The sequence below is a fragment of the Tetrao urogallus genome (genome assembly GCF_951394365.1).
Source record: "Tetrao urogallus genome assembly, chromosome: 21".
NCBI classification, from domain to species: Eukaryota; Metazoa; Chordata; class Aves; order Galliformes; family Phasianidae; genus Tetrao; species Tetrao urogallus.
In genome coordinates, this window is record NC_136834.1 from 3,272,472 (window position 1) to 3,338,760 (window position 66,289).

At 41.3% G+C, this 66,289-nt stretch overlaps 4 protein-coding genes across 6 annotated transcripts; 1 reads left to right on the top strand and 3 right to left on the bottom strand.

Annotated features, from left to right (window-relative positions):
• Window positions 1-8,172: 8,172 nt before the first annotated feature.
• UBE4B (ubiquitination factor E4B) lies at window positions 8,173-42,594 on the bottom strand (the record flags this gene model as incomplete). 3 transcript variants are annotated; one of them, XM_079545429.1, is made up of 29 exons in its annotated part: window positions 8,173-8,234; window positions 8,646-8,792; window positions 9,263-9,437; window positions 11,686-11,877; window positions 12,253-12,387; window positions 13,477-13,621; window positions 13,906-14,032; window positions 14,684-14,919; window positions 15,804-15,902; window positions 16,290-16,417; window positions 16,853-16,952; window positions 18,323-18,461; window positions 18,610-18,808; window positions 19,265-19,378; window positions 19,868-19,966; window positions 20,047-20,163; window positions 20,516-20,572; window positions 22,100-22,183; window positions 23,495-23,609; window positions 24,353-24,453; window positions 24,797-24,938; window positions 28,135-28,248; window positions 29,091-29,498; window positions 29,950-30,178; window positions 30,932-31,076; window positions 32,910-32,997; window positions 33,571-33,706; window positions 38,431-38,617; window positions 42,571-42,594. In XM_079545429.1, the coding sequence occupies 29 exons, from the start codon at window positions 42,592-42,594 to the stop codon at window positions 8,173-8,175; spliced, it is 4,044 nt and encodes a 1,347-aa protein (XP_079401555.1). The 3 variants fall into 3 exon arrangements, with proteins under 3 accessions (XP_079401555.1, XP_079401556.1, XP_079401557.1); XM_079545430.1 differs by lacking the exon at window positions 28,135-28,248; XM_079545431.1 differs by lacking the exons at window positions 28,135-28,248; window positions 29,091-29,498.
• Window positions 42,595-46,032: 3,438 nt separating this feature from the next.
• RBP7 (retinol binding protein 7) lies at window positions 46,033-47,729 on the bottom strand (the record flags this gene model as incomplete). The annotated part of the gene is made up of 4 exons (XM_079545595.1): window positions 46,033-46,083; window positions 46,460-46,561; window positions 46,832-47,010; window positions 47,657-47,729. The coding sequence occupies 4 exons, from the start codon at window positions 47,727-47,729 to the stop codon at window positions 46,033-46,035; spliced, it is 405 nt and encodes a 134-aa protein (XP_079401721.1).
• Window positions 47,730-52,233: 4,504 nt separating this feature from the next.
• NMNAT1 (nicotinamide nucleotide adenylyltransferase 1) lies at window positions 52,234-54,807 on the bottom strand (the record flags this gene model as incomplete). Its single annotated transcript, XM_079545450.1, has 4 exons — window positions 52,234-52,634; window positions 53,218-53,363; window positions 54,027-54,210; window positions 54,684-54,807. The coding sequence occupies 4 exons, from the start codon at window positions 54,805-54,807 to the stop codon at window positions 52,234-52,236; spliced, it is 855 nt and encodes a 284-aa protein (XP_079401576.1).
• Window positions 54,808-58,059: 3,252 nt separating this feature from the next.
• LZIC (leucine zipper and CTNNBIP1 domain containing) lies at window positions 58,060-62,966 on the top strand (the record flags this gene model as incomplete). The annotated part of the gene is made up of 6 exons (XM_079545360.1): window positions 58,060-58,160; window positions 58,655-58,790; window positions 59,753-59,851; window positions 59,983-60,078; window positions 61,790-61,871; window positions 62,726-62,966. The coding sequence occupies 6 exons, from the start codon at window positions 58,060-58,062 to the stop codon at window positions 62,782-62,784; spliced, it is 573 nt and encodes a 190-aa protein (XP_079401486.1). The 3' UTR covers window positions 62,785-62,966.
• Between the last annotated feature and the right edge of the window lie 3,323 nt (window positions 62,967-66,289).

A 66,289-nucleotide genomic window follows, 5' to 3' on the forward strand; every position in this document is an offset into this window, starting at 1 on the left:
GTGGGTTTACCCATCTAGATAAAGATCTGCCACAGCCACTGCTGAAGAAAGGATTGAGGGATCAGGTGAATCTGGTGCTACTCACAGAGCCATCCCTACCTTGAACCCCAGTGAACACAGACAGTACTCTACTCTGCACTAGTCAGCATTCAAGGCCTTGAAAACCTGAAAGCTTGCTTCATGGCTTGCTGTACTCCACACAAAGAAACATCCATGTCATGTAATCACAACGCTACAAGATCACACAGCATACAGCAGATCAAAAGCAGAAGCTTTTCAGCTCTGCAGTTCTCCAGCTGGTAGGTAAATGCTCAATTCAAGCGATGACATCTTCACACAGGACAAGATCTTAATAAAACTGCACTACTTCAGTAACACCATCACATGGTGGAGATGGAAATTAAATTACTCCAGCAAGCAGAAGCAGCGGAAGAAAGCATTCCTTATTCCAGCAAGTACTAGAGGTCTCTCAGCAGAATACAAGGTTTGGAAAACCCACAGGAACAAGTCAACAGAATTTCAGTGACACAGCAAAGTGGTACAATGAGTAGCTCCAAGGCAGATAGCCAGCTATTACAGCTCTGCATTAGCAAGAGATGAAGAAGTTGCACTGCAAACTTAAACAGACTACAGCAAAGAGGTAATGGGAATGAATTGCATGATTTGCAAAGTTTAAAGGAGATTTTGTGGGTGTTTCACAGAGATTAAGTATTACTAAGTGTGTGTGTGTGTGTGTGTGTGTGTGTGTGTGTGTGTGTGTCTAAAGTTTACACTTTCATTATCACCTTCTGATTATCTCCCAAGTGGAAATGATGGTCTCCCTTCCTAATTCCATCCCATGTAAGTACCTGTGCCCTCAGGAGAGCTAAGGGACAGACTAATCTGGATACAGCCTGGTGGCATTACCCAACTGACCCTGAGAATTGCTGCTAGAGCACAGGAGCACTGCCACACATGGCCACCTCAACGCTCTGCATCCAAAATGCAGTCTCTGTTAACACCAAGTTCACAGCACTGTGTCCAACTCGAAGTTCAGGGGTTTTCTTCACCAGGCTACAGAAATAGAAGGGACTGCAGAATGTCCATAGGCTGTGCTACAGCACGGGACAACAGAAAACTGGTGGCTGATTTCTCAAGGCTCAGATTTGGAAAAGCCACCCAACATGGGTGAGTGAGTGGTTCTCTCTTCCTTTCCCCCACCTACCAATATCGACATGAAACCCATGACAAGGGCCAATAAATGGAAGTAAGGGCAATAATGAAGAGATGTGGAAACAACACAGTGTGCTCTTATAACAGCAGTTATGAAACTTAAGGATTTTCCCTTCATACTGAGAAGTCCCACATCCAAAGTTGTTTATGTTACCCTTCCACAAAACACCCCTTACTGCACTGCTTCTATCTCTACAGATAACCAGCACACACAGGAAGCTGGAAAACACGATGGAGTGGAAGAATCATCCTCTTTTCAAGAAGTTGCGTGCACCTCAGAACCACAGCTCAGATCTGCTGGACTGAGAGCTGCAAGCAGCTGCTTTTTGAAGAGAAATTTACAACCAAACACAACAGAAAGTGTTCCTGATAGACGCCTGGTCTATGAGATACATTTGGTTAAAGCAGAAGTGGGAAGTGGGGCTTCAGAGGAGCTGTAACCATCACAGATACCTTGGAGACATCATTGATTTAAGAGCTCAGCAAAAGAAAGAACTAAGGTTGTAAATAAGATAGCCTCTAAAAATATCTTAGTGGAAGGCATAACTGTATCTGCTATTTAATTCTATCCTATAACCACCCTGCAGGGCACCATCCAGCTCTCACCCATGACAACCGGCCAAGGGAGCCGTGACAGCAACACGGTGCCATGGGGAGGCCCTGCAAAGAGACAAGGAGCGAGCAGAGCTCTCACCTCACACTCACTGCTATTGTCAAATAGCAATCAAGGGACAAGTAAAAAAAAAAATCTACTGTTGGAGTAAGCAAAATTAAAAGATGCAGTCGGGCGCTTTATTGTTACACGCAGCAGAACACATTATGGAAAACAAAGCTCCTGGCTCCTGGTAATACAAGGCCATGTAATGCTAGTTACCTCCAACAGCAGTAACTGCCAGAACTGCCTTCCAAAGTGCCTGGCAGCAGAGGGAAACTGCAGCTCCAGGAACGCATCCTGCTGCATGATAAGCAGCTGACTGACCTGGAGGTTTGCAGTGCAAATCCTTTGTCTTGCACAATAGCCATCTTGGATCCCTCCTCTTCTACCATCTCTTCAAAAATACCCAACAAACGACAGAAAAGGAGCTTAATACATTAGGTGAGATCTACACAATACTGAATTAAAAGCTTCTCCCTTCTATTGTTTTTTAACCCTTCAGACTACCAGAAGCAGTCACAGGACAGTCAGGGATGGCATCAGAACAGGATTCTTTAGCACGGCAATGCAGCTCCAGAGCAGCACAGGTCAGCAGCAGGAACAGCCTCACCACCAGCAGTGCTTCCCCCAAGTGCAGTCACCCCCACTCCTGTCAAAGAGCAGCTGGACAACAACACGCTGACTGTGGAAGCCAAACATCCTCTCAGAGCGCCTTAAGCAACCTGCCTGTGGTGTCACTTCAACCCACAAAAATCAGCGCTCCCAACAAACCGCACACCGAAAATATGGGGAACTAATTCCATGAGTAAACACCACATTCACAGCAAGAGAACACAAGGACATCACCAGCGGCTGCACATGCACCGGCTAAATGACAGCCTTGTTCCTAGCAGCTGTAAAGAAGTGCAGAGCACAAAACCAATGCACTAAAACACCGAAACCAATGGGAGACTTCCGAAGGTACCAACCCTCTCTTTTATGCTGCTCTAAAATGACACCACATTCACTTCTGTCTCGCTCAGTTCTGTCCCTTCTCACAGCTGGAGCAAAATGCCTACCTGCAGATGCCCATGGACTTCTGATGCTCACAAGAACACCTCACTATGCAAGGTTTAGTTTCAATTATAGGACAACTAGCCTCAAGACCACGTATTTTTCCTATCTTCCCATAAACCTATTTTTTTTTTTAAATTTACTGACTAGTCATAACGTTTTATAAAGCCCTTCACCGCACAGAATGACACAAGGCAAAACAAGACCACGTTGTACAGCTAGAAATAAACTGCAACTGGTTTTTCAAGGTTCGTGTTTCCCAAAGTACCTCTGAGTACTACAGAACACTGCCTAGGAGCAGTAAGAGGAGACACAACTTCAGCAGCAAGTGAAGATGTGTAACACAGCCCGTGGGACAGATTTAGAAGAACAACCTTAAGAAAATGAAGCTGTCTTGCATACGTTCCTTCCAGGCTTCTAAGGCTGCTGTTCGGGGCGGAATGAATCATTCTGCATCTTGAAAAGGATCTACCAGTTGTGTAGCTTTCAGTGTTTGCTCTGTATGAATCCAACTGAGGATCGAGAAAGGAGCTGTACAAGTGCTTGATGCAATACCCCACTGGCAGCACCCACGCATTCGGTGAGCTCTGTCAGCACAAAAGCAAAGCCTGCATATTAATTTTACACCAGACTATTACTAAATGATATCCACCACCCACCAAGTCCTACAAGTCACACACCAAGGTTTCATTGTTAAAACGTATCATTAAACAAATCACCTGGATCCCCTGTCTGTTTTCTGCTATTCACTCTGCCAAACGCAACCACGTTGGTCAATCACCACTTATGATCTCAAAGCACCTGCAACTACATTTGGGCCTCCACCCAAATGCATAAATAAACACTGGAACCTCATTGGAACCTGGAGCCTTGGATGCATTCTGAAGTTCTGAATCAATTCAGAAAGTATTGTTTTTTTCTGAGATTGTTACAAGCAAAACAGGAGCTAAAAGGGTCCAAATTTTATTTACATCATCAAGCATGTTTGTAACCAATCCAAAGCTGTTACAAAAACAAGGTTCACACACACAAGAGAAGTACTGCTTTTACTCAACAGTCAACCACTGAGTCCTATCCGGGCAAGAAACAATATGAGATGCCCACCAGAGAACGTGCCAACTTTTAAACAGAAAAATTGTTTCCTACTTGTAACTTAACCACACAGCAGCTCTAAAGAAAGGCAAGGAACGGGCCCAGAGATTAGTGTGTGGAAAGTGAGCAAAACAGCTGTTCAGAGCAGCAGGGCTTACCAACAGGGGGGCGGCGGGGGATCCAAATTTAGGTCCCCCTCTGAGGATCGGGTAGTGCTGATGGTCTGACATATCAGCTGAACTCACACACCACAAATCGCTGCCCTGGGACTTCGCTACAGAGCAGCAACGCCGGATAGAAGAGGTGCAGAGTCAGATGGTATAAACATGCGGGGTATTCACCAACACGGCAATATACTGGGCCGTACAATAACAAAAAACAGTTGAAGAGGAGATGGGAATGAAAAGAATGCTCTTTAAAAACAAATAAATAAATGGTACAGACGTCTTTCAGCGCTCGATTCCGCGATTCAGAGAGCAGACAGAAAGCCGCCATCAGCACGCACTGAACGTCCATCAGCACGCACTGAACGTCCATCAGCACGCACTGAACGCCGCTCTACGTTTCACCCCCCCGTTCTGCCCACGATGCCAGTCCCGGCTCCCCGCCCGGGCTCTGAGCGCCGGCAGCTCCCCAGCCCAACATGGCTGCCTCGAACCGCGCCGCGCTGCAGCCAGGGGCAGAGCCACTACCTGGCGCTGCTCAGACACAAGGCGGGCGCCCTGGAAGCGCCATCCATCCATCCATCTATCCATCCATCCCCCCCCCCCCTCCGGCTCCGCACACCCCGCAGCCGGCACAAGGGCCGCGCCCGCATCCCGAGTAGCGACGACGAGCCCGAAAGACGGCGAACATCGGTGACACCCGCGACGCCGGGCGTGGAAAAGGCCGCACCGCCGGGGACGGAAACGCGGCCGGGACGGAACGCCCGCACAGACACCAGCGAGGCGGGGCCTTGCGGCGCTGCCCCGACGGCTCCGGGCCCCGCGCCCGCCCCGCTCCCCGAGCCGCAGCCCACCCGCGGCCCCCGCTCCCCTCGCCGGGCAGCGCGTAAACAAGCGGCCTCCGCTCCGCATTACGGTTCCCGGCGGAGCTCTTCGCCTCCCTCCGATCCCCCCCCGCAACCGCTGTGCCACGCTCCCTCGGCGCCGAGCGCCCCTCACCTGGGGACGGCCGCCGCGGGGGTCCGAGGGCCGCGGGCGGTGCGGGGCCGCCGGCGCCGTCAGCGGCTGGGGTCGGAGAAGGAGAGCAGAGCGGGGCGGGGGAAAGGGAAGAAAGCGGCCTCCCCCATCACAATTCGCCGCCTCCGCCGTGAGGCCCGCCCGTCACAGGGAGAGAGCGAGCAGACAGCGGGAAAGGAGAAGAAGGGAAAGAGGGAGGGGACAGGGGGAGGGAGGAGAGAAAGGCCGCGGCGGGGAGAAGCGGCACAGCGGTCCGCTCCGGACCGCGCCGCTCCCACACTGACAGAATCGCGGCTCTCAGCACGCGGCCCCGCCTCCGAGGGGTGGGTGAAACGTCCTCCCAGCCAATAGCCGCTCTCCGCTGCCCCCGCTGCCCCGTTGTTGACCAATCGCCACGCGCGAGACTAATGCCTGCCCGCCCCTCTAGTCGCCAATCATCAGCTTGACACAGCCGCGAGCCAATCGCAGCTCAGGAATACCCGTCCTCAATGAAAGGCTCCGCCTCCCGAGTCAATCCCTCCGCGATCCTCGGGGCGAACGGGATCGGCTCCCCGGCCGCAGCACCAATCGCAGCTCGGGGCGGAATCCGCCTCCGCCCTCTTTTAATCCGCAAAGAGCGCCGTGAGGGCGCGTCCCCACCCCGCCCGCTGTGCGCGCCCCCGCCGCTGAAGCAGTGCCCGCCTCGGGGCGGCCCGCCAGCACCGGGCGGGGTTTCCCATTTCCACCATTATAACATTTTCTGAGACATTCACCGTATATCACTCTTCTCTAACGCAAGCGGTTAAATTAAGTAATAGTCTCACATCCTGCTATTAGGAGCCTCGGTCCGCCCTCGCTGCCAGAGGCAAACAGCTGACTCAGATGTAAACGTTGCCATTTCCTCAGTGTAAATTGTGATGAAGAATCAATTGCGCTGCACTGTATCGCTGCCAGCGCCAAACTCATCCCAGCAATGCCTCTAACCTCCGCCATGTGCGAATGCTTCCATTTCTTCCCCCTGTAGAAGGTTAAGGGAAACATCCCGAATTTCTGCAAACAAGAATTGTTATCATGTTCTTGTTTTATCTTGTATCTTTTATCTGGAGCAACGGAACGTTTGATACGCTTCAGTTTAGAACACCAAAAAACTTCACGTTCACCCACAGAGCTGATCTCTGACTGAACATTCATGAGTTTTTCATGCAAAAATAATAATAATTAAAAAGCCTTGTGAAAAGGTATAGCTTGCTACATACCATCCTACCACATTATAAACCTTGATGGATTTGGGTGCTGAGTAACAGCTGGAAAATGACAGCATAGCTGGCTTTGTGCTGTGACTTTTGAAGGAGAAGAAAGATGTGAATTTGTGGAAGGGATCTGTATTAGGGAACCAGAATAAGCATAAAACACATTTCTCTGTTCCAACAGGCCATGCAGATGGAAGCTCTGGAATGCTCCCCACCTCCTTGGGAAAAAAATAATTTAACTTAAAATTCCATACAGCACGGCATATACACAACCTAACCAAAACTTCCCCTGAGGCCTTGGCACCAGGATTCAGTCTAATAGGAAAATTCATTAATTTGAGGTCCTGCTAACACCTGCGTTCATCTTTCCACGTCAAGATGTTTGTTATCAGCAGGTCCCAACTCACAATCAATAACAGACATCTGTATTTTGCTGCTCTCACTGACTCAAAGGAATGATGGACAAAGGAAACGCTTTCTGCGAGTGTGTATCATCATTTATTGTAGTTCAAGAGTCAGGAACTGAATAGAGGACACAGCGAAAAACAAATAAAAGAAAAACAACCTTTTTTTTACAGACTTAATTTTAAAACACTGTGGTTTCAAATCCTTTTTAAAAAGGAAATTCAAGTATCAGAAGCAGGGGGCAGTAATACAAAAATGGTTGTGAATGTTTTTAATCTCTTTTCTTAAAAAAAAGAAAGAAAGAAAGAAAGAAAGAAAAATGTAATTCTACATTTCCTGCACCCTTTTTGCTTTGGTAAGGCCAAGCCACGGATACAAACTGGTAAGCAACATAAAAAATGACCCCTGCCCCCAAAAATGCAGCCTCAGAATAAAAGGATCTGCTCTCTGCAGACAAGCTCTAACGGCTCAGAACTGTCATTTAGCATATATTATATCTGCAGCAATAAAAGAATGGATTTTCTTTCTTTAAAAAGTCACTGAAATCCTCGTATTCTCAAGCATCTAATTCTTGGCAGCTGTTGTAATGTATCTCAGTATCAAGGCCTTTCAAAAATACCAGAGCATCTTGATCAGCACAGCGGGACATCTCAGATAACAGAACTTAAAATTCACATGTCAAATCCTTGCCTTTTGCAAATTATCCTCATGTCTTCTAACACCAATTAAAAAAACAAATATGTGAATATGCATAATATAAAAATACGATCCCAAGATTAACACTTTGTTGCAGGCACAGTTATCGCACAGAGTATATTCTTTTGAGGGCAGGGGAATGATTTTGTTTCTTCACAGGGATATTTTTTTTGCATTTAAAAAAAAAAAAAAATAAAGACAGCAGTGCAGGTCTGATGATTGGAAGAAGGGAGGGAAAGAGGAAAAAGTTATTTTAGCAGCAAAATGTCCAAGGTTCTAACCACAATCAAATTAACGGATATCCGGCTGTAAAAAATAAGGTTGAAGGGATGCTGCCCTGATCCATTCATCATTGCTAAAATAATTCAGCTGTAAAAACTCCAAAACGTGACATACTGAAGGACAGTTTTGTAACATAAGCAACTTCCTAATTTGTCCTCCGTGTTATTGACCATCGTTATCACTTAAATATATGTACAAGATTTAAGCTGCTTTTCTTCTTGTCCACATGCTTCTGGTCGCTACAGCAAGTTATGCCAGTGGGCGTGCTAATCCCATCAGCAGCTTTCCAAGTGTAACTGCCCAGTGTCAGCCCACAGCCCACGCCCTGCTCTTCCCACTGGTATTGGCGTGCACTGCAAGGGAACTCTTAATGGTCAGCATTCTGCTTGTCTCTCATCCAGGCTTGGATTTGCTCTTTAAGTTCTGGCACTAATAAGGTAAAGAAGAGGAAAAAAAAAAATAATTAACTTGGTAGTTCAATCATTTAGTAATGCTGCTTCTTATGACTAATAGCAAGTCTTTTTCTAGAAACCCAATCAGGAGTATCTACTATTTTCTTCTATCAATGGATTTTCTACACAGCTTTAAGTAAATGAATTACCCATTTACCTAACATAACAATATCCATTAGCCCAGTAGTTATGAACTCAAGGGTGGTTCAATTTTATTTTCAGAAAAAGGAGAAATAAGGAATTAAGTATTCCATGCAAGCTGAAATTCAAGAACTGACAGTTCTACTGAGGCCTCGATGCTATCTTCTGATATTATATGAAGCAGAAAATGCACATGTGTTGCTTCCCCACATCAACAGGTCCATCACCAACTTAGAAGCAAGGATACCTGGTTCCAGCATATTTTCTGTCAGCGTCTGACGATTGAAGGGATCAGTGGAAGAATTCAGCAGATGCCTCAGGATGATTGACCTGTCCATAATGGTTCCAGATGGCAACCTCACGGGATCAGTCATCAGAGTGTCCATGAGTGGATCTGAGGACACAGCCATCGCATTGAAAACAACAGAAAGCTTCACCTGAACACAGACCTACCGCACAGAACTGATACTCAGCCTCCAATCGGCTATACTGCTGAAGTTACAGAAAATAGGTAAAAGCAGCAGCAAGTTAAAATGAGCAGTGGATTTAGCCCCAGTACAGATAGGAAAAAACAGTACGAAGGTTAAGCGTTAGCCACTTTCACCATATTTCAGATTGTTTTTTCCTTACTGTTTTAAATCACATGCAGTGAAGATAAGGCTTGGATTGGACAACGCAGTTCCAGGGAAACAAACAAAAAAAAACCTCCTTTTGTCTCTATTAGTTGGCTAATTTAATTGAAATGGAGAAGGATGTAAGCCTCTATAAACACAGTCTCTACTAATACATAATCATACTTAAAACAAAGTAACAAAACAAATCTGTGTTGACCTAACAATTCAGTATTTAGAGAAATCAACTTGCCTCTGAATTCATCCGGCGCATCGCTGTAATCAATTTCTGCACGGGCATTCTTGGCAACAATCTCCTCCACTTTCTCTGCCAGAAGTTTGAATTTTTCTATTGCTATGGTTGATTTGATTCCAGCCTTTCTCATCTTTGATATGACCTCCTCAAAGAGCTCTTTGCTGTAGGACCTCTACAAGCAAAGCATAAAACTTTGCTGAGCTGCAGTATCCTAATGTGCCGCAGAAATTCTACAGACTTTTTAATGCTTTTTAAAAACTTAAGAAGGGATCAATAAAACCTCAAGTTATGCGAGACTGAAAATCATAATGTACAGAACACTTCATCTAGCACAAAAATATCAGCTTTGGGTTACACTTGTGCTTTTGTACTGGTCATTACTACTGTAGAACTGTTTGGTAGAAAAAAAACACATTAGAAGACAATACCAACTAATCAAAATGGTTCAGGCATTCAGAGAGGCTGACTATAATTATTAGCACTGTTCCTTAGATTAAATATCTGTCTTGTAACAACTATCCACATTCTTGACCTCACCAGTCTTGGTCAAAAATATTGCATAAAAGCTTTTTTTAAACCCTAATTCTCCAACCATCGTAGATGAAGGCAGCAAAAGAGCTGCTCTTTCCATCAGCCTCTCAGCACCTCTTGGGGATCTTCAGGATCATTAACATCCCACTTCAACCTGGCTGTTAAGAGAATTCCAAAGTCAAAAAAAAGAGTGATGCCACAGCTTTCAGGGTTGAACATTCAAGGAGCACAGGTTACATATTTTATATACATCTCTCCCCTGAAAGCTGCAGTGTTTATTATTCTCAAAAAGAAACAAATTCAGACCCTGGAGTTGTCTGCCACACAGAGCAGAAGCAGTGCATTTAAGTCTTTTGTTGTGGTTGGTATTCTCTCCCACATGGTAGGAAACAACTCAACTGACACATACTGGTAAAGGCATGGCTCTGTATCCCTTGATTTACATTCACATACTTGGAAAAAAAATGAAGCCTCAACTTCGCTTGAAAACAACAGCTAAAAATGTGATTACACAGCCCATCCGTGGTATAATTGAATAGTGAAATACATCCTACAACAAATATGCTAACTGATACCATGCAGTTTGTTACATACTGATGATCTCTCAAGTTCTCTGATAATGCACAATGCAATATTTAAAAAAAAAAAAATAGCACCAGTTCCTCCTAACATGAAAAACAACCCTGCTGCCAAACTAGTAAGACGACTCTCTCAAGCACCAAACACTTGCTTTCCAGCTGGTGCAGCACACAGCACTCTGCAGGAACTGCCTGCTGCTCCCAGCCTCACAGCTATGTAGTACAAAACACAGAGAAACAACTGCACATCCTGTGGATTCGACTGAAACATTGCTTTCATCTCACTAAGTAACTAAAAAAATAAAATAGGCAAAAAAATAAAATAGGAAGCTGCTTACGTTCTACAGCACCACTTGCTTTTAACTTCACAAGTTCATGTTCTGATTGCCTTTTAATAGTCTAGACAATGTTCCTTTAATAAAGATTGTTATTCACACTGCAGTGCAAGGCTGAGTTTGATGATAAAATGTAATGCAGTGGAACTCACAGGTTTCTGCTTTCTTTGGGAAAGGAAATTATGCTACCTGACTCCAAGAAATACCATTCTCTACTTAGGACATGGTGCCCACTCCAACTCTTCAGTAGCTCACAGAGAACAGAACTCTGGCAATAAGCCAGGCTTCGTCAATGTTTTCAGATTCCTGCTAACACGTGCTGAGATTTGCAATGGGAGACTCATCAAAATACTTTTGAGAGCTGCTACCATGATCAAGCAGTTTTCTATCTGTTTACTAAACTTTACTTTAAATGGCAGTAGCAGTTCACCAGTTGGATTTTTCCTCAAAATTTCCAAATAGTCACTGCTCCCACTTGAATAATTAAGTGGCCCTTCATAAAAAGTGGGTATATGATTTGGAAACTTAGTCTATGAATGAATTTTGGATTGTTAGAAAAGGGCTTTTGCTCTCAGCATCAGCTCTACCTTTGTGTGTGTCCTTAGTGAGGAAGCAGAAGGGGCAGTCAGAACACATTCACTTCAGTTTCCCCACTTGCAAAGTCAAGGCTGGGTACTTCTGCTGCTTTACAATGGGGCTGCAGCTTATCAGCAACTAATGCTCGGGAATTTTCCTGTGTGCAGTGCTATGGAAGCTTGTAGCTCCGTTCCTTTTCAAAACCACTTGAAAATATACCAAAATATACCAAGGGCAGAGAGAATACAGAGATGATTTGCAAAGAAAATAAATTGCCAACACATACGATAGAAACCGGGTAGCAGCATGCAAGTAAAATGAAACTCTTCTAGAGTATTCTGCAAAGCCCTGTTTGGGCACAATGCTGTCACCCAAACCCCCTTATCTTTTTGGAGCTCACCTGATCATCAGCAATTGCTTTAGCAAAACGAGCACAATCTAGCTGTAGATAAATATCAGTCAGCTGGTCCAACAGCTTCTTTGGTTCAAACCCATATTTCTCAGGGTTTTCAACTTTTAGGTCACGGCACTTCGGGCCGCAGAGTTGCTGCAAGTTAAAGTTCAACATAGCAGCCAATCGTGGTCCAAGTTCCTACGAGAGCAAAGTAAAACAGACCATAGCACAAAGGTAGTAATAACACAGATTATCACCAGATTTGTATACAGCCAGATCAGGAATTATTAACCAATATAATTATCATTTTGTAGGCTTGCACAAAGTGTCTTTTCTTTAGGCACACTCTCCATAAAAACATACAAGTAATGCAAACAGCTCTTGTCTAGAAGGATCACACCACCTCAGTGACTCAAGTAACAACTAACTTCAAGAGCAAATAGATTTCAATAGGGTTGGAGTTGGAGAAAGAAGAGAAGGGAGACAAAGGGCCACCAAACATTTCCAAGACATTTCCCAAGAGAAGAGCTGTTAGAGAAAGTAGGTACTAAGTTAAATCTGAGTAGGACTTACAGGTCTGAGAAAAGGCTTTTGAACCTGCTTGGTAAGGATATGGAACATATCAACAGTTTCTGTGGCCAGGGCAAGATATGAACGAGAGACACGCTCATCCTGAGCCAGCTGCGACTGCCGAGCCTGCTGCTGATCCTAGAAAATAAATATTCAGTGGTTACAAGGTGAAGTTCATAGAATTTCCTTCCTCATCACCAATCAAGAATCAAAATCTTAATTGCTAACACGATCTATGCAGGCAGAAGAACACACTGCAATTCAAATCAACATGATACATTTTTAACTTGAGACACAGCTTACTTTTTTTTTTTTTACCTATTACTAGAGAAAAGGCTGCACTAACTCTTCAGAATTCTGCAACACTAAAGATGAGTATCAGTGCTATTACAGAAGTCCAAGTTTTGTAAGTCTGCTTACATCCCAGAACCACTCCTCACAACTACAAAACCGGGTTACGTTTCCCTTCCATCCAAATGCCAATACATGAAGAGAGCTTGAATTCTGAGCCAAGAAAGGTTCTTCCTAGTTTGTGTACCACCGTAAGTAAACGCATCACACTGGAACAATCTGTAGATCATGTACCAGCTCATTTTGTCTCTACAGTAATGGCTTTACCTCGCTAGCTGGCACCGACAGGAACAAAGGCTTCACAAGAACAAACCAGAATAAATTTAACAAACAAGATCTTTACATTTTCTTTTAAATCGATAACCTTAAAATAGAAATACCTGACATCAGTGAGTCAACACACGCGATTATTGTTTAATCAGGCTAAAATCTGAGCTGCAGTACTTCAATAGTCTGTGGCAAAGCTACACAGGATCAATGCATTAAAAAATAAAAGCATCATTTTCTTGTAGTCAATTCAACTTGCGAGCAAATTCCAAAACCTCCCTCAAAAACATTTAAGTCCTAATTTCTCCAAGTAGGTTTTTAAGTGCACATCAATTTAAAACTTTTTACTGTTTGCACTTCATATAGGACTGTTTGCTAACCACAATAAAACTATGCAGAAGGATTTTTTTTTGTTTTGGTTTGGTTTTTTTGCAGAATGTCATCCAGAGTGACCACAGCCATACTGGCAGCAAGAAAAAGCATTCTGAACTGCTTCTCACAAGCAGCTCTTTGATGCTGCCTCTTATTTATAAAAAACAAAAAAACAATGGTCTTGTATTAAAAAATTAAAAAGAAGTAAAGGGCACTTTGAAAAACAGCTCTGTTCACCCTGGGCAGCAGGTCCCATTGTTCTTTATTCTTCATCTCCTCTTGCACTTCATGGATACGTTTTAGGGATTCCAGACTCTCATCCAGCAAGAAAGTTGTGTCATTTATCAGCATGTTGATGTAGCGCACAAACTGCTTCCCAGAGCTGAAAACATTGAAACACAGTTATCACTGCAGGGCAGATGGGTGTGCAGAGCAGACTGCAACCCCAGCAACACACCTGCTGCACTGTATATTCTGAGCAATGACCCCATTCCCCAAGCCAAGTTGATCGTGGTGTCCAGAGCTCAGCGTTTAGAAACACCAGTTCTAGTGGAAGCGCTGTCATTTAAAACACAATGGCAAGTGGCATCACCCATTCCCAATGGCAATGGCCTCCTCAGCAGTTCTCATGACAGTAAGCAGCACCATACACAATTTCTTACTCACTTGAACTCTTCCATAAATGTACCATGGTGAGCTATATTCTGCCAAAGGCTTTTGAAAATGGTGCTGATGTGGTAGCGGATCGTAAACTTGTCATAGAATTCACTAGTTGCTCCAGTATGCTCAACATCTGAAAAAGAAAACTGGATCTAGAACACAAGATCCTAGAACTGAAAATAAGCCTCCCACAATGACTATCGTGCAACACACTACATCTCTTCCAATGTGATGACCTTCAAACACCAAGCTCTAAGAGAGAAAATTAAATTTCTGTTCAGAAACTTCCACCTTAACATCTACCTACAGGATCACTGTCCACTTCCCAATTAAGAACCAAACTGAATTCTGAAGAAAAGAGTCAGGAAACACACCTGCTGTTGTATTCAACTCCATTCTGTTCCATGCCCCAAAATTTAAGTAATAACAAACTCTGGAAACGTTGCAGCAAAAGCAGTTCTTTCTAGCAATGCAAAGCATACAAATCCACAGGATTTGCAAAATCAGTTGTAAATCCCAATACTCCCTTAGAAAACAAAGCAGCTTTCCAGTTTGGAATCTAAATACCACACAAGCTGTAACCACATCAAGACACAGTGCTAAAGTTGTCAATGCACAGCAGCCTGTGGAAGGACTCCTGACTGCTGAGCAACTAAACTATGCCTGTCCAAGATCCAAGGGCTATCTTGACTTTGATTTTTTGTTTGCTTAAGAGGTCTCAACACCTAACACTGCTTTTTGCCTTACAATACTTACTGTACAGTCACATCAGTGAATTGCTTACCTGTGTAAAATTTCATTAAGGAGGGAACTAACAGTTTAGTGGAGAGAGGATGATTCTCAATCATTTCAAAGAACTTCTGTGTTCGGGGCTGAACAGCTGGATTGGTCATGAACATCACCTCCACCAGCTTGGCTACTAAATAAGGATTTCGGATGTAGTTCTGGTTGCACAGCATCACAACAAGGAACATCACTATGTCCTGAGTACAGGGCTCATAAAGCACCTGAGGAGCATATCTGAAAAATTAGAGATAAGGAAAACAAAATGAAAAAACCCAGCCCTGTATTCCAAACAATGTTTACCATACACTTCCAGTTATCTCATTAACAACAGGAAAAGCTTAAGTCATTTTTATCACATCTTCCTGCCCTTCTCTATAGACATGACATTATTACCCTTCCAAAAAGTCTTGCCAGCTGTCCACTAGCAGCTGGATTTTTGCCCCAGTTCCAAACATTCTCTTCTGAAACGTGAACAAATCATCTGCTGCACAAAATAGCAAATTTGCTATGGAGTACTGCTACAGCAGCACCTCAGGAAAGCAAAAGCAACCACTCCTCTCCTCCTCACGCACCACAGTACAGTCTGAATTTTAAGGCACGTTATCAGGAAGAAAGTAATCAGCTTCAGAACTCCAGGATTACATCCAAATAGTATCCATGCGTGTCTGAACAGCTACAATTAAACAAATGCATTTAATCCCTGTAATAGAGGCAGTTTTGTACTAGTTAAGCCTTTTTTTTTTTTTTTTTTTAAAAAAAAAGTAATCTAGTGATAATTAACCCTATCATAAAATTAAATGGTCTGAAGATCCAAATCATTAAGAAAATCCTTCAGGGCAAAACTGAAAGAGAAAATGTCTGAGCTTGCTTACCTGAGAAAGCAGATCAATATTATGGAATAATTTAGGTTAAGAGGAGGTCAGCTAGGCCTTATATGTCAGCTAGGCATTATATCTGCAATAATTCCTGCCACCACCATAATCTTACAAGTTATTAAACAGCATGACAACTACAAAATAGCTAGCAAACTACATTCACACCCTAAGTTATTCATGTGGACACTCCCTGCCACGGGTAAAGGGTAGAACAGACTTTCTTTAGAAATAACTTTTACTCACTGTACAATAAAAAATAAAAATTCAGCAACATCTTCCACGTAAAACTCTGGCAATGCTGCAAATACCTTCGGAACTTCAAGCGTTAAAGGCAGTTTTATGCTGCAGAGTAAAAGATACAACAGAAAGGACAGTGAAACTCCTGGGCTAAGTACAAAGCAATATGAGCTCTCCTATGCAGTTCACCTATAATAAGACATTATAAAAGATGTGACAGATTTTTTAGAAGGTCAGTGCCAATGCTTCAGATCCACTAAACACATCTGTGGGCTGCTTCCCCAACACCCCACATCCTCCAGTTAAACCTTAAACTACAAATAAGACACTCAATACGAGTGCATATCACTGACAAAAACAACCAAAGGAACATTTACATAAGAACATAAAGACTAAACATCATAAAATAGAACTGCTGAATTACAGTAGATAATTCAGTAAATAATCTACCACATCTTTGATACGATTTACACAGACAACCCCAATGCTCACTTGGGATAGGCGGGGTCGAGGATGCGAAGCATCAGCTGGATCACCATGCCATAGAAATTCAGACATCTCCTGAGAAAGTTCTCATCCAGCAAACCAGCATCTGCACAAGCCTTGCACCTCACCAGTTTCTGCAGAAGGCGCAAACAAAAATTAATCCAAGGCAGGACAACATAATAACATGGCCAATCTTATCCTATCTAACCAAAGTATTTGTGCATTATGGCAAGTGTACAGAGGCCTAGAGTTCTATCACCATGCATGGACTGTGCACACAGCTACCCCTAAACAAATCACAATATTATACTGTTGCCTTATTGCTCAGGAATAAGGTCTGAATTAATCTTGGTATTATTTGGAGTTTTAAGTCACAATTAACGTTATGTAGTATCACACACTAAATGAATGCAGTCACAATGCACTTTAACAAGCTCCCTTAGTGCACAGATTCAAAAGTATCCATTTCAAGAAACTTCAATAGAAAGCTGCACTGAAACATTCAGAAAAAAACTAAACACAGCCAGATTAACAAAGATATTTAGTTTCAACCCAAACCCCTCACAAACCTTAAGCTGCGTCTTGCAACGTTTTAGCATCTCTCTGTGTCTGGTAGCCAGAGGAGAATCCTTCCATTGACTTTCATTGTTTTTCAGATCTTCAACAGTCCTGAAAACCATACACAGTGTTTGGTTATCGTGACAGAGGGGCTACCTATTGCCATCTGCAAGGCATTAATCTACTTAGCTAAAGAGAGAGGAAAGATTGAGAAAAGTGGGGGGGAAAGCTAATTATCTTTATAGAAGTTACTCATCAGCACAAGACAAATAAATTGCTTTTGCAAATGCAGATAGAACATCTGCAGTGTGCATTCAAATATCCCATATAAACTAGCTCCAACGTACATGCCTTCAAGAGCTCTTCAACACTGCAGCACCCCATGGAGACTGCTGCATAGGCAGCATTCTCAACAATTCTAAATAAGGCAAAGAAGTAATTCCTTTTTCAAGCCAAATGTGTAGCTTATTTACAACCAATTCAGCCTGTTTATTTGAAAATATTTTTTTCTTTAAAGTACACTGACTCTTCCTGCCCTGCTTTCTGCAGCTTCTCAGTGTCTTGGCCTGAGTGTGCTTTTAAAACAAAAAATGAAATCACTGTGAATCCAATCCAAAAATCCTGTGATGAACACATGGTATTATTGCCAAGGAACATTTACCAAAATGCAGTGAGTGCAACTATAAACAATGGAAAATACTGATGATCCAAAAATCTGTTCTAATTTTAACAGAGTATTCTTCGAGGTTGAGCAAATATAAAAGTCTGTTTGGCTTTACCCCAGGAAAAATGGAAAACAGCAGTATCTTCCTGTCAACATCTTAACTTTAACTATTTATAATTTGTAGAATGGTAAACCATGTGCTAAAATACAGGCACATGGGCAGCACTGAGAATTCACTGCTGAAGCCTTTTTACAGACTGTACAATTAGTCACTCCCTCCCCCAAAAGCCATGGGAACACCACATGCATCTTCTGGAACACGAAACACTGCACAAGCACGGCTAATACAGTATTGTGTCCAGAATTGTAAGTCATCTACCTGCATTCCTTTATCAAATATGTAAATTTCCATGCAATATGCTAAAGAGCTCAGAACATTGATGTCTACACACCATCAACCACGCCCCAGATTAACAAGCAAAGTTTTGTCATAAATTCTAAAGCGCTTTAAAGATCAATTCAATTCTCTTAAATAGAATGGTCTTCTCACCAGTTTGAGCTGCCTTGGGTAAGTAATAACCTCCCTGCCACTATTATTTGAACTCCTGATGCAAGCCACAGTCTCTTAATGTAAGCAATCTGTAACTGTCAAAAGCATCAGATTAGCAAACAGTTAAGATTTCTACTCAGCAACAGCTTTACTCAAATTGTCATCATAATTTCCATCAAGTTTGCAGGACCTGCCACTGCGGTGAGATGAAGACATTGCAGGAGCAGCAGTGCATCTCACACGTACTACGAAAGAACAGCTTCTAACCTGTTGAGTTCCCTGATGGCTCGCAGTCTGCGTATGTACCGACGGCAGCTTGGCAGGATGGAGAGATGATGGGCATGCAGGGTTAAGAAGAAACATTCAGTTGGGAATTTCGGATCGGAAAACGGAGACGGATCCCTGTCTACAAAACGAGTAAACAAATCAACAGTACAAGTGAATGAATTAAAAATATGAACTGCCGTAAAGAGGGGCAAGACCTTAAACTCAACTTTTTTTTAAAGCAAATATGAGTAGACAGTATCATAGTGCTCTATTAATACAGTACTCACAAAGCTCAGCAATCCAGGCTGTAACATCCTCCATTGTTGCTTTCACTCTTGTCTCATCTGTTGGGAGGTCAATACGACACCTGGGATGAAATATGTACATGGGATCAACCGTTTCCAGCTTGATCTTCATACTTAGTTGCTGCAGTACCCATAGGAAGTTGAGCATAAAACCATCTGTAGACACCAAACGATCATCTGTCTGCAGAATAAGAAAGCAAATAGTTAAAGATCTAAACTTAGAAGTATAAAGATATTTTCTGCTGCTTGAACAGTATTCAACATAAACAAAGCAAGAAGTTAAAGAAAAAGAAGTGAGGGAGGACTTGGATCTGTAAGAAGGCCCTCTTGACAGCCAGAAGGTCATTTAGTCACTTCATGAATTATCTTTCTCTATGGTTCACATTCAAACAGTCATTCTCATTACCATCAGGACATGGCAATTCTAAGATAGTAAACAACACAAATTGATCAAGTAGATACCATAGAATCATTTCAGAAATGGGAAACCTACTTCGATGACTGATGGCTTGATCTCCTGCCATCACAGTACAAAAATCAAAATTCTTCTGTATTGAAGATACTGAAGCAGCCTCCTCCTGTTATTTACCCACTAATAAGATCCATAAATCACAAAAAGAGCGTTGCCTTTATTTACCTGCATTTGTGCCTTTTTCATGTTGGCATTGACAACAGCTGCCATGTAACTGAGAGCTGCCTCTCGAGTTTCACCATTCAGTAAAATACTATGCAGAATCTTGAACAGCTCTTGCTGCAATTCCAAGGAAAAGTTCTGTTAGGTTGCACATACTTCTCACCATCATGTTCCTGCTTTCTGTTTCTATATTTTTACAGAAACAAATTCCACTCTCAACAACTACTGCTACAATCTTATTTGTCAGGATTGTATGGAAACATAAGCTATGACAATAGTTACAAAAAGATGCATATGTAAGACCAGTGCAGCACAAACAACTAATACAGTAGTTTGGTGGTTTATTTCTTAACTCATCCTCTAACATTAACTACGATCCGAGACTAAGTGTTCTAATACAGTCTGAACTGGCTTACAACCTCCGAGACAGGCTTGCAGCACTCACCAACCTTTTTACCTAATTACCTTCAGCCATATCCTGAAAGATTTATTGTTGAATACAAAATCTGGATTTTTTTAGGTGATATTATTAATTTTTGTTAAGGCAAAAAAAAAAAAAAAAAACCCACAATATTTTTGCAGTTCTTTAAATACAAGGACACTTACCCTCGCTAGTTCCAGGTAATGCTGCAAGGACTGGCTAACAACTCGGGTGTTTTCAAGAGTGATGGCAGGTCCTGAGAAGTACTTCTCAACAACTTTGTTCTGAAAGTGGAACGAATATTGCTGAACATATCAAGCACTAAGAACAAACCATTCTGTCAGCATCCTTCTAGGACACTTACGTCATCTTCAGCAAAGACAGAAAGACTGAAGAAGGCTCCAAGATAGGAAAGTCTCTGCAGCTCTCTTCCTGCACCTGTGCTTAAAGATTTAGGCAGCCACAAGGGCAAAGAGACAACCTAGAAAATATGAGAAACAGCAAACTGATCATAAAGCTGCCATGTCAGCCATACTCCTTTACCTGCACTGTCACCTCACAGTGTTTTACCACACACCCTCAATTCTTCAAAATTCAGTCATGCTGTGATCTAAATGGAAACATCTCCTTGGTATTTCAGAAATCTAAGTCACCTTCATAACAGCCCTTCTATATTCTCAGGGAGAAAGGACTCCCATTACGAGACTACTTTAAGCTAGCACTGAGCATTAGCCATCACAGCAGCTCTTCTTTAGAATTATAAATTATCAACATGGAACACATTAATCAACAGAGTAAGTTTTACTTAGAAAAATCAGTTTAGATCCACTTACCAAACTGCACATGGGGTGTGTTTTTCCAAACTTGATTTCACAAAGTTCACATAATGCCTATAAGAAAATTGCAAAAAAAAAAAAAGATTATTTGTGTATAATTTGCAGACAGTTTACTTAAGAATAATAAGCTGAACATAATAAACAGCTGGAAAAAAAATAGTAAAAAAAAATAAAATAAATCAAACCTTTTTTCCCTTAACCAGTGGAAAAAATTCCATCAAATGGTGAAGAGGTCCAAAAAATACTAGAGCACACCCTGCTCCCCTACTTAGTTTTTACATCTGTTTCCATCTGTCTCAAAAAAGCTAATGTCTCACACCATAATAAGTTATTGCACTTGTTTCAAAATTAGCTGTGCAAATTATTTGCTTGATCAGAACATAACAATGTCTTTGCTGGACTCCTGAACTGCCACATAAAAGTCAGTAACAATAATAAATAGAGCAATTGTACTATACATACAGCAAGGCCTTTGTCTTTTGAGTCAGAGTGGAAAAATGTCAGATGAACACAGTAGCCAGAAACAAAGAATCCTATCCCAGATCTCTAACTCACTTTACACTGCAGCACAGAAAAAAGAAAGTAGTTATAACAGACAATTTTGAAAACACAAGAATACTGTAGGCTTTCACATATCCCACTTCTCCAGTTACATGTTGTCATACTTCAATTACACCACAGCTTGTCACTACTATTCCAACCTTTTGGTGAACACCGTGCAACTAAGGATTATCAAAATTGAATTTTTTTTTCAAATAGTTCCTCCTCCTCCTGATGAATTTGCAACAGTTTGTAATTTAAGTGACTGAGCAGCAAATACCAGAACAACAGGAAAATCGAACACGAGAAGATGGCTGTTTTGCAGAAGTGCTCCAGTCACTTTGTTTGATTTCCAGCACACATCCCAGGCAAGTTTATTTCCCCAGGTACAAATGAAACCCAAGATATGAAGAACAGCCTTCTTTTGGCATGATTCACTGAAGATCTTAAGATCTGAATGTGGCAGCTGACAACGCTTAGTTTAGTCAAGCATTTAGCTTGCTCTTCTGTGGTCAAGCATGGTGTTCAAAAGATTTGTTTTGTCAATAGAAGCAGCAGGAGGGAAAAATCTAGGAACTAAAATATGCACTTAAAAGAAACAACAACAAAACTTTTCAGCCAGGGAATATTACAGTATTTTCCTACAGCACACAGCCATCAATTCATATAATGTTCATTCTAATGCAATAGATTTTAACTTGCCATAAGAGCAACAAATATTGGTATGGATATTATTCCTTCTTTCCCAGACTTAAATTTGCAGTTTAGCATCCACTGTGTTTAACTGGCATGCATGACCAAATCCCTACATTCGATTTGTTTTACATAAAGCAACTCAGATAAATATTTTAATAGTCCATTACACAAAGTCTGCTGTGCCTTAAATGTAGGTGTTACGGGCATTCCACTCACATAACTTCCAGCATGAAGTTTGAAATTAACCAAACACAGTCCAAAAATGGCAAAGTACATTAGCTTGCATAGAATTTGCCTATTACCAGTAATCATGAAGCAAATCTTCTAGAAAAGAACAGTCCTTACCATAAGGGGGTACTTAAAATTGTCACTATCAAGGGAGCACTCTTTGGAAGCTGTAGCCAGGCCTTGCAGGATTGGGATAAAGATCTGTAAAAACAAACAAATAAATAAAATAATTTAAAAATAATCCTAATGACCAAGCAACTGCATGAAATGCACGCTCACTCTTCAGATACTGCAAGCACACAACGGAAAAAATAAAGACCTTCTCTCTGAATTTCTATTAGTTAGGTCAATGTCAAGTGACATTTCAATGCCTGAATGCATAAGGGTATCAATGCTAAAAATACCCACCTTTCAGCCAACTGTTTTGCTTAAAGCTCTGAAATAAGATCCCTGAATTGCATGTTAATTATGCACATGAACAAACGCAGAAGCACCATCAAGGTCTCCAATGGGTTGGCAGCCCACGGGACAATTACCGGTTTGCCTGTATGCTTGAGGAAATCACGCTGCTCAGATTTTCAATCTGCCATGTACCAAGTTGGTTTTGTGCTGGGAAATTTTAATTGTGGCAAGAGTAAAGATACCAAGCAGGAGTAATGGAATGTTAAAAGAGGAAACATGAAGGGAGCTACTAACCAAAGTAATGATGCCCAGCCCTAAGCCCCAGTCACACCACTCTGACAACTGCTCCCCCACAAAAAGGTAGTAACAGTGTTTTAGATAATAACTTTTTTTCAAAATATGAGAAATCAAATGCTACTCTAAAAGTCTAAAAGTATGTAAATATCTTTATAGCTGAGTTGCCCAGTACTACTATGAAAGATTGTTACAATCCTTGTGACCTCTTGCTTTAATGTTATACGGACCAGAAGCGTGCTAATTTTGTGTCTTAATTATTAAATGTATAAGTTACAAATTTGCATCACCTCAGAGTACTACCCTGACACACAGGATAAGCTTCTGCTTTTCAGTCCTCTGGAAAAGGCCAATAATTTATAAAATGTTCTAAGAACCCTATATGCAAACTATTCAAGATATTAAAATAATAATAATAATAATAATTACTGAATTGTGGTGGCTTGCATATTTTTAATGTTTTTGTATTAAAACAAAAAGATAAAAACTCAAGATTAACCCTGTAATATAGATCAGCACTGCATGCACACATGCTCTGAGTCAGCACACTTCAACATCTACATAAGCGTGTGCTGCTTATTAACAAATACATTTTTAATAACTAGAATCACAGAAAGTCAATCTTCTCATAACATTATAAATGAGTTTAAAAAAAAAAACAACTATACTTGTTTAACAGTTTGTTAGGCCTTGAAATAACAGATCTAGAACTGTGAGATGCAGAATAAACGGTTGAAAATGCACCCCCTGGATATGGCAAGTAGTTAAGATCCTACAATTCCACTTATTTCTTTTTTTTCTTAATTAATCTCATACCTGTTTGAACACCTCTTCATCTTGGTAAGTTGTTCTCACCAGTTCTTGGATGAAGCCAAATGGGAGATTCCTACACAGCATATATGGTACCAGCAAAGACTGCTGCTGCAGTGACCTTTATTTGTGCAAAAGAAATCCAAAGCTATTGATTATATGAGGGAAAAACATCCAAGCCAGCACATTTGAAGATGTGCCAGAAAGCAGATCGTCAGTATGTGGACACCTGCTCCTTTCAGAAGTAACCAGCCTTGCTTTCTGTAGTTACTTGTGCAGAGATTATTCTGAAGCAGATGCTGCTGCCAACATCACACTTTCATTTAATGAGGCTGGAAGAAAATAATGGCTTCAGTGTAGTAATTGGTTCTCCCTTTACTCCTCTCTCATGAAAGGACCCTTTGTTATGCTCAACTAGTGAAAGAACAACATTTTTTGTTGTTGGACTAGCATTAAGAACCTAAAGTTAGTGTTTTCTGAATTGATGCAGTCATTGCTTTTAACTGCTCTCTAAGTTTCTGAAGAAGTATCTTCTTTTCTTTATTACATACATAAAACTACTCCACCATCAACATTGGTTCATGTAAAGACAGAACTAGTCTCAAACACAAAGGATAACTGGTGCAGCTTTCGAGATAGTAGAAGCATCTGAAAGCAAACCCAGAGTAACTTAAACTTCTCTCCATGAAGGTATTAGAGGGAACAACACTATCCAGTGGTAAAGCAATAAATGATTCCTCAGGCACATACATGCATCCTGCTCCAAAAACTGATCTTCAGTTTAATTACCTAATCTTCAGAAGAAAAAGATAAATCTCAAAAGAGAACAATCTAACTTTCCTGTTCACCATCAGCTGTATTTACCTTGGTTGCGTTAAGGATCCCTGGAGCACCAAAGCAGCATGCGAAATGCACTGCGATCGTATGTTGCTCAGTAACTGACTCACTGTCGGCTGGCTACACATCTGACAAAATTAAAGTCATTTTAACACAAAATTCAGAGACAGAACAGGAAATATGATCAATTTCTCCATTTGTGCAGTATGGATATAATATGCAAGGATTAGCAGGATTACAGCTAAAAATCTTTCAGACCATACATAAAGAGCTGTATGTTCCTTTTTCCTTACAAGCAAAAGCTTACAGCAAAATACAGAACCCTCTCACAGGAGTATGCTTTACATGGAATAAATGCCAATAAAATGCAGCAGAAGGCTGCTCCCCAAAGAGGAAAAGTAACTTCTAGCTCTGCCTGTTTTAGGTATGTAAAACATATAGAAAGCTCAAAAATGATGTTCTTAAATGTACCTTTGGTGCTTTTCTCTCCTCTATTCCAACCCGGTCAAAACACTCGATGAGGTAGTTCAGCATCTCTGTCTCCTTACAGTTTTCAATGGTGAAGTGGTCACTGCAGGAATCGCAAACACTTGAGCTGCCAGAGCCTCCCACACTTTAAAACACACACACAGAAAAAAGAAAGAGAGCGTAAGGTCCAGCTCTTTAGTGTTGCACAACCAAGTAACTCACGAGCTCCTGACCACCTGTCAGTTCTCTGAGGACTCCATTCCAACAGGCACACAGCCTTCTCAACAGTTAAGACCATTTCTGTGAGCTCTCCCTTTCGGGTTGTCCAACTCAAAAAAAAGTCAGCTGCACTGTAACACGACCAAAGAATCAATTAGTCTGTTAAATGAACAAGGCATCAGAGTGGCAATAAGGCACAAAAACTTAATGGGAATCAATCTTTTTATCACACAGCAGCACTGGAAGTGAACAGCCTTTATATCACACTTGATGTCAGCAGTGCTATAACCCCTGGAACATCACAGTACTTCCATGCAGTGATGCAATCTCTGCACAGCTCCTATGGTCTCTGTCTACAACATTCAAGAAGTTACGAACCTCCACCAACTCTCAAACTTGCCAAAAGAATGTAAAAGCCTCCAACCACAAAGATGAGACCTTGGCTTACACATGAGAGCTACAGATAATCATGTTATGTATTCCAAGGGAGGAGAATCAAAAACAGGAGGCTACGTATCCAAGCAACTGTTTCATTTATCATTTCCACATCTGAGATTGTTTAATTTCAACTCAGTTCATTTTGATTCCCTTATAGTAAGATATGCCATGTTGGTAAGCAATGCAGCTACAGGGGAAAAGATTAAAACAGCAGTATTGTAAACATGAAACTAAACCCACAAAGAAAAAAGCATGTGGATGGTCTGCTACTGTTCTTCACTGAAGAAAGTTGGTGCAAAATCAAGGTGGATTTAAATGAAGACCCCTTTACAAATCCAAGACCTTGAACTGAGAAAATAACAGTATTTCTTCCTATATGCAGCTTTCAAAAAAAACATTCAGACTACAAAGTGTAACTTCCTATACGCTGTAAAATAATTTATGCTGTAATAATCAAGCTGTACAAAGCTACTGCGCAAGCTTTACAGTCCAATCAATAAATCACACAAAGGTTATCACTTGATAAGCATTTGGCAGCTGAGCTAACAAAAACTCTGGTAACAAGTTTCTTTTGCAGAGAGAATTGTTTTCAGTTCTGCAATTAACAGTAACCCTTGTAAAATGTATCTCTAATGAGGTAGTACTGGGTTACCATGAAACCATACCTCCATTTTTTATTGCTTCTTCTAGACCTGACTTCTCACATCCAGCGTTTAAGATTCTCTTTTAAGAACAGCAATTTATATTAGAACTACTATTTCTATAATTAGTCATTCTGTTAATGATTTCACTGCAGCAGTAATTGAAGTTATTCCAATGCAGACCTCATACATCCTCCACACACACACTGAATGCCTTGCTATTTTCAGTCTGCAAGCTGTTGCATAATTGTACAGTCACTGTGTTCATAACTTAACATCTTATTGCTGTCTGTAGAATGCCAGGACATAATAAAGAAACCAAGATTCCAGAAGCACAGCAGCCGCAGAAATCCCTACCAAAGGCCGTGCAACTCAATCTAATATTAAGATAAAACTGCTAACATTGAAGAGATTAAAAAAAACAGTGGCTAAAAACAAACCCAAATTCCAAGTATGCACGCAAACAAAGCATAAACCTTTGTTACCAAGTTCTCTCATCTGAAATCAGATGGAAAGGAAAAAAAGGAGATGCCAGCAGAAGGTATTCTAGTTAACCAATTTTAGCTGTAGCATCCCAACATGCCACAGGAATAACCACAGACAAACACTGGAGGGGAACATTATCTCATACCAAGTCTTTTAGGGCATTCCCCGACATCCCAGAATAATTCCTAAAGTCTAGACCTGGTCTAATATTAAAAGGTTCAAGCAATCAGCTTTTCCTTCAGTTCTGCTTTAACTAAAATACTTCACAAAGGATTGAAAGCCTGCAAGCAGTCCTTCCCTCCCAGTTGTTACCATGCACGTAGAGCTTATAACTCAGACTGTGCTGCCCTTAGACATTAGGAAACTGCCACTGGCTCTGCCTATTAGAACAAGACAATGTGCCAGAGGGCATCTCCAAATCACTACCCGTCATAATCAGGAACCGGAATGTTCAGAGGAAACGTTCTGGCTACTAGCAAGACTACAGAAGTATCATTTTTCAGAAAGTTTTCCTGAAATACATGGTTTTGCACAAAATAGATCCCCTTTCTCCAATTTGAGTTGATCCAAAAGAATCAGGCATTTCCTCAGAAGTTGCTGTGCATGCAATGAAGATGAAGCGTCAGATTTTAAAGGGCAAAGAAAAGAAACGTTTTCATCAACAAAGAACACAAACCACTTGGATATGACAAACTGTCCTGAAGGAGGGCTGCCCTTTTTTCCCACACCAAAACCTTATATTTAATGGGAAAACATTCAACATCAGACAAGACATTGCAGGCACACTCAGCAATGGGAGGTAAAACTAAAGATCCTACCCTGTTCACGTCTCCAAAAGCTTTGCTTTCCTTGGCATGCCTGGTGTCCTGCAGGCTGTGTTAGTTGTTTTTTTTGCAGCCTCCAAACAGAACGAGGAATAACCCTCAGTTTGTTTCCACCTATCTCAGAGTCATACAAGTGGAAGGCTTTTGCTCTATGACTCCCAAGCCTCTGTTTTACAGCAGAACACCCTGCAACCCACCACAAACAGCCACAGTCCCCAGGAGCTCCAACTTTCAGGTGTTTTCTTTATCAGATAGAGGAGAGATCTCAGCTGCCGAGCAATCGACAGCAGAACAACTCCCTTAGCATCAGCTGGCTCTCTGCCATTACATTTTAACCAATATCCTCATGTTCCAGATTTTTATAGGAGAATATGCAACATGATGTACCACTGGTTTTAAAATTACAACCATGGGTAAATAGCACCCCTCCTACTCACACACAGTCAATGAGGAGTTCAGCTCAAACAACATTTCAGAAACTGTGCTCATTAAACTTAAAAGGCAGCATGATTAACATTTCCTTAATCCCAGTCATCTCTTCAAAGGGAAAAAAAAAAGGCAAGCTGACTAACTAGCATTCATTACATGTGTTTATATACCTTCGTACAAACAACCCTGGTCACCTGCTTGGCTCTACTCATTTCCCAAGTTACTTTGACAAACACTTGGCACTACTCATACTGTTAGTTCCTACACAACCAGACATGCAAGTTACATTCTCTTGCTCCAATACCTGGACCCAAACTGGACACAAGAAAAATCATCATCTTCATTTTCTTCGTCACTACTGTCCTCAGACACATCAGAAACGCCAAGGAAGAGGAGGGAGAAAGGGTTGTCGTATATACTACCACAACAGAAATGAAAAAGGCCATCAGATTGTTTTTCTTTACACCAAAAGGAAAGAACAAACAGCTTTTCTTTTAAGTCTACCAAAACTGTCTTCTCTAAGCATGCAGCCAGGCAGCTCACATTAGTAAAAACTAAGACAATACTACCATGCTCCATGACACTATGAGTTATTCACATATTCACACCATACATTCACAACCAATAAATGTAAAAATAATTTTGAAGATCTTATAGAAGCAAAATTTGTTCTAAGCTACAACTGTTCAGCAGTGGCTCCAAAACCCTGCCTGTTCAGTTATCCCTCCTGCAGCGAACAGAGACTCTAGGAGCAGCCAGAGACAGAATGCAGTAGTACTTGGCCTACCCTACAGAAACAGACTAATTTGTAATTTAAATATATGCACTAGGGAATCAAACCTAACGCAGTCCAGCATTTAACAGCTTTCAGCAAATCAGCTACAGTCCTACTGAGAAAACTGATTTCAGAGCAGGATGTCTGCTTGGTTTACTGTCCAGTAGAAGCAGATGAACAGAAAGCTAATAGCTTATCATAGAATCATAATAGTTTAAATGGGGTGGATGTAAAATGAGCAGGAAATAGATACAATATTGTTACCCTTAAAGTAACTGCGTTACTCCTCAAATGCTCACAGAGACAGCTTACGGATTTTTGGCAACGAGTGCATGTTAGCAAGACAAAGTATTAGCACAAAATGAAACAGAATCAACTCCACGTGAGTAGGGTAAGCTCAGCACAAACACGAGCTGTTCCAAACTGCACGATCATGCCACACCCTGCACAGCACACATTAAAACTCTTTTGTTCTTGTGAAATACCTAGAAGGAATCCTGTTCAGTAAAGATGAACGCCTGCGCAAGGTACTGGGTGAAGCAGTAAACAAAGGCGGACCCATGGTGGTGGGTCTCTGTCTGGGTGCAGTGAGCAGCACGGCTGGAGGGCTAGCAGCCATGACTGGAGGACTTGAACTAGCTGGGATGGAAATATTCAAGGAACGCGGGGTAGAAGAAGCTGAAAAGCCTCCAGAATGGGCAACAGTATATGGCCGGTACCTCGCAGAGGAAGGCTGGGTCCAAGAAGGGCTGGTTGTTGTGAGGTGAGAGCTGACAGTAATGGAAGGCACAGATGTGGTGGCAACTGAACTGGCTGGTGGGGTAAGAGATGAACCAGTCATTGGTACATAGCTTGTGAAATTGGTAGTAGGAGCTGGACTAGTCCCATAGAGACTAAACCAGTTACAGGGGAAAAAGAAAAAAAAAAAAAAAAAAAAGCAATCATTTAGGATATGAAGAAAAAGGGTGAAAAAGATAAAATGAGCAGCAGATGCCCTTCCCCTTCAAATGACTCTTCAGTTCTGGTTCTGCAGCTCACACACATTAATCCATTTTATTAAAACTAAATAAAACTATGTTGCAATTCACACATTAAGAGCCTCAGCTTCTGCTGATGTAAATTAGGGATACTTCTCAGAAGGAACAGCTACACGGCTTTATCCTGTCAAATATGCTTCTAGACATGGCAATATAACCAAAAAGGGTGAGACTGCAGGGACATTCACAAGGAAAACAACAAAAATCTTCTAAAATCTATTCTACTTATTGCTCTTGGGATATTTTTATGCCTCTCTAAGTCTACGAATCAATATTCAAGTGAGATCAATATTCAGTTAGAAGTCACCTGGATAATGAACTGGAACCAAAGGAGCCCACATTACAGAACATAGGGCTGGTTCCTGGGTTGGAGCCCGTGTTTAAAATCAGGCTTCTGTCAGGAGACCGGGCAGTCGCAGCAATTGGCTGTGATGTAGCTGTCAGACTGGCAAACGGGTTTTCATCCCTTGACTGGGTAGACATCATCAGCACTTCCATCAGGATCTGTCCGATCAAGTCCTTAAAATCCGAAAACACTGTTAGGAATAAAAGAAGTGATTTAGTACTCCTGTTTGCTGCCTTCAACTACACATTAGTCAGAGATGTAAATATCAAGAGATTTCAACTAAGAAGGACAGTAATTTGCACGCATGAACCAAGTGCTTCTCTTAGCAAAAGCAACTGAAGCTTACAACTACTGTTGTCTGTATTAACTAGGTTGTGAAGATACAACTACATATAATTATAACTCTTGTGGAAAGTACCAAAGATCATAGGTGACCTGATGTTGCTCCTATTCACTGTCTTGTCAACCTCTCATATTTTCCCACTCTACTTCTGCTTTGGGCAAGACATGCTGTGAAAGAGGAATGCACACAAAGCCACCTGTGCCCAGATAAGAAAAAAAATTGGAATCTATAACTGGTAAAATGTAACATTATACAATATAGCCTGAAATTCTTAGCTTATCACACGGACCATTAAATGTTGATTATGATAACCCATTAAGTGAGTAAAAGCTTTCTGAAAAGATCCAGCAACACTGCAGTGTCATCGTGTTGGTGTGACAACAGAAGAAATAACCAGCGAGATTGCAATGATTGCTTAGACCAAAAAATATGACCAATCTTTGCCATGATCCTTTCTGGGTATCCCATTTCCTGCTTACAACTGTTGGCATCAGATGAACTTTTTTCTTAACACTGAAATCAAGCAAAGAGACGAAAAGCTAAAGAATGTGCCACCCAAGTGAAACCACCTCAAACAGTGCTAACAGCTCCGATTCCTACCTTCTTTTGGGTTCTGCTTAAACTGAGCAGAGAGAGAATTCAGGAAGATAACATCTCTGTCTCGGTCCTTCCAAGAGACTCTGAAGATTTTACAGACCAGCTGTAAAGCTTGCTCCTCGGATACCTCAGACCCAGACAGAGGTTCCTCCGTTAGGGGGAAAAAATAAAATAAAATCAACTTATTTGCATTAGTTTTAACTACACTGGTCAAGTCACAAATGTATCACACACAGGTCTTCTTTAAACAGCTTGTTAGAAGTGGGGAAGAATAAAATGTAGGTTGACAAAAATGGGCAACACAGAGAAGTTTTTTCCCTTAATTGGACATCACATCATCGCAATGGTAAACCTTGACTGCACAGAGATTTGCAGCAACTATCAGCACCTTTTCAGATGCTTTTATTCAAACCATTTCACAAACCATAGATGCTGAGTCATCAACACATTCTTATTTGACTTCATTACTCTACTGCTACTGTACAGACTTTCATGTAATTCTACCTCTCAAACTTACTTCTGCAGAGAAGGCTTTATTACTGATACCATTTCCAATGCAGATAACCAGGCAACAGAAAAATTTTTGCTCGTAGGTAAGGTCTACACTGTCTCCTATTCACTTATGTATTTGGAGACATCAAAAAGCTACAAGGAAACGAGCCAAGTTGGCAGAGCTTTACTTTACTTTCCACTGAGTCCCCCCCACTGAAGACTGTCCTCGATTCCAAGCTGTTTATTTCACAGCAGCACAATGCAAGCTGTCCAGCTGCCTGCTTTACAGCTAAGAGTTGACTGGAGAGGATTCTGCAGCAGGGTTATTGCTGGATGGCGTGAAGCCAGGCTTCTCCCAGCAGAGCCTTCTACTGACAGATTGGGAATAAACAAAAGGCATCTAAAGAACACTGCAAGAACTGTAGAAACTTCCCTACCCCAACGTCCCATTTCTTTGGGGCTTTATTTCACATGGACCTTAAAATCAAATGACAAAGAGGACAATCTTACAAATGAATTAAAGCCTTGTATCTGCTTTCTTCCACTTTCTACTTAAAATAGTTCTACTTCCTGTCTAAACCTCAATAGCTAAATGTTCTTATTTTCATATAACATTAAGAAGAAAATCCTATTACACAGCATTACTTCAGCATACATAGTGTACGAAGCAGTACTCAGTATGCTTCTAAAAGCTATATAAGTAATAAGCAAAATTCTTCAAAAGTATCTTAAGAAGCATTTATTCAGGCTTACTGTATATTAAAAAAAGTAAACACGGACACGAATAGATGACTTTTGTAGGGTATCAAATAAAGCATTTTCTTCAGTTTCCAAAAATCATTAATAAACCTATTTCTGAGAAATTCCAAATAGAGCTCTGATATTAGAGGTCCTGATTTTTTTTCCTTCCCATAAATTTTTATGAGGAAATTCAGTGCAGAAGTTTTTCCATAGATGACATCTGAAAGCCTCTAAAAGAGAACATTCAAAACAGAGGTTGCTGAACTCACTGCAAGCTAATATTCTACATCAGCCCTCCATTCTAAACCCTTGTTCCTGTTCCAGTTTCACTTTTTGGGATACTTAGCCATAAACAGTTCTAGTAAAGAAGCTTTTCCAAAAACCAATGTTGTCCATTTTAAGAAAGAAGAGAACACATGGCAAAACCAAGGAACATCACAGACTGCAAAGCTGCACTCGGGTAACAGCATGTCAGCATGGAAAAATGCAGTAAGGTAAAAAAAAAAAGGTAGAATTCACATAGTCAGAGATGAAATCTTCATAAATTAAACACAAAATGTTTAATAATAATGATAATAATAAACACGTAATAGAAGCCTATGCTACGATAATGTATGAAAAAAACAACTGGCACAGTTAGAGCCAAATTGCCTAATTTGAGGAGGTTTGCCATGAAATTCTGACAATCGACATTACAATAAACTACATCTGTAATCTGGAAGAGAAAGGCCAACGTAAACAAGCTAACCTTATCAGTCAGACTTCTTTTCTCCCTGCGATCATTCTCATCCACTTCCATGTTCTCAATTCCTGAATCCACATCTACCTGGGACATACTGCAAGTGGAAAGAAGAGGAAACGTCCATCAGCTTGCAGAATGCTGTAAGATGTCCTCTGTAGGATGCTGACAGAAGGAATGTCATCTTACGCAGCAAAGAAAAAGCCAGTGCAATAGGAACAGCCATACACACAAACAGCAATTAAAAGTCACAGGTTGATAAATACTTCTCAAATTACATTTTTTCTGAATTCAGAAAACACAGTACTAGATTTCTTCAGCAGGCAATACAAGCCACACAGCCATCACGTTCCATAATGTACACTCTTTTAAATAGAGCAGTTTGATCGTTCCCAACAGATAGGCTCACCATTTAACATCTAAGATGATGCTTTGTCTTTCATCATTTTAGGTCATGAGTTACCATGAAAGACAGACTAGAGACAGAATTACAATGGTCTAAACAGCATGTCATTTTTAAGCATTTAAAACTATTGCATTAACTTGGTTGGAGGTGAGAAAGAGCAGACTATTTTCTTGTCTAATGCTTTTGATGATTAGCAAGGTGCAGTATTTGCAAGCTTACACATGCTATTTTTTCATCATCATCATCATTTATTTTAATTTTTACCTTTTTTCACAGGAGACACTATCAATATCCATGCTCTGAGACCGAGAGAGAGACTGAGATTGTGTTTCAAGGCTGTTTGATGGAGAACTGCTGAGTGAACTCACTCCTTCGCTGCTCTGGCTTCGGTGGGCTACTCCTAAAAAAAGGCACCACCAAGGTTATTACCACAGAGATGAGAATGCACGACACAGTTACACGGATGGAAAAGGTGAGGAAATACTGGTTTTCAATCCTGCTGTTAAGCATTCTTAGTAACAGGAAATAAATGCTAATAAAAATCACATTTGACTACAGAGAATTGTATTTCCAACCACTCTTTACAGTAGCAATATAGAAATGCTTACCTGTATCATAACACAGAGAACAAAACAAATTTTGCATTAAGTGCTCAGAGACTCATTTCATAATAAATAGCTCTAGAAAACCACTTGGTTTTAAAGCCTGCATACAGCACAGCTAAGTGAATGATGTCAGATTTGAATAATACTTAAATTTGACTCCACCAAGTTAATCAATTAGCATGGATTTATAACAGTGCTCAGAAAGAAGCTAGAGAGAAGATAAAGGGACACTAGGCCCTTTCACTCAGCATGCTTTCTCCCTTCTCCAGTCTCATCAATTGAGAAGAGAGCTTCAAATCCATACACTAAAATGCAACGCACACAGAACATCCAAAGCAGACCACTGGAAGATCCAGTCGGCTCGCAGTGGTATTCTGAAGCATTTTGAACAAATGCATCAATAACATTAAAAAAAAATATATAGTTTTAATTTTTTTTTTTTTAAACAGCAAAAATGACTGCCACGTTCCCAATTCCAGACAGTCTGCAGGAAGGCTACAAACACATAGCAACAACTGCCTCTGTACAGACACTACTCCTTCTTTTTCATCTTTATTGCTAGAACCAAGTAATATTCTCGTCCCATCTCTGATCTGAGAAAGGCTGCTTACAGCTTTCTCCAAGCTCTTGTCTTGCAGAAGCCTTGTCTTCCTACATGCAAGACAAAGGGCTGAACTTGGTTGCCAACTGAGCTCTCCTACGACTGCTTTGAGTGCAACCCTAAGACATTGCCACGGCTTTCCTGCAAGTCAATCCTTCCCAAACAGCACCATCACAATGGGGTCAGCTTGAGTGAGGATATAACACAAATAATATTTGTAATACAAAATATAATAATAATAATACAAATACTGTCAGTTGTCCCATTAGACAAATTCTCCCACAGTTTACTAAGAAATTATCACTATTTTTCCTTCTCCACAAGAACAAGATAAGCATCCAACAAGTCCCAGCAGCACGCACCATTAAGTGTAACACCAACAAATGCACAGCAATACAAAACAGGGCTTTGGAGAACAGCTGACGAGCTTTAAGATACAAAGTAATGGATTCGCTTGGCAATGAAGATTCTTTGGAGAAGCATTACAGACCAGAAAGGCATGAGGAAAGACATGTATAATTACAAGCAATGCAGAAAAAGCGCTGTGTTAACACTGGAAGCTGAATGAGTCCTCCAACCATCTAAATGGAGAGGGCTCTTAAGTGCAGTCTACTCCTAAAATTTCTATCCAGTGACACTGGCTCAGGTTGTGTTTACTAATAAAATAGCTTTAATTGAAAGATGCGACCGTAGTCTCATCAATGTCAGGTACTTGCACATCAACAGCCAAACTCCTTGAAGGAAAACCTCCAGAGAAAGGCAGTATTAGTCTGTCTGCTTAAAAAGAACAGAGCAGTGAATTTACTCCTCTCGGTTCCTTGCTTGCTGTTTACAAGACATTCCCTAAAGAGTATTAGGTTTCAGGTGGGAAGTGTAAGACCAGATTCACAACCTATTTTTAAATTCCAGCACCAACTCTGTTTGTGTCACTACTGAGAAGTGCCAACTTGTCCCTCGCTCCCAGCAGTAACACATTCTGAATGCTTCCCAAATCATTTCTAAATTAAAAAAAAAAAGCTGAAAGAAAAAATCATTTAGAAGACAACTGGTGGAATTCAGCATGGGAAGTAGGAAAAGTAGCTTCTCTGCACCATTCCAACTCATGTTCTAAGTTTCTGTGCATAGAAACAATTTATATTTAATTTCCCCTTGTATTAGATTGGGAATTAGTACATCAAAACCCCTCAGGTCTTCAGATAAAAAAAATGGAAAAAAATAACTTGCACTGGCATTCAGAAAAGAATTTAACAAGCAGAATATTTAAACAGACACATTCTGTAACTGGAGCCACATAAAAGTACACTGCCGTATGGTAAGACAACACAAAATGCACACCTAACTGGTGTCCACCACAAAATACTTGCTGCATTTACATTTTAGTTGTTCTCTATGAAGAGGAAGAGATAGGAGACAAGATCCTCCAAGAAAAGTGAATCATCACTTACTACTTATAAGCCAGTATTAAACACCTGCAAAAGACTTCACCCAGGAAACAGGAAAATGCCAAGTCTATTTCTAAATGGACAACTATTTCATCCAGTCCTGAAATTTTAGGCATGGATATTGCAGTTCTGACACTGGAAGTCCTTGCAGGAGGGGAAAATCCCCACGGCCCAACACAAACTCTGCACAGAACCTAAGGATGTAGAAATACCAAGCACAGCCTCTGGACTGGGTTCAATCGGGTTGCAAACTAAATAAAGGCAACATTCGAAAGCAGAACTTCAATGATGTAATTTCCCCACAGATAACACGGAGCAGAAACACACTGCCCATGGCAGGGAAAGGCTGCCTTTAGGTACTCCAGCACACCCCTGATTCAAGATATCCCAGTTACAGCTTGGTTCTCTCTCACTAACTCACATAGAAAAAGACAGTCTTCCATGAGTCTTGCCAAGGCACAAACCTCCCATCTCTTCCCAAACAGGTGGATAAAGGAACTAGAGCAAACAAGGTTTTATCATGGTGAAGAGTGTTGTTTTGCATTCCCTTGGGGTCACAATCCCACTGCCAGGAAAATCAACTTGACCTGGAGCACTCATTAACAGGCCTCTTTAAGCCAACTGTCTACCTACCATCTTTTCACAATAAATCTTCCAGAATTTAATTGTATCTGAGCTGTGATGGATGAGGCATACAATAAAACAACTGACACCTGAAGTTCCAGTTTTCCTTAAAAAAAGACAAAAAAACAACCATAAATGCAAGCACAATAGCATGCAGAAGTTATGAAGATCACTGGCCCTCTATGCAGGGCTGTCACTGAAACACTATTTCTAGGATCTCCAAAGTACTTTTAAAATGTCACATGGAATAAGTGAGCACACATTCCATGAAATTGATGTATGAGTCTGATCCCAAACAACTTCACATAAAAATTGATGCTTGCAAGGACATTGTTCTGCTGGGGCTGCTTTCTGTATGTCCAAATAAATTAAAATCCTCTGCAGTCATTTCAGTCTACTACTGCAAAGGAACTCCTGCAAGGCACACAGTGTTAGCCAAGTCCTCATTTACGCTAAATAAATTCAGCAGATAATCAGCTGTGAACACTTTCTTCCTGATTTATTCCCCCAGTTTAACTATATCCCTGATTGTGAGGTGCAAATACACATTACTGAATTGCTACAATGACTGGCACTATAGGAAAAAGCAATCCACTGCCTAGATGCCTTCTGCTTCTTGTGATCAAAGTTTTATCTGTGTAATTAGCAACTGTCCAATGCAGACAGATGAATCCGTACAACAGGAGTCTCTAAGGTCTTGATTGTACAACCATTTCAAACCACAATAAACCAGTCTGCCAGGATATGAACATTTCTGCTTCAGGTAGGTTCTTCCACATCTCCTGTTCTGTTGGCATTAGCGTTTACACAATTGTGCATCTGCTTGAAAACTAACCATTAATTTTTTGTGGGTTAGTTTCCACCTGGAGTAAGTCCTCACCACACATTTGCTACTGTCAACAGGGGGAGAGGCAGAGAGAAAGGCACCTTTCAGCAAGAGCCAGACCTAAGAGGGATTAAAATAGTCCTGTAACCACAGGCTGAGTGAACATGGTAAGCGAACTCTGTACTATTCGCAAAATAAATAAAGACATCTTTGCTTCTGGGTTGCTGTCTATCATCACAACGACAATACGCAGCGTTAAATTCCAGCCGTACGTGATTTGCTCAGGAAATGCTTTTGGTAGCTTTTCTCTGGCCTGCTCTGGATACAAGGCGACAAAACATGCAAAAGGCAGCCCCTTCCAGACACCTTGGATCCTCCCAACTTTGCATACTTTCTGCATTTGTCTGATTTTAATAGATAAGGAACTTCATATGGTCTAAAGTAACTGCTATTTGTAAATATCCTACTTGTCCTCACTGCAGCAAACACTGGAATTGGGAAAACCTTCATCTTGTCAAAAATACTGCAACACAAACAAGAAAGCAAATACTTCATTCTCGTGTTGAGCACAGTCATAGCCCACTACTTTTAATTGTGCCAACCACCAGTAATTAAAGATCAGAAATGAACTTGGCACCGATTGCTAAGAAGTACACAGGAATCCATCAATAAAAATTGTGTTGCAAGACTGAAATTACTTTTTATCAAGGAGAAAGGGGAGACTGGCTTTCTTACTGTACTACTTGTCAATAGAGAAACGCATTACACTCAATCAGCTCTGATGAAGACTTCAAATATTATCCTTAGTTTTACTGACGCCTAGAGAAGAATTTTAACAATCCATTTATATTCGGTAAAATGAAGACTTGAGCACCTTCAGTGACCAATTCAGAGTGGTTCTTTCAGGAAGTTATTTTTATGATAGCAGAAATAGTGGTAACAGCATTCAAGCTCTGAACGTGAGGGGTCGCACAATAACATCCGACAAGCAGGCAATACTCGTTGCTGCCCCAAAGGCCGGCCTACCTGATGCACCTATGGGCGAGGTAGCTGGGGTCATGCTGTGGACGCTGAGGCCGAGGCTGTGGGACGGCCCCGGGGTCGGAGCTGCTGCAGGTGGCCCAGGTGGGGTCTCTCTCTGCGGCGATGTGAGCGGTGTGCTGGGCTGGGACGATGGTCCCCCTGCCAGCCGGGCAAGGCGCCTTCGACGGATCTGCACAAAGGATATCAAACAAACAGAAAAATTCATTTGCACGTACATACACACACTCCACAGTTTTCCACCGCTGGGTCTCCTAAATGGCACGGTATCCCCTCCTGCAACACTGCAAATACAGAAGGTTGCTTCAAAACCTACCATCTGCAGCTCTCTTATTGCCATTTCTCTGTTTTGCACAACAATACTTGATGCTTATTTATTAAGTATGTATTTGCTGCCTTGGAAAACCCATTTGCACTGGAGAATTCTGTGTCCATCCCTCTAACAGTTGTGTAAGACAAGTCTAACATTTACCATTCAGCAGTTTCAAAACCTCTAACACACCTCCTGATTTATTGGGGCATTTGATGAAACAAACCATGTTAATCTAATAAAAGAGCTAAAAGGAACATGACCTTTACCTTCATTTCTCACCGCATAACACTAATAACAAAATTCTACTTAAGAAGATCCAACTGAACTTTATTAAGAGAGGACTGTATGCAACACTATCTGAAACAGCTGTGCAACACTGGAAATCTACCTGTCACCTGCTGGGCAGGAGTGTCTCGAGAGGCAAATGAAGACAGTCAGTAGCAACCTGCCATTACCTGAAGCAGTCTGACCAAATGGAGTTTTGGAAAATCAGTTTTCATGCTACCAGTGGGGCAGTGCAGTATTTGCCTTCGGGAAACTATTTATTAAACCTCATTTCTGATCGCATAAAGCTAATATAAGATAAAGCTCACAAAACTCGTATTTGAGAACTATGAAACTTGAAGCAAAAAATGAAAAATATAGAAGAAATTATCCATAATTATGGGCTGCCTCAGATAATCTGATACAAAAGCTTCTGGTACAAAGAAAACAAGCATGGAGTAAAAGCAGATGTTCAATCCCCACACAAGCTCATGTTATTCCCTGTTGGTATTGAGATCCCCAAGCACTGGTGTAATTCCTCAGTTTGCATTTCTGCTCACAACCCTGTAGAACTGCTGGGGAAGTTAAAGAGTGAAGTAAAGAGTGAAGAACAATCTGCGTCAAGTCCATGTCTACGCGACATTGCTGCAGTCACATAATGGTCTGTGAAAACTACTCCAAGGGGAGGAAGAACAGATCAAATTAAATCAGACATCAGATTTGGAACTATATGTGGAGAGAGAGGCACAGAAAAATACACCCAAATGTTAATGTTAATCAAGAAATGTATACATTTATTCTCAACCATGGTCAAACCTAGATGACTCAACTGATGCCACATCCCTCACAGGGTATGATTTGCACAGATGCTCTCTGCATCAAGCAGGTAAGCAGGTAAGCAGCAGCGAGCTCTTTTGTGCCACCCCACACCTCTTCACCTACAGCAAAGGCAACACCAACACCAGAGCTATGTCACAACCAGCTGTGGTCGATATTATTCAAACAGGAGGTCACTTGCTTCACCCCTAGTCCATTAAGCACTGACCTTTCATACAGACCAATGCTCCGGACTGTAACCTGCCCTGAAGAAATTTCTGAAGAAGGGACCATATTGAAGAAACCTGCCTGGATACTGGGATGCTTTTAGATAAAATTCTGCAATTCAAAAAAACTCAAGAATTTTCCTACCCACTTAAGAATGACAAATCATCATTCGACTCCAAGTATACTGAAAGAGACAGGTTTCTCAAAGGTGAGTGATAAAGAACTGGGTTTGGCTGCTCTGATGCCCCAAGTCATCATACTCCTCCAGGTTTACATAAAATTTTCAAGGAAACTTGAAATTTGCTCTGAAAATTTGATAATTACGGGGAAAAAAGGACAAAGAAACAACAGTGCTGTGCCAGAAAGGCAAAGCCATCAGGCTGAAGTGGGAGCATGCAAATACAGCATGGAACTGATGCATGCCTTCTGTCCGGTTCATTCGCTTGTGCCTGGACACAGCATGGGCCGGGATGTGGGCAGTGCAATGGGCACAGCACAGTGCCATGGGCCTCGTGCTGGGCCTGCAGGACGCAGTGTTTGCACAGCGCTGGGCTGCAGCCCGCTGCCTCCACGTAGCACAAAGAGTGTGACAGAGCTGCGGGAGTTCAAAGTCAAAACAACCTGGCTTCACTTTGGATTGCATGACTAACCACACCGCCACGGTGTAACACGTGGGGCTTTTTTATATTTATTATTTTATTAGGAGCATTTAGGATACCCTCAACAATACCTAACCCTTGATTTCAGCAGCACTGCTTGCAACAGCAACCTATGACAAGCGCTGTGTCACTACATTGCCCAACAGCAACAAGTTATTTGGTACCAATTACTACATCAGCACTGTTTGTTCCATAACCTACCTTCCCTCCACCATAATACACAGTTTAAAAGCTTAATGAAAAAAAAAAAATCTAATTGGCTGAATGGAAAAGGCATCGTGTTATTAATTAGTACAGTTCTTGCCGGATACATTTGGTCTTGGGACAGTAACTTTCAGAAATATATTTTTGATCTTAACGGGCTTCCAAAAAGCTGTTAGCTGGACATGTTGTGACAACCAATGTAAAAATAGCAGCCTGTGAAAGCAGCTGATAACTGAAGCACACAGCAGAGCTGTAAGCATACAGGCAGAACTGCTCCCTTGGGCTCAAGCACCTCAGCTCAGATTTGTACATAATTTCACAGACAACATCTGTTTTAGTAGAAACTGCTTCATGAGCTTCTAAAGAAAATGTTTCTACTTCTGCAGCCAGAGAAGAAATCCCACCTTTGTACAATAAGGTGTAATCGGAATTCTTTGCAGCTTGTAATTTGTATTCTTACAGCATGTTAACCAAGCTTAAGGCATGCTTCATTTCCTGGGGATGTTGCTCATGGTCCATAGGCACACAGCACAACTCCAAGCTACTCAACAGCTGTACACGAAAGACACCAGGTTCACCTCATTCTGTCCCACTTCATGACATACTCAGCTTGACTTTGCTTTTTCCTACACAGTTCCCAATTCTTACAATATTATCAAGCACTCACACTAAAATTCACACCAAAAAGAGGATTTTTGCTTCTCCCAGATCCATGATGGTTTTGGCATGGGCTGTAACAAAAGACAGCTTCCACAGAATCACAGAAACACCAAGGTTGGAAAAGACCTACAGGATCATCCAGTCCAACCACCCACCTATCACCAATAATTCTCACTAAACCACGTCCCTCAACACAAAATCCAAACGTTCCCTGAACACCTCCAGGGTCGGTGACTCCACCACCTCCCTTTGGTGCTTTAACAAAGTAAACACAGAGAAAACTTCAGCGAGAGACTGCAGTGGTAAACATCTGAAGTTAACATGCATTCTACATCACAACGCCAGTCATCGACTGCATTCATCTCTCCTCTCTGAGAGTTAAGATCTGTTACCTGCACACAATACAGTCAAATATAAGGAGATAACCTCACCTACAGGAGCCTTGCAGCTAATTTCAAGTTCGGCTACTGCCAGATAAGAGGTTTTCAGACAGAACTCACACAAGATGCAAGACAGAAACACCTCAGTGAGAATGCTGCTTTCTGTACAGCCTAACTGCGATCCGGGCTGCACCGCATTGAGAATAGCAAAGCGGAGGTGCAAAGGAGTCCTCAGACAGACAGACAGACTGATTGACAGACTCCAGCTCTTCCATAGCAATAAGAAGCAACCGCGCGATTGCCAAGCAGGCCCGGTCAGAGCAGCGATCGGCCATGAAGCGCCTTAGGACCGCAACCAAGCGACGGTGAGGAAACAAAACGGCACCAGGCGCGCGGTCCGCACCTCGCTCCTCTGACAAAGCGGTATTTTAAGCGTCTCGCTACGGGTAAAAGAAAGATTTGATCATCGTTTTGGAAATCACACCCGGGAGGCGCACGAAGCGCCGGCACTCAGCACAAAGCTGCGCTCCAAACGAAGCGCCGAGGCGAGCGGCCGGGACAGCAGCACCGCCGGGCCCCGCGCCCCGGCACTCCGCCTCACCTCATCCGCGCTCAGCTCCTCCATCGCCTTCCTCTTAATGGTGAACGCGGAGGGAGGGCGGGCGCTTTCCTCCGCCCCGCCGACGGGCAGCTCCGCGGAGCGCTCTCCGGCCGCCTCCGCACTTCACAAGGGCATCGCCGGGGCGGCCTCGCCTCGCCCGCCGGCAGCCGACCGCTCCGCCGCCGCCCCCGGCCCGCCGCCCGCCCGCGCCTGGGCTCCCGCCGCGCCCCGTGAAGGAGCCGCCCGCCGCGCGCCGTGCGCCCGCCCGCGCCCCTCGGCCTCAGCTCCCGCCCGCGCCGCGGCCGTTGCCCCGCGCAGAGATTATTCATCAAAACAAGAGGGCGGCAGCGGCGGCCATCTTGGGGGTGGGTCACATGAGGCCTCCGAGGGAGCCGGGCATGCCGGGCCGCGCGCGGCGGCGGCCAATGGGGAAGGGCGGGAGGCGGCGGGAGGCGAGCTGGAGGGGCGGGGCTCGCAGCGGCGCGTCGTGGCGCGGCGGAGGGGCGGGGCCTGGGGGCGCCATGGCAACGGGGGCGGCCGTAAGGGCGGGAAGGGCGGGAAGTCGTGTGAGGATCGTTCGCTGGCTGCCTGGAGGTGGGAATACTGGCGTGCCAGCTGTCGAGGCGCCCGCTTCTCTTCAAAGACACCGTGAGCTTTACCTCATCGTTACCAAGAAGGGATGGAGCCTGCTGCCGTACTTTTGCCCGGCTCCTTTGAACCTGAGGTATTTTGTTTTCTTCCCGTGGAACAACACAAGCTTTTCTGTATCGCGTCCTTTCGTTATGCCCTGAAATGATACTTCTGTGTAAAATATTCCTTTCTTTCTCTTCCTTTTTCTTTGCCTAAGGATAGCTGCTACGGTGGAATACAGGAGGGGGGTCGTTAGGGAACTACCCCCAGTTGTGTGTCTTAGAAGTTAATGTTTAGGTGTAAAACTCAGCAACCTTAATGGTGTTTGTGCTTGTGCTCCTTAAACCTCCATATACCATGTACAACTTTTCTTCCACATGTACTTAAAAGAAATGTTCAATGGAGCATGAATCTGAACTGTTCTTTTGAATTTGTATTGTCTGTTGTAGCTGTAAGGTCCAGAAGGAGCGCGGAGCCCTTCACCCATCTGCTCTGTGCAGATGTGTGCTCTGTGCATCTTAAAGTCACGTTCTCAGCACTGGCACTGCCTGCAAAATGCAACAGATGGTTGCTGGAAGGGTTTCGCCATCAAAGCTGTGGTGAGGTAATGGAGCTGAAACACTTTGGACTAAAACCCGGTGCCTCCCTGGTGAGTTCTGTTCCTGTCCTTTAGTTCTGGAGCTGTGGGGATCCTGGTTTAGTTTCTTGGTGAAAGTTACCTTACTGTCTCTTTTCTTCCTCAGTTACAAAACATAGAACTGTTCTCTCATTTCTTTCACTTGGCATTTCAAGATGGTTAATTTGTGTTTTTTTAAAGCGTGTGAATTTAGTTAATTTACTGTGAGCAGTTCTGTCCCTGGCTGCTTGTCTCTTCCTCAGCAACTACAAATCATCCTCCAGTGAGCTGGGCGTAGCATTGTCTGCTTTCAAATCATCCATTTGAAGTAGGAAGGTAGCAATGTAAAAAAGGAATGTAATTGATAGCAACTCTTCTACGTTTTTAATAGCAAAACCTTCTCTATAGTAGCCTTACTACCAAAGTGTGATATTTATAGTCACATGAGCTTTTACGATTACGTTTCTCTGATTTCTAATTGTCTCTCTTCGTACTAACAGACTTCTTAATGCTGTCACCACCTCTGTGGTGTTTCTCATGCACAGGTGATTGGAATACATGATTTTAAACTGTGCGACTTGAACGTATTTGCAATATTTAACACTGGAAGAGCTGCTGTAGGGTATCACTACAGTTTAAATGAAAATGCATTCTGTTGCAGTGGTGTCATCTAATGGAGTAGCAAAGTCTGTGACTGCTGCAGTATGTTAGTGGTAGAGGTGACAGAGTTATGGATCCAAGTTGAAGGAGGGAAGATTTAGGTTGGATGTTAGGGGGAAGTTCTTTACAAGAGAGTGGTTAGGCCCTGGAACGGGCTGCCCAGGGAGGTTGTGGATGCCCCGTCCTTGGACGTGTTCAAGGCCAGGTTGGACGGGGTCCTGGGCAACCTGATCTAAATGTGTATGTTTGGTGGCCCTGCTAGGCAGGGGGGTTGGAACTACATGATCCTTGAGGTCCCTTCCAACCCGGGTGATTGTGTGATTGTGTGATTTATATTAAGTTCTATGGTATTATAAATCTCGTTTCCGAGCAAATAAAAGCAGCTCTCAGTTCCAAAGTGAATACTCCGTTGGAAATCAGGAAATATATTCCATGTTTTACTCCCAGTCCTCCAAATGTCCCTGTCCTGACTCCTAAGGTGTACCAGGACTTTCCTTCTTGTTTTGGAAGCCACATTTCGAGTCCTCTGGTAGTTATCTGGGATATTGATCTAATTAAAAATTCTCCCAGCTTCAACAGAGCTGAGAGTGAGGAAGAGATACCTAAATAATGAGTTGTACTACTTATCTCTAAAAGCTTTGAGGATAAGTTGAGTGAAAAACAGAATCCTAATTAAATCTATCTGAAGCTCAGTAATTTAGATTAAACTTCAGCAATAGGACCTGTGTGCTGTTAGTGTTACCCAGGAGATGTAGCAGCTCATTTCACATGTGTAACAAGTTGATCTGGCCACTTATTTACATGAGCTTATTCTTCTTTCTTGTTTCTGACCTGGTGAATTGTTGCATAGTAAAGTATGCTAGCAAATGGAACAAATACATGCGAATAAGCCTCACCAGGAGCAGCATTATTTTTTACTTTCTATATGTGCTGATAGCATCAAATTATTTCATGGACTGAAACTTATGTGATTGCTGAGACCTATCTTTGTTATCAGGGGATGTGGTCACTGACTGACTTCCTCTGGTAAACTGAACTTCATTGTTATGAAAACAAAGCAAGACTTCACATTACTCATTTGAGAGTTAGTGGGAGCAGTTAACTGCCTCCAAAGTACCAGTGTGTATCTTAAGGAGAGAAGCATTTTAAACAGTAAAGTTCCATCCTTGGTTGGAATCTTAACTTTTTACCGTTCCTAGAGTTACACAAGTTTAAGCTGTGCTTCCTGTTTTGTTTGATCTTGCCATGCCCTTTTAGAAGGGGGAATGGTTCTTGTTTTGATCTAGGTGACTAGTTAACCACAAAGCACCGTATCGCTCACAACTGGGGATTTTTCCCCTCTCCAAAACATATTCAGAAGACAGGTACTTAAGATGTTTTGTGGTGTTTATTAGCAAAAATCAGATCTTTGACACTGCTAACAACCAGTAGTATTTCCTGAGACAGAAACAGATTGTTTATTTAGAAAGAAATCAGGTTTTGTATTTTCAGTTATCACTGGACACCAGAATGCATGACCTCCTGCTGTCTTTCCATGTTGGAACCAATGCTGATATTTAAGCTCTCTTGAATACTTGCTTACATATTTGATTCTCACAACGAAGCTCCTACAAAACAAACAAACAAACAAAAAAATACCCATATATAGTAACCAAAGGAACTCCAAAGGAGAAGACATATTTTGCTATGCCCACTGACCATCACTGAGCTGCTGTGCTGTTATGCTTAACGTTCTGCATTTGGCTGTGCAAGATGAATAAGAATGAAATGGTAAAACTATATTGTGGGTTGAACTTGATGATTTCTAGAGGTCCCTTTCAACCCCTACAATTCTGTGATTCAGCTAAACTAGCTGAAAGCAAAATGGGTTCCTTATGTGCTATTCTGTGTATTGTTGAGGTAGAAGACAATTTGCACATTATGACTACAATACAGGTTGCATTTTTTTGTCACCTAGAGGCAGTTCAGAAGGAAATCAAATACCAAATGGAGGTCATCTCCTTCGAGCCAGTGAGTCCAGCCCCTGTTCTTCTTCTCCCCAGCCTGGACACAGACAAGTTTGTCATGGTCCCAGGTAACCAGGCTCTGTTAAAAAGAAACCAAGTGTTTATGTTACCTCAGTTCTGAAATGTCTAGTAGACAGTATCCTTTCTTCCTTGATAAAATGTACCTAAATTAAATACTGTTGCTGAGGGAATGTGGAACTTTTGATCACTAGCTGAGGCTCTTGCATCTATATCATACTATCTATATTAAAAATAGTATTATTGCAACAATTTCAATCCAGATAGCAAGGTGAACTACAGCATCTTCCTTCTGTAAGAACACATTGATTTTTGAATTATTCAGTCTTACCTTGCATTTTCTGTTATCCAGGCCTTTATTGTCTTCCTCAAACTCTTCACCAATTTTAAATTGGAGCATGTAGTCTCTGAATGTGCTTGTAGTATGGATGGAAAACGAATCGCCATCCTGTTTGATCACTTTCTGAGGCTTCAGCATTTTTGCTATCTTGCGTGTTGCAAAGTCAATGCCTTTGACAGAAGAAAAAAGCCAGTGAGAGTTGTACTGCTCACTGAGTGTTCCGACAGCTGGGATTTACCTGTATTGCTTCCAGAAGCATTTCTTAGGGATGGTTTGACTTACTGCAATGCAAATTTGGTTTTGTTGTTCTTGTTTTTATTTTCTACTCCCCCAGCAGTGCTATGTTGCACATTTAAGGCACGTTCTTGAACATTTGGTCTTTTTCCATACACCCCGACTCCAAGAACTCCCTACTTATTAGCTACAAGGAATAATAGTTAATGGTCTTTCATTATCCTTAGAGAGGAAAAGAATGATGTGGCATAGTTTTTTGCGAGGCAGTTTCTGTAAGTCTGTCCTGAAAAGCAAAAGAAGTTCAGTAGACAGAGAGCTCTTCCCTGTCTCTGAAAGGTGTACAAAAGTTCTACTTGTCTGTCTGGTACTTGTTACATTCCTGAAGGCTGCAAGGACAGCTGGGTGATAGGCTGAACTGATAGCTAATGCTGTGCCAATAACCAGCTAGTAAATATCCTCTGCTATGTTTTGGGCAGGGGTGGGAATCGTCAATATCTAGGTTTTAGAAGAATTCAAACAATTAAAATGCAGGAGGCCCCTCACAAGGGAAGAGAGAAGATAGGATTAGGTCTTTTCACTTACCTAAAGCTGTCATGTAGCCTTCAAAGTTGTCATTACTGACAAGGTTCCAGGTTCCACTGAAATCCACAGGCATTGCTAGATTGTGAGAAGGAGTTACAGTCAACCCCTGTCCAAAAGCAGATGTAAAGAAACAGATTTCCAACCAGGCCTTATATGAGAGACCGTGGGTGGGATTGTGTCTGAGAGCATTGATGGTGGAGGGGAGGGGTACTGCTGCTGAGCCAATAGGAAAGGCAATATCTGCAGATGAGCATTGCCTGGGTTGGAGGGAAAAGTTCACAGTTTCCGAAATCTTTGTATGGAGCAAATGTTATTAACTCAAGAGTCACAGCACAAACCAAAAACTGATTTAAACAGCTTCTGTCTATCTTGTATCTTTTGAAAGGTATCATGGACACAGTTTGTCATTCCTAAGATTTCGTGTGTCCACATTCAGTCTGAGGGTTTATGATTTGAAATCTGAATACTTTTTTGAAAAGGAGATCTACCCATGGGGCTGTATCAGTAAGTCTTAAAGCTGTATTTCAGTGTAGTAGAAGTGAGCAGTATACCTCATTGGTTTGTGTCTGTAGTGAACAGTGGGCAGCGTTGTTGTCTAGCAGCTATAACAGGAAAGTGAAAGGCAAATCTTATTTGCACATTATTCTCTGATGTGACCCTCAACACAACTCCGCTGTGCCACAGTTATCTGTTGATGTTCTGACTTCTTTACTTCTGTTACTTATGTTCTGGCTGAACCAAGACCCAGACTCATGGGCAACGTGCAGAATGAAAGCAAAATTCTGTTTTCTCTGGTACTTTACCAGACAGGAAGCTTATGTAACAATTGAGGCTGAAATGACAGACCTAGACGCCTGAGGTCTGTTCACAGTTCTACAGCTGTATCTGTGAGCTTTCTAGAGGAGAGTTGCATTTCTTTAACCTGAAGGAAAGGATCTGAGGAGGTGATAAAGCATCCTTCCAGAACTGAAAGGGGAGCCTACAAGAGAGCTTGTGAGAGACTTTTTACAAGGGCATGTAGTTATAGGACAAAGGGTAATGGCTTTAGGCTAGAAGGTACATTTTGGTTAAATATGAGAAAGATGTAGTGAATTTTCTTCACTGTGGGGTGTTGAAGCACTGCAAGGTGCTGCCCAGAGAAGCTGTGGAGGCCCTGTCCCCAGAAATACTCAAGGCTGGGTTGGATGTGGCTCTGAGCAGCCTGAACTAGTTGGAGGTGTCCTTGCCCATGGCAAGGGGGTTGGAAGTAGATTGCCTTTAAAGTCCCTTCTAAACGGAATGATTGTCTTCCATGAGAAGAGAACACGCTGCTTTGAGTTTGAATGAGAGAACTCACAGCTGCTACTTTTATCTATTCAGGGTAGTCTGAGTAAAAGGATAATACTTTGCAGAGAAGATTGTTTCACTGAACTTTAGCTACATTTTTGGAGCAAAGTTTGACCTGTATGACTCACAGAATCATGTGGGTAGGAAATGAAGACGTCAAAGCTTCTTTCCTGTTTGCGGATGGATATTGTTCTCCAACATGTACTTAACTAGGACTGGCACAGAGGAATGCAAATGAATGCTCTTCCTGGACTCAGATAGTAACATTTCACCCACAACTTGTTACTACGAAGTTGTGATACTTGAAGAGCTCTCTTGTGCGCTCCTGTCTCTTCCAAGAAAAGAGAAATCATTACTAGAATAAAGCCTCTGCAGAAATCTGGATTAAAGTTGCAGTTCAATACGAAGATTCTGCAGATTGCCAGGGTTTACAGAAAGAAACATTACATTGGTGCAGAATTTCAGATTAAGACTTATGGAGGGTCCTAGCATTACTATTTCAAGTCTAATCCAAGGAACCGGCTGTGGAACTTTTGTAAGAGCTACCTACTGTCCTGTGATGGTTCAGTTATCCTTCCCTTACAAATTCTCCTGTTTTTCTTGTCAAGACTCTTATTTTTTCATTTTTATCTTAATTGCTGTGCAGCACTGAGCATCGAACACAACTCAGAAGCAGATAAAGTGCTCCTATTGCTGTTGTAGCGTTTGTAAAATAATTCAATCTGAATTACACGTGTGATATAAGAGCCCTCTGTTCTCTTACTAGTGTAGAATCAAATGCAATAATGTAAAAAAACTAAAACAAGAAAAGAAGGCAATTTATTTTACAGAGCATCTATGAATACGTTGTAGCTTCTTTATAGAAGTTCAATGAACTGCATTATTCACAAACTTTACATTTTGAAGAATATAAATTCTCTGTAGATAAAGCCCACTCATGGAAGTTTTACTTCTTTATCATTTTGCAAAATGATGCTTCACTAATTATGATGCTACTATTCAGAACAGATTAGAACACTAAATTCTGTGTGTGCTTACTCCCAGTGTTGTAATGGAGGCTTCTGGATCTCACTGGTAAAACAGAAGATCTATATTCATTGCAGTTTTTGAACAATATTCTGGTTTGTATGGAAAAAACTCTACTGATAATGTTCTTCCCTCTTAAAAGTCATGCAATCAACAGACATCAGATTTGGTTAATGACTAAAACTAGTATATTACATGCAATTTACTCTGTTGAAAAACCCATCATGTGTAACTACAATGAAATGAAATGAAATATGAAAATGAAAATTGAATACAATGAGATGAATACAATGAAAATGCGGTGAAATAGTGTCTGATAATCAGTGCTTCATGAAGCATTAAATTATTATTATTACTTTCAAATATGCAGTTTCTCTAGAGTTGCACAAAGCACACCCATACACACCAGTGTCATTATTTAGAAGAGTAAACCTAAAGCACATTTTCATGCTGAAAAGTGACCACAGAAATAGGTTGCTTCCCACTCAATAGATCTGCTCTGTTTATTCAGAAACACACTAATCGAGTTGAGTAATTAATTTAGATCTTGTTCTTTGCTCTTATCTGCCACAGAGACAGCAGACAGAAAAGAAATACAGATCTTGTTCTTTCCCATGCACCATCACTAATATAGTTCAAATTCAATCTTCAGTGGCATTTTGATTGCTGAAGCATGACAGAGGTGCTTAACGTGTCCTTCAGTACCATTAGTACCATTGATTATGCATGAACCCAGCCTCCTTATCAAGACAGTGTAAGCTTGCCTAAGCTCCAGTGGAATGAGCACATTTAATGCAGGAATCACCCAGGGGTGGGGAAAAAAAAGCCTTGGAGCTACTTCATGTCACCATACAGTTACAGATGACCTGCTTAGTTCTGATTCGGTTCTGATCTCGTATGTTCTCTGTAATGGCCACTTATGCAGACTGAATCTAGAACAGGGGTTCTGCTCTGTGGTAGTTGCAAAATATTTTGTGAGGCTCCAGGTGTGCATCCCTGATCCTAGCCCCACTGCTAGACTCCCCACAAACTACAGCTCTTCCCACTGAAGTGTTGACTCCTACAGGAGCCCTGCACGCACCTCAGAATCTCTCATTCTATTGGCTTTGTGAATCTGAAAAATGTGAACAGATTTGCTGTGCAGAGGTACTGTGAGAAAGCTGTTGAGCTGTTAGCATCTTGGAAACCTTGACACTTCTAGTAAAGCACGTAATCTTAAAAAAAAAAAAAAAAAAAAAAAAAAAAAAAAAGGGATGGCAGCAAAGAAAGGGAGGTACAATTCAATTGCCATGGCGTTCATAGTGCCTCTCTAGTTTATAGATATAATAGAGACAATATTTTGTTAGATTCTAAATCAGGTTTCCAGCAAAGAAAACCATTTTGCTTATATATGTTCCTAGCATCCCACTATTTCTTCTCAATTCCAGTAGCAGCAAACAATTGTCTCTGTTTGGCTTAAAAGTAAAGGCTCAGTTGGTACTGGAAATAAAAGGAGAATGGTATGAGAATCTGCAACTATGCTGTTATTAACTTATAGCCATTAAATCAATGGCTATAAACCAGTTTTTGAGGTAGGTCTATCCTCATTTGAGAAATACTGCTGAACTTAATCTAGAGCTCTGGAAATGTGAATGAAAAACTAAAGCATGAGGCATTTGGGCTGCAGATTGCATGACAGCAAACAAACAGGCTTCATATTTGAAAGGCAAGCAACTGATAGCATGGTATAGCTAGCACCCAGCAGTAGCTTCTTCCTTCTACAGGATGCAGCCAAATAATTCAAGTTGCATTATGTGTTAGCAGTTTTTAAAAAATTAGTTATTGCAGATTTACCCTCAGAAGTGGTGTGTTTCAAGTAAGATGACTTTGCTACTTATAACGCTGAGTTATTTGTGTTCCTATTTCATAAATAGCAGTCAGAGTAGTCTGAGCTAAATCAGAACACTTTCATTTGCTTTGTTCATATTTGTAATTCTCGTACACTACGGTAAATTCTTGTATTTAGTTCACTGAACCGTGACAGTCTGTCTAGATGTGAAAATCTTATTACTGGATTTTATAAATTGAAGAATATATAGGCCCCCATGTTAAACAAACCAAACCTTGTCAGCAGCTGCACATCTACTGAAGCTGTAGAATTTGCTTGCTGACAAAAAAAAACCCATCTTCATGTACTGGACTATTATCTTTTCACACCAGAAAGCAAATTATCTGTGAAGTGCCTGCTAGTTCTTAGAATCACTTGCATTTTTCTGTAAAGGAGCCAAGGTAACCCCAGCATTCCTGTCTTCGCTCTCTAGGCTGTACAGATCGTTTTTCTCTATGTATGCCCGCACCACATCAGGCACCAGGTAACGAATGCTCTGTCCTCTCCGCAGTGCTCTCCTGATTTTGGTGGAGGAAATGTCATTTGTGATCCATTCTTCCACGAGATGAATGTTGTTCTTGTATTTCCACAAAATATCAGATTCATAGATGAATTTCTGAATGCTGTTCCCAGCCCTACTGATGCATACAAGGCCATAATTTTGCATAATTTCAGTGATGTCTTCCAACTTCCACAGATTGGGGATCCCAAAGGATTCCAGCACGTCGCTTCCACAAAGCAGTTTCACCTGTGGGACATCTTAAGGCAGAGAAATAAGTAAGAAACAGGCTGTGCTTTAGGTAGCCAGATGTTAGCTAATGTGATGGGGACATTTAATATCTAGGTTACCTCTCTTGTCTTGGTTAAGATGAGACAATGGAATGAAATAAAAAAGATTCAGAGCATATAACTTACAGCTAGTACCTTTTAATATATAATTTTTCTGAGCAGAAAAGAAAAAGGTTACAGAAGCCCATAAAATGACCCTGTACCCAGATCCTGAATTTTGAGGTTTACTATTTTCCTTTCTTTCTTGAATCATTTATAGTTTATGTTCCAAAATTCTAGCTGTGGTTGGAGTATAGCAAAGTTGTATAGAAGAAATGGATAGCTCTGGCTTTTTTCAGCTAAATTTCTACTAACTTGAATATTTTTTTTTATGTCTGGTATATTTTACTCTTACAGTCTTGTTACAAAGCCTACTGCTGCATCTATGGGATCTTGGTGAATAACCTTCAGTGAAATCAACAACTAGAACTAGCATGGAAAGAAGTTACTCATCTGCACGGTTCCCTTGAAATAGCAACTACTGTTAAGCATTTAATTTGCAAACAGACTTAACTTTTTCCATCTGGACTCTGATTTTTCTTCTTAATGGGGTCATGCCTATTTGGTTCTTGTTTCCTCTTCCGTCCTGGCTTTGTTAAAGGTAAAGCATTCTGCAGACTAATGGTAGCATCAGGGGATGAAAGCTTTTCATGATGGTGCCTGCAAAATGGAGGTATTTCAGATACAGAAGAATAAAGGGAAGAGTATTCTAAATAGAGCCTACTAAATGACCTTTCACCACTTCCTCTTGTAGCACCTGCACAGAAAACCCATCCAAGAAGGGAGCTGCTGGAAGAGGGAGTTGTGAGAGCTGGCTTGTAAGATGGTGCAAGTGTAAAGATGTCAGAGCAATGAGTGCAGGCTTTATTTAAACTGAAGTTCATTTTAAGAAGAACCTCGGTGAACAATGACTAAAAAAGTAAAATGTAAGAAAATATTACTGTAAATGATCCTAGTGCCAGCTTTTACATACACAAATGGGCAGTGTAACACAAACTCAAGTGAGAGAAACTTGCATAGTTTATGTATACCCTATTCTAGTCTCCTTTCTTTCCTCAGGAATATATTTTCAGCACAAAAACTGAATAGATCCTAAGAAAATACATATAAACATACAAATTGTTCATGGGCTCCTTTTGTGTATCTATTGGACTAATGGTGCAATCCTTTGTTTACAATACTTATATAAGTAGTACTTTCTACTTCATTGAGTCTATTCAGTGTGGTTTGGGGTTAGCCTGCTATCATTCTAACATCTACAGCTAACAGCATTCCTTGTCCTTCTGTTGGTTCTTAAGATTTTTAGGATTTGCAGAAAAGTACCTTAAAACTTTCACTGTTTCCAGCCACTCACTCTGGCTGCTTTCCCAGTCATCAACTTCCACCCAATCTGAGTTACTGGTGGCTAATTTTGCCATAGTTACTCGGTGATCAGCACTGATCAGACCCTTCTTCTTATATGCATCACCTACTGGTGAAATTATTCCTTTGATTACTTTGTATTTTCCTGTTGGGGAAAAAAAACACATCATCCTATCACACAAGAACACAGAAAGTGCTTGAGCAGATGTTATTTCCAGAGTATTGTATGTACAGCATTACACACCCATTATTCACTGTAGTCCCTCAGAACACCAGTAACAGATCCTATAAGCAGCCCAGTGGAAAAGTACTGTATATTTCTGCCACTGTATGAGGTGGCACAATTAAATATTTAGTAAGAAATGTTGGAAATATATATTTAATGACATCTACTTGTGCCTTTCTAATTTCAGAAAGAAAAATCAAAGAACCTGTGCCCTAGCTCATTACAACTAGTAAAAGGCAGCAAACACATGAGAATGTTCATTTATGTATTTAGCCTACAGCATTTAGTAGGAATGACGTACGCTCAGTAGCTTCAATACTTAGTTTTCCAAAAATAGCTGTGTAAGTATCTCAATAGAGAGCTGTTTTAAATGATATAAATTACCATCCTACCTGTCTCATGGAGATAGTCTTTAGCCAGCTCAAATAGCCTCAGATGCATGTTGGTAATGGGATTGAAGGACCCACAGGCCAGCAGCACTACTTCTGTCTTCCTGTCGGGATCTTCCATTGCCATTCCTCGTGGCCAAGTGCAGAAGGTTGGTTCTAGTTACCAGCCTGGTTACTGCAAGGAGATTACAAAGTGGTTATTTCTACTCATGTGAAGATGATTTAAAGATCAAACTGAAGACTGTTTTCCTTCTGTTAGTATCTGGCCTGTGATGGCTCATGTGATACCACGTTATCCATCTTTTAACAGATTAGGCTCACCTTTCTTTCTGCCAATCCCTGAGTAGAATGATGTGACAACAGTGACTTCACATTGGAGAAATAATTTTTCTGTTGCAGTTCAGAAGTAAGGGATATTGACAGAAATGAGCATGCTAGGAGGAAAACAAAAGTTATAGATGCGTGAAGCTGGATTTGCCTTATATGTTATCTTAGCAGTTGTGTGTCCCTCCTACATGCAAGAGGAGGAGGCATTTTCAGGAAGCTCAGTGACAATGGACAGCTCACAAAAAATAGCAACACAACAAACAAATCATTACATCATTAATTACATCATTAAAGCCCCCAACTGCAGGGCAAGCAAATGAAAACTGGAATATATTATGTGCTGTCCTCCTGCTGTTGCTGTTTGTGAGATGTTAGAGGCGTCTGTGTTGAGTGATGAATAGCTTACTTTTATTTCTACAGTAATATCAATGCCTGGAAAAATCCCAAGGTCAGCCTCACATTCAGCCTCCTTTACAAAGAGGCAGAGATGCTCACTGCCCCCACAGTGTTGAGATCTCATCACAGCTAAATCTTCAAACAGCTTCTGTCTCCTAACTTCAAAAAGCCCATGAATAGAAGGAATTCTTGCAAGGCATGTTATGAGGTACATTTTGCAAGTTTTAGGACTTCTCTATGCTTTCAGGAGTTTCACAGACTTTTAAAATATTCCTTATTGCTGCTGAGTAGTTCAGCGTTTGTAGGGCTCAATGTAAGTAGGAATAGAGTCTAGCATCAGCTACAAGAATTACCATGAGAACAGGCAAGGAAGGAGCTGAACTTGTCTTTGTAATGCAGAAAGGTCTCCCTTTGTAAAGAAAGTGACTCCTGCAAACTGGAAAAACTGTTTAAAAAAAAAAAAAAAGAAGAAGAGAGCAAGGGCAAAAATAATGGAAGATTTCAGGATGGAAATGTATCGTGACTTCTCTGGTGTTCTAATGTCTCCTTAGAAGCAGGTAGCTATTAATTCACACACAGTCACCTTGTGTGTCTGCACTGATGATAGCAGTGTAACCACTTGCACATGCTGTTTCCTCATCTGCACTGGCACGCTCTTTTGAAGACTATTTGCACAGAAAAAAGCCATGCGGTTGTTGTGGAGAACAGAGCCGAGGACAGAGGTATTGTTGTGACTCCCACTGCTGCTTTGTCATCCACAGAACCTGCACAGCACCTTCACAGCTGGGATCTGCTCTGCATGAAGTGACCTTGGTGCAGCTCTGACTTTGGGAAGAGCTCTGTGTGCATGCGCTATGGCAAAATGAACAGCTGGGTGTGACTGCTGGCAATATTCCCTCATGCCAAGTACTCAATGTTGGTGCCTCTCTGTAGAGACTCAAGAAGAAACGAAGCACAGCTGCTGTCAGTCCATTTTCAAGTAAGCATAGGACAGCCTAGACTGTTTCCTTCTTCATAAGGAGGAAGAGATGTTCTGTGATGCACACGATCCTGTCCGTACGTGTTTATAGGCCCACCGTGCTCATACGGGATGCCACCGCTAATAGCTGTGCTGCTCACAGCCCTGACGGTACTTAGCTGCACCGCACTGCAATCCAGGCCATGCCCACGGCAGATCTCGGCCCAGCTCTGAAACCCGTTTCCATCCAAGGATGAGCAGGCAGCGGTGGTCACACCTTGGCCTATTTTTGTATTTTAGAGGCAAACGTTCGTTTATTGAGCACGTTTACATACTTACAGAATATCGGTCTCCGTTTGCGTTAACTTTTTACTAGGCACGCCGGCTGCGGCTCCGTCCCCGCAGTCTCCTCCCACGACAGCGAAGGCTGCCAAAGCGCGGCCCCGGCGCAGCTCCTCCCGGCCCGGCCTCACCCCGTCAGCCCCGCGCCCTCGGGCCGCGCCGCGCCGCACTCCGATTGGCCGGGCGCGCCGGAAGCCGCTCCGCCGCGGCGCCTTTCCCCGCTGTCCCGGCAGGGCCGGCCTGCCCCAGGTGAGGCTGCGGGACTGACGGTGCGCGGTGGGCCGGGCCGAGCCGAGCCGAGCCGAGCCGAGCTTGAAGGCCGCGTGCTGGGCCGGCGCTTCCCTATCTCCGGCACCGGCGGAGCGTTGAGGGAGAGGCGACCTGTAGACGGGCCTCAGGCGGCGAGAGGCGGGATGCGCTTCTGTTCCGTCCGTTCGTGTCTCCTCCCCCAGCCCTTCCGTTTTCTCGGCCGTGCCGTAACAGCGGAAGGATCGTGTTTCCTCGTGCGGTTTGCGCGAGCAGCAGCTGCTAAGCGAAGAACGTGCTGCTCGGCCGGGCTGGAAGCGAGGCGTTGCCGAGCGTGCCGTTTGGGTCGTCTGCTGCGGCCTATTGAACAGCCGAGAAAGCAGGAATTTCCCCTGCAGCGCTCTAGTTTTCTACGGGTGACGATTTTATTTAAGGTGTTTGCGCGCTTCAGGAAGCTCAGTCTGGGTTGCTGTTTCTTGAATCGTTCCCCGAGGGGCAGTTGAAGAGAAGATGAAGAGGTTGAATAGTACTTCTGGGATGTGAAGTGACGGCCTCCAGTCGCACCAGGGGAGGTTTAGTGACACCAGGAAGGATAAGGGTGGTTAGGTGCTGGAGCCGGCTGCCCAGGGCAATGCAGAGTCACACACCACAGAGGTTTTCAAGAGATGTATGGACAGGAGGCTTAGGGGCATGGATTTCTGGTGGATGAAGTAGTATCAGATTGGTGGTTGGACATGATGATCTTAAGGGTCTTCTCCAACCTGAAAGATTTAGTACGAGCCTGTTGTTGTGTCTAAAGGACATGAGGATATCAGTATTTGGTGATTGGTTTCACAAATGTTTCCATGTGCAATGGTTGTTTGAGTTATTATCTGGAGTATGACTTTTTCTACAAAAAAATAACCAAACAAACCAACAGCCTAACATTTCTGTATTTCTGTTGTTGGTGTCTCAAAGTGCTTTTACTAGATATTCCATCATTGAGGTATTATATGTTGATACTGGAATCGTTTTAAAACCCATTTCAAGCTGTTGATCCACAGCCATAAAGTACTATTTTTTTCTAGGATTGTTATGTGACAACTTAAAATTTTCATATGAAACTTGAAAATGGCTTCAAGAGGAACAACAGAGACCAGTAAACTGAAACAAAACTTGGAAGAGCAGTTGGACAGGCTAATGCAGCAGCTTCAAGATCTGGAGGAATGCAGGTAATAATAGTGGATGCTTTCCTCTTAAAGGTTAATTTTTTTCTGAAATTGTTGGCAGATGAGACCTTTCATAAGCATTAGGTTTGTGTTTTGTAGTGATTCTGTTTTTCTAATTATGATAAGGTGTCAGGTAGATAAAGTGACTTTAACAAATCTTTTTATTGAGGTCATTCTGTTGCCTTGTGGAAAAGCATCGTACCAAACTATGAAGAAAATCAACTCTGTTCCAGCTGAAACCAGGACACTGGGGCAAAAATAATCATTAATGTTATCTTTGAAATGTTGTATTTCAGTGGGATTTTTTTACTTTTATGCTTTTTTAATAGCAGTTACTTTTGTGTTCCTGTTGCTTTGTCTTACGATTACAGATGCTTTGGTTGTGAATTTTTATGTATGAGGAAGCGTGCTTCATGGTGCATCCTCATGTCGTTGTCTCCATGTTACAACTCAGATTTAATTCTATGAATTAACATGATTCATTGGAACCTCTTTAGAGAGGAGCTAGATGCAGATGAGTATGAAGAAACCAAGAAAGAAACTCTAGAACAGCTGAGTGAGATCAATGACTCACTGAAGAAGATTATGTCTGGAGATATGACGTTGGTGGATGAGCTCAGCGGCATGCAACTGGTGAGTCTGATTCTCATTCAGATCTGCCTACCCTGTGTGTTACCTAAAACGAGGCTGAATTCTGTCTGGACTCAGTGAAACAGTAGATATAGATGGTCTTCTGTAATATCTAGACAGGCATGTGGGAAATCTACTATTGGAGAGGAAAAAACATGGGAAACAGCAAGGCCTGAATATTAGAAAAACATTATATATATATAATATATGTGTATTTAATAATATAAAAGATGTGAAGGAAAATCCAGGACTTTGGGTATGTGGAGAGTTCGTGCCTATTTGCTAAGGGTGAAGATAACATTTCCCTGTGCTCATGTTACTGGTTTGTGTTTCAGAGTCCAAATGCAAAGGCTGTAGAAGTGACTCTAATTTAAGTTCCTTTGTGATCTTTTTTATTCTGACTTGCAAACTTCTGATCCATTTTGTCTTTTCAAGTGTTTAATGAAAGCATGATTCGTTTCTTCTGAGCCAGATGTTTTAAGTTTTTGTTTCCAGAGACATCATGGTTTGTCCAAACATGTGGTGAGATTTAATATAACAGCTCTGATACTCCCCAGTGGAGTTTGAATGGCAGGAGATTGGCACCATCAATTACATTCTGCTTACCCTTGGAAGAGCTGTAGTCATCAGTGTGGGCATTAAAACTGCTAAAGATAGAGTAGCACATCCACGTGTGTTATGTTAATATCAGGAAGATGTTGGAATTTAATTAAGACCTAGATTCTAATTATAAGTTTCATATCCTTTTCTCAGAATGATTGCACCAATTAGTGGACTTTTTAAAACCCTGCACAAATGTTTTGTTTTTTTCATCTCAGTTCTATGGTTATACAAACAAAGAAAAGCTCTCTTATCAAATGATTCAGAGGATATTAATGATGCTTTCCAGCCTTCATTAATCTTCTCATGCAGTTGTAGATTATGATTGCTATTAGTTCTGGTCATTTTTCTTCTTTTCCCTGCAGGCAATACAGGCAGCCATCAGCCAAGCATTTAAAACTCCAGAAGTAATTAGAATGTTTGCAAAGAAACAACCAAGGCAATTGAGGACAAGGTTGGCAGAGGTGACTGCTTCTGTTTTACTGTAAAAACTGTTCATTTGAACTAGATGCTTCAATTTGTAATGTTTGCAAGAAGAGATTGGAATTACTGGGAAGCTTAAAGTATTTTGACTTCTTTTTCCCTTGGTGTACAGATGGACCGAGACCTAATGGTGGGGAAGTTGGGACGAGACCTGTACACACAACAGAAAGTTGAAATCCTCACTGCCCTCAGGAAGCTCGGTGAGAAGGTAAAGTGTTGGTTTGATAGCTAGCTGGTGAATAGCTGGTTTATATACTGCAGATTGATTTTAAAGAGCTAAAATAAGAAATTATAACTTTCTTAATGATCATCAAGTGTGGCAGTAACCGCCCTGAAGCACTTGTACTAAACATATATCAAATAGTATCATGCATTTATATGAGACAAGTTTAAGAAGCTGTCATTGTCAGGCCACGTGAGTGGATCGCACAGAAGCTGGTGCAAGGTGCCAATACATCAGGAAGCAGCAATACAAGTTGTTATTAGCTAACTGCCTCCTATCAACCTGGGAGGAGCTAAGACTCCTGACATGCTTTAAGCTCTAACTTAACTCTGTATTATTTATAATACCTATTTCTTGGTGTAAGATAAATAACTTTGAGAAATAGGTGGTAAACCTTGTGTTCCCCCAGTAAGTACATCAGTGTGCAGAACAATCCCAGGTTGTTTTTCGTTTCTTGATTGTGGTTTGTTTTTCTTTTACCACTAGAGGGAGGAAGAGAAGTTGTTTCTTCTTGTTGAAGGTATATGAAGAAAATGGGTTGCTGATATCTCTGCTATATTTTCCTAGTGAGGAAATGTAATGGAAGAGATCAAGGGAGTGCATTAGCAAATGTTTTCACTATGAATATTTTTATTGCTAGACTGTCAGAAGAAAAAAAAAATTGGCAATAATTAGAAAGGCTAACTAAAACTGCTACCTAAAATATATGAAGATATGTAACCCTCCTGTTGTGAGTTCCTTGGGCCACCTCACACAAGCCTCTATGTTATGCTTTGACAGCCTCCTTATCTCTTAAAATGGTCAGTAGTCTATTTCATGCAGGACTGCCTATAGTAACAGTTCTGTTCTGAAGGTTTTAAAAAAAAAAATAGTTGATAGATACATGTTTATCTGCAGTGTAGTGCTAAATGTGTAGTAGTTAGATGCCTGCTTACAAAACATAGCTGAAGTAGGAAACTAATACTTTTTCCCCAGTTCTCACCTGGTGGTCTACTGTGGCCTCTATTCTTAAGTATGAAACTGATATAAACACAATGAATAGCTTTACATGTTTAATTCTGCTTTAATTTAGTCAGAATATTGATCTGAGGCTATTCAAATGAGCAAATTTTAACACAGAATATCTGCACCTTCCAGATGTAGATTATTGCTTCATTATTATAAATATTTTATGGGCGTCTGTCACCAAGACATCAGAGCATAAACATAAAAGCAGAATCTACATGTGTAAATGTCACTGATGGTTCACAGGCTGTGAGGAACAGACCATTTTCTAGGTCATTGACTGTTAATGTGGTCAAAGCTGGCAGCAGCTGTTTTTGCTCTCACTGGTGGGTGATACAAAGATCTTAAGATCTTAACTCATTTCTGTATGGACCACGTGACAACAAAAGTAATTAACAGCCTTTGCATAGTTGTGGTACAGAGGTGCAGGGTGACCATTTAATCCAAAATGATCGCTGGAGCTCCTGAGACTTAGTGCTATGTGTATGCTGCCCTTGTGTGGCTGACAGACAGTGTTGAGGAAGAAATTCAGTGGTAGGGACAGAAGCTTGCATTTTTACTTTGGCTTTTACTGTTAGATGAAGCTGCAAGTTGATAGCTCCTGTAATCTGTTGTATTTCATATTTATAGATGGTGGGAATATGCACAGGTAAGATAGAAAGTTCACAGTTATGGCCTTTTTTTCATTTAGCTGACACAAGAGGATGAAACCTTCTTGTCAGCAAATGCAGGTGCAGCCCTGAGCCAGTTTGAGAAAGTCTCCTCTGACCTCGGTGAGTTTTCATTCTCATAAATCCTGACTGCATTGCCTCTTTGAACAGCAACAGATACAAATGCCAGTGATTCTCTGTGGAAAGGAAAATACAAGCAAAAGATTGATGCCAATAATTTTTGGTGTACATTTTTCTATTTTATTAACAATGAAACAGTGATACATTGTCAATGAGGGAACAGCTATGCAGCAGATAAACCAAGTAACAACTGGCCATAGAATGCTGAATGTTTCCCTAATGCTGAAGGCTTAAATGCTCTCTCTCAAGCAAACAATATCACTCTTAGAGTTAAACAATACTTTTAATTACTCTTCAGGAGAGCCTTTTTCTCTACTTGATGCAGAGAATTCTGCAGTTACTGGCACACTGTCAAAATATAGTTTAAAGCACTCTTCTTGCTGTGATTGTCATAACTCTAATCATGTTGACAAGACCAAAAGTTCACTTACATTATACATTAAATAAGCATGGCAGTTCATTCTATTAGTACAGTTAGAGCTGTGATGAAAGAACTACAACTGGCAGGAATGTGCCAGAGTAGATCAGGGTACAAATGAACTGGTTTTCTGACCTAACTCTCAGTAACTCTTCTTTCTGAGAGTGCAGGCAAGGTGGGAATCCCTTTGTTCAGAAGGGTACTTCATTAGAAGCTCTCTGCATAGCTAGCTTCAGACCTGTCACATCCTGCATGTCTCCTTTTTTTTTTTTCTTTAAACGAGCTCAGGTGTTCCAGTTTTCAAAATGTAGGTTTGATTTCTTTTGATCTTGGATGTTTTGCTTTATTTGTTTATAAGGAAATTCTCTAAAATACAATTTCTACTAATACTAATAGAAATGTTTTTTTCCTCTCAAAGGATCAGGAGACAAAGTCTTCGCTCTAGCAAACTTTGAAGTAGAGAAGGCAAAGCAATGAAGAGGTGTGTGAGACCTGTGAGACTTGAGTCTCTCCTGTTGTCAGCAGAATTGGACTTTGGTCATATTGTAATAGTTTTTTTTTTTTTCTATTTTTAAGATGTTGCAAAAAACTAACAGCCCATCACCAAACCTTAAGCCTCTTGGGTTCTTAAGCAGAAGATACGAAGTAAGCAGCCTTAAAGTGCACTTTGGAACATTGGTGTCTGTGTACCCCTCAGTAACATAAGTTCTGAGGTTAAACACTAAGTGGTACTCTGAAAACAAAACCTTCTTATGACTGCCTTTGAAAAGAATCAGCTATTTTCAACTTTTCTGAAAGTGTATTTCTCTAACTATTAAAACATACTCTTTTTGCATATTGTTGCAACAGGCAATCTTTTTCAGGAGCAATCCTAAAGAGTAAGTTGTTTTGGGGGTGATTATTGTAATGGCTCTCAAACTCTTAAATTTCATTCAGGCTCCCTACTAAGTATTATACGCTAGGAATTTGCATATTTGAAAATTTGACGTGGTTTATTTGAAATGCCATCTTTCTACAAACTGTTTGCAGAAGAACCAAAATGAGACTGTATGCTGATGGTTGGCCCTCGTCTACTTGTTTGCTGTGCACATGAATGAGTGCCATTGTGTCCCGGCCCTGATTGACAAACAATGGAAGCCCTGTGGGGAGACTTCTGGAGTAATTTAACCTCGTGTATTGAAATGACAGGGCATTGCTAGGAAATGGCAATGAGAAAGCCCTTTCTGTTGACCTCTTACTTGAGCTCTGGGTATAGAACTGCGTGCTACCGTTATTTCCCAGGATTTCTGAGGTAGCACAGAATAGAAACGAAGTAGAAACAAGTTTAAAAAAAAAAAAAGGGGAGAAAGGTCTCATTACATAATTGGTGCAAGTGTAGCTGTCTAATTACCAGGTGGTGCTGCTGTGCAGAGGGGAAGGTCAGTGCCTCCACAGGGAGGTTAAAACCCTGAATCATTTCAGAGCGTAGGAGGATTTAAAATCTGGTCACATGTTTAGCTCTGATTGTGGAGAATACTACTTGGGACTTTAGATCTGTTTGACTTTTTGAGAAATTATGTTTCATATTTCTTTGTGAAATCAGTATGAAATATCTTTTGTATCTTTTTCTTGCTGTACTGGCACCTTCACGTTGTCATTCCATACTTGTTAGTACTGAATTAGTTGAGCTCACTGGAAGCCTCAGATTTTTTAGGTTTTGTAGTTTGCATTTCAAGTTTGCTTTACCCTTGGCATACATTCAGGTACTGATCTAATTTTATCAGGAAAAACAAGAAGATGCTTCTTAGTTGAGCTTCATACTTGTTCTCCTTCTTATTCTACCCTACCAGTAGCTAGAGAAAAGGACATAGATGGGATCTATAAGGATGAAGGTGACCTGCTGATCTGAGGAATCCTGTAGTTAATATAGTGGAATTACTGCGTGAGTATCACAGGCTTTTCTGCAAGACCCTGAGCCTCAGTGAGAACTGCCATTCTCACTTTCCATTCCAAGTGGAATGAATGAAGTCTTAAATTTCAGTGGCCCACTGCAATGTTAATGTCTGTCACTTTGAAGAAGTGGGTAACATGAACTATAAACAGAAAATTAATATGATCAGTCTTAATTTAGATGGCATTTACAGGGAGTGAGTACATTGTAAATAAGTTTGTCTAATTGTAAGTTAGGACTGGAGTAAAGTAAACCAGCAAAATGGGAGTTTTAGAATACTTTTGCTGAAATAGATAACATTTTGAAATCTAGTCTTTCAGAAGTGAAAGAATGCGCAGTATGGGCTGCATAATTTGCCTCTTGCACTAATGGTTTACTCATTTCTGTTTTTTAAGAAACTTTTGTTTAGATGGGGGTCTTTTGTGCATCATATCAGAATTGTTTTCCTGTCTGGGGCAGCATTATCTTCTCTGACAAAGGCTGACTGCAGCTTTATAGCTGAGAACAGCTTATTAAAGGTGTTATTAGACAGTCTAAAGTTATTAAAAACAAAACAGTCCATGGGGACTGTAGCTGCCTTCTTTTTTTTCTGCTCATTACTGGTGCTAAGTAACTCTTTTCCCTCTCCCAAACTGCTTGCAGCATTAGCATGTAAATGGAATCTCTCAGCAATCCCCTAGATCACAATAAGTTTACTGTGCAATTAAATGGAAATCTTTCCTTGCAGTTTCAGGGAGGTGTACGTTTCTAGACAAAACTTTTAAAATTGATTTGCAAACACTTCAGCTTTTTTTTTTTTTTTTTTTTTTCCCAAACTTCCCATACTGCAGGCAGTTGTAGAGTTACCATTAAACTGATCTTTGACTCAGTACCATCTTCATGTTGTGCTGCTTCTCCTCTTGAAAAGATCCCTTGTGATTTAGGTGGGCAAAGATGAGGCAGAGGAAAGACAATTGAAAGATTCAGTTTACCCAGTCAAACCTCCCTTCCAGAAAGCACAGCTCTAACCCAGAGGCTGGTTATTTCCGGTGGGATGTTTGGGCTATAAATGTAATTTAACCAGGAAGATGTTGCCAGTATGAGGCTATTTATATGTTGGCTGGCCCTAGCAGATAGTTCTTTAAGTAACCTGCTTGAAGTGGTTAAATGAATGTCAGAGGTGTAGAAAGGTAATTGGTGTGCTATGCTGAAGATACAGCCAAATAATTCTGAGATGTACCTCCATCAGTGTATCTGATGTTGCTCCAGGGGCTGGAAAAAAAAGTGTTCTATTTATTATAATAATCATTTGCTCAAATAAAAATTGGTGACAAAAGAAAAGCTTCTAGATGGAAGTGTGATTTTTGTGGTTTAACGTACAAGCTTGTGATGTTTGAGTTCCATCCTTGTTTCAGCATTAGACCCGGGCAGATCACTTATTCTCTATGCATCTTTTCCTCCCAGAGTAAAACACAGATTATGATACTTGACAATCAAGTGCTGTGAAGCTGTCATTGATCATACATTACTTTGAAGATTAAAAGTGCTTTGTTTTTTGTTTATCATTTTACTTCTGAAATAAAAATTGTGAAGTTCAGTAGCTTTAAACACATTCAGCAAAGTTGCCCAGAATTCTTTTGGGCTGTGTATGACATCCCTTGTTTCATCTTCTTTCTCTATAGGGTGAACCTAGAGGTTGTACTGAGCTTAACAAAAAAAAAGAAAAGAAAAAAGTGTTAGAGAGCAAAGTGAAGCTTCAAATGATCTGTTTTTGTGTCCTTGTACTCCTTCCTTCTTTGATCTTAAATGGAGAAGTAACAAGTTACCTTTGTCTTAAGAGATCTTGTATTTTTCCTTTAAGAAATCCCTTATTAGTTCATCAGGTTACCTTTCCTGTTAAAATTAAGTTCATTTTGATAGACAGTTCCCTATTAATGATGTGACGTTTGTATTAATTACACCCTACCAGGTGTTGAAGGCTGTATCCTTAGTAACAGAAATGGGAACCAAATAAAAACATATCCATTTATTTTTTTTGTATACAGGCCATACTGGAAAAGGACAAATAGAGGT